This window comes from Anopheles nili, chromosome 2 (genome assembly GCF_943737925.1).
Source record: "Anopheles nili chromosome 2, idAnoNiliSN_F5_01, whole genome shotgun sequence".
Classification (NCBI taxonomy): domain Eukaryota; kingdom Metazoa; phylum Arthropoda; class Insecta; order Diptera; family Culicidae; genus Anopheles; species Anopheles nili.
Genome location: NC_071291.1, coordinates 41,183,561 through 41,255,649, shown reverse-complemented (window position 1 = coordinate 41,255,649; position 72,089 = coordinate 41,183,561). Strand labels below are relative to the sequence as shown.

At 47.6% G+C, this 72,089-nt stretch overlaps 1 protein-coding gene across 1 annotated transcript; it reads right to left on the bottom strand.

Annotated features, from left to right (window-relative positions):
- Window positions 1–21,941: 21,941 nt before the first annotated feature.
- On the bottom strand, window positions 21,942–52,797 carry LOC128720013 (synaptogenesis protein syg-2-like). The gene is made up of 8 exons (XM_053813659.1): window positions 52,701–52,797; window positions 33,698–34,039; window positions 32,533–32,643; window positions 32,253–32,456; window positions 32,016–32,167; window positions 30,319–30,463; window positions 28,153–28,283; window positions 21,942–22,377 (listed from the first exon to the last, which is right to left on the bottom strand). The coding sequence occupies exons 1-8, from the start codon at window positions 52,771–52,773 to the stop codon at window positions 22,351–22,353; spliced, it is 1,185 nt and encodes a 394-aa protein (XP_053669634.1). The 5' UTR covers window positions 52,774–52,797; the 3' UTR covers window positions 21,942–22,350.
- Window positions 52,798–72,089: the final 19,292 nt, after the last annotated feature.

The following is a 72,089-nucleotide window of genomic DNA, read 5'->3' as shown; positions in this document are numbered from 1 at the left end:
GTGCAGCATGTTGAAAGTGCGTTGGCGTTTACTTTTTTTGTTTCTGTCGTTTTTTTCTGCCTTTTTGTTGCATTTACAACCACGTGCTTATCGCGATTTTCCAACCACCCACCGCCCCATCGGAAGGACATCCGCCTTGCACCCGCAATGGAAGTGCATTCAAGCGAACGAAGGGAGAGGGAAAAGGAGGACATCCCACCCACCGCCCCACCGTAACTCCCCACGTGCTCGTGTGTGTGTGCGTGTGCGTGTGGAAAAGCTTGCGATATGATTTTTGGCACCGTACACGATGCGGAGCGATGACGAACCTTTCGCTTCTCTCGACACCATCTTACAGGACACCCTCACTGACAGGACACACCCACACACCCACACCCACACACACGCGACATGTGTGCAACGAGCAGGTTTGGTCGGTTTGGTTCCTTTTTAAACCCAGCTTTTCCACTCCCACGCAGATGAAGTGCAGGGAAATATGGTTGACAAAATGTTTTGAAATGATAAATGTTTCACTCCGTCCGTGAAACTGGCCACCCGCGCACCATCCACCCACCCACCCACACAGCGGGGTGATAGCTCACCGAAATCATGCCGAAATGTGAGCGGCGCTTGCACAAAATCGGATGATTTATTTTACTCCGACAGATGCTCCGAGCCCGGTGGCTCTGCTTTCGACATGTCAACACGTCACGCGCCCGGAAAAGACGGCGCTCTTTTGCCGCTTTTATTTATTTTTCCTGCGTTTTTTTGCTTTTCCTTTTGCTTTTGCTTTCTTTTTCGCCCTCGTTCGTCCTTTCAGTCACGCTGCATCCCAGGTTGCCCGGTGTAAGGCTACGAGGTGAGGTGGGTTTTTCGGTGGCAAAGCAAACAAACAAACAAACGAACGAAAAGTGCAGCAAAAACACACTCACAAAAGATTGGCGCCCGATCCAGTACGAGGTCGGTCAATTTCTGTACAGCAAAAATGCAAACGCAACCAGCAACTTGCAATTAAATGCACATTACACCGCGGCTCCTGATGGGTGCTTTTTCCTTTCGCAAGGAAATCATCGAGTGACCGAGCACGAAGGACGAAGGACGGTGAGCAAACACCGCAAGCACAAGCCGTTTTGTCTCAGCCCCCTATGAAAAGGGGTCCACATCTCCAGGGCACTGCAGCGCGATTCGCTTGCGCTTTTGTGCGTCACTTTTGGGCTGGGCGCTACCTTTTTTTCGGGCAGAAATGTACGCTTTGGCATTCGAAATTTGCTTGAAAAACCAGCCAACATCCACTTACCACTGGTCCCGGATGGCCTGGGCCGTTTAACGCTATTCACCGGGCCAGAGTGGCTTGCTTCTCAGAAGCGCTTCTTCATCAGCCGAACTGAGGACACTCGGCAACCGATTAGTGGCACCATTCGTCCTCGTTCAGGTCATTCCATCGGCAGTCGATAGACACGATCAATCGAACTCCCGGAAGAACTTTACAGCTTCAGTCCTGGTTCATATTTCGTGGCAGCCATGACACCCGTCCGGAAGCTCCCTTTTTCCGGAAGTTAATGTTTGGCTAAACAACCCCACCTTAAGCGGGAACTCGGGAGTCCTTTTAGCAGGGGGCGGAGACAAAACTGGTGTCCCCTTTTGCTTCTTATCCAAGCGCCTGCCTTCCCGGATCGACTCGACGACACACAGTGCTTCATTCAATATTGATTCGATTTCGGATAAAGCTCGCAAACTTAAGATTGCCACCGACGGCGAGCAAACAATGGGAAGCACGGGGGAAGGAGAAAAAAACCAAACCAAACCCACCCAGGAATGTTTGTACATCGTCTTTGGCCTTCGGTTCGGTTGACTCGGCCAGCTCCGGTTGCGTGGCGTCTCTGGAAAACCGATCCCGACTCGCTTCCAGGTGAAATGAGTTAAGTATGCTGCTGCTCGTACCCCTTTCACGTGGGGGTTGAGAAGGAGGTAAAGGGGTGGGGGAGGGGGTGGGGGTGTGCTTGCTTCAAAGAAAATTGACTCCACTTTGGGAAAAGGAAATGTTCGTGCGGAAAAATGCGCCGGAAAGTGGGGTGAACAGGAAGCGATAGGAAATATAACAACAAAAAAAACGCCACACGCGCCGAAGGCAACTTCGAAAACGAACAGCCAGCTCTCGAGTGCAGCTGAAATAACTATTTAGATTGAGTGTGTGTGCGTGTGTGTGTGTGCTAGAAAAACGACGAACAAAACTACAACTCAAACGCGCTCAAACGGTTTTGCCGCTTTTGCAATGGATGGAAGCAAAAGTTCAGCTCGCACGTCGCAGCTCATCATAATCGAAGCTGGGATGGCTCGATTTCCGGCGGATCGGGCTTCAAAGGTTGCCAAGGACATTGCAAGGATGCACGGTGCACGGTGCAAGATGCAATCATTTTGTTCAAGGGGCGATTTTGCTCGTGAAGTGATTTCCATCCACGCCACTACGGTGAGCTGGTTGAGCTGTTGGGAGCAAAAATTATTGGCCAAAAAGCAAGCGAGCGAGCGATCGGCAGGGAAAGCGACCTGGGACGGAAGAGGATGCACTGAGAAGCAGGCAGGCAGGAAGGCTCCAAAATTTTCCATTCCAAACTCACTTCGGTGCTGCAATCTTCTCGAACTAAAAAAAAAAAACCACTCCTTTTCACCGTCGCCGGCAGATACGTAATTGAATTCGGGAATTATGATTCCATCGGAGCGCGGTTTTTTTTCTCTCTTCGGAATGGTGAATGGAAATTCCACCCTCCCCCACACGGGTGACAAACTTCGCCTCTGCCAGAGCGAGCGAGCGAGCGAGAGAGAGAGAGAGAGAGAGAGAGAGAGAGAGACCATTTTCCAATTTCTTTTTCGCTCGCCGCTCGTGCGTTTTTCGGCCACGGCGGTTTTAATTTGCCCACTTCAGCGGGGCGATTGATCGAGTGGCTTTGATAAGGACCCTTTCCCCCGACCCTCGCCCCTCTTCTCCACCCCCAACTACACCCCCACACCAGCCGCACACAGCAGCCGCCGGTCGTTTACTTTGGTTGTACTTTTCAATTTCTGCACCCGACGGCACCAGGCGTTGTTGTCGCGGTTTAATGGTTGATTAAAAATTCATTTCACCTTTCAAGATGTGCGCACCGTCCTTTGCGCCGGTAATTAGCCACCCCTTTCTCGTCGTACAGGCGCGTACAACGGGATCAGCTCGGAAATCAATTAGCGAGCGAGAGTTGGTGGACGAGAGAGAGAGAGAGAGAGCGCACGTTCAATTCATCAGCCTCGATCCATCTCGATGGGTGAGATGCCATCATTAACCACCCTGTGGGGGGGGGGGCTGTTTAGCGGGGGTTTACTAAACACGGGAAGGGCATGATGTTGAAGACGGATGTCGGAAAAACCACCTCAACGAGGGGCGTAATTTTCCCAACACCGAGCAAATGCAAGGGCGTTTGAAAAGTGCACCGGCTGCTTAAGAACTGGCGCACCGTTTGGTATCGGTATTCCGGTTCCGGTTCCAGGTATTCCTGGAGAAGGGACCGGGGCAGTTTATTAGTGGTGAATTATCGGTGGTTCGGCTTCCCGGGCGAACGCAGCACGCAAACTGCTGCTATCAATTACGGGGTTGCGTTAGCGTTTGAAATTCGAGCTTTCTTCGAGCTTTTTTTTTCGAGATTCGACTGCAAGAGACCGATGAATGCACTTCCGGATCGCGAAATATGCACCGGTTGGTTCTGCTTGGGGGGTGAAAATAATTTTCTCTCGTTATCAACGCCACAGTAAGGGTTGTGAAGGATGCATGGAAACTTCAACCCCAAACGATGCTGATGCTTTCCAGGCGATGCAAAGAAACCACTCCGGGGAACGGATGTTGAAAGCGCTCGCAACGGACGATGCAATTTGGTGCAATTTTAATCAAACCTAGTCCACCCAACCCAAACGAAGACAAACGGAACCAATTACGTAAGACGGAAGTGGGTGCAGTTTAAATAAATAAAACTCATTCCGTGAGCAGGAATGGTGTGAGCAGAATAAGAAAAAATCATCAAAAAAAAATATAAATCTCGTGCACCTCTGCAAAGAGGTTGTTTTTTCCCGAGCTGCTTATTTATTTATTTATTTGTTTAATGGTATCTACTGACTGCTTTTGATGGCTTAACAGACTTAATGTGAATGTTTATGACTAACTGTTGCTGGAGCAGATGTCTCGTTGCAGGCCTCGCGAAGGAATGGCCTCCTAGCAAGAGAGTATCGCTGGCAGCAGCAAAAATATAGTTGTAACCGGAGTCCTAGGAGTTTCCAACCTTCCCGCTAGCTGTTCCAGTTACCGAATCATTCGGGGAACCTATGCCGCATAAGGGGCGAGATCTGGTCAGTTATCAGTTCGGATGTGAGCAGAAAGCCAGTGTGTGAGAAACAACCGCGTGCTGTGAGTGTGAGAAGACGTTTTAGAATGAAGAATACCTCCTCGAATGAGCTCTTGATTGAATCTGCTTTATTATTTACAATTTTTGTACTTATATAGTAAGTTCCTATCTCATATTTTCTAATATTTTTCATTATCTCTTTCCAAAATACGCATAAATTATACGGTTGTTGTTTTAGGCTACGTCTAGATATGTTTGAGGATGTAAATGGTGGATGAATGTTCTGAATGTTTTATGATGCACCCGCCTGTCGCTATGCGCATATGTAGATGCATCCTTTTTCCTGTTTATTGCAGTCTTGTTATTTTGGGAGAAATTCCGAACCCGCTTGGTTCGGTTTGATTCTTGCACTTGTTTCCGGTCTCGTTATTGTGCCCATCAAAGTTTATCCCTAGTGACGGAGGAATTTTCACTTAAGTCGAAGCTGAATGCTTCGTTCGTTGCAATATCCAGCCATTTGCGGCATATTTGGTGCACCTAAAGCCCAACTTGAGCAACGTTCTCGATGTCTCGAGGTCCGTCACGGAATATTGCGATTAATTCGCTCGCTTTTTCCAACCCCAACACAGCCGCCAAAATGCTGTCAAAAAAGGCATCACCAAAAGGGTGCCATGCAAATATTGCACGCACTCGAAAACCAAATTGCACCCAGCACCGTCGTCTTGGTTTTGTTTCACCAACCTTTCCACCGAGTGTCACGTCCGAGGCCGACAGACCGTACGCCAACATCCTCATTAAACCGTTCCATCAGGGCTTTCGTTCGGACAAGACCGTGCACCAGGACTCCGTTCGTTCGCGCATGAAAAACACAAGCGCACCAGGGAAATGGTCAACAGCGAGCTGTCACCACCACGCACACCGGATGTCGAACTTTTTGATTTCTCTAATTAAACGAGCCGAACCAGCCAAAGCCGAAAGGACGTGTGAAGAGCTCGGTTGATTCATAAATCGTCGTTCCGGGTGTCCTTGGCCAGACGAAAGGCCAGACACTTTCGCGGTCGGCTCGACCTAATGCAGCTGCTGCTCGCCGTTGATGATGATCGCGCGTTCACAATTCGTCGTGTGGCACACACTTGTGTAAAGGGTTTGCTAAGCTGACCCAGCTAGGCGTAGAGCTATAGGACATCCGACACATCCATGCCAGCCGGAGGACATGGAGGCCTCTGTGCGGAAAAACCCGGACCCAACAGCGGGAGTTGATTCGATGTCGTGTCTCTCGATACGATGCTCGTCACCGAAAATGGGGCACCGATTCCACGCAAACGGTGCGCTCGTCGGACGCGCTGCATTGATTGAAAATTATTTTAATTGGACTTATTGAAGTGTTAAATTTATTTTCTATCGATGTGACAACAGCTGCGTGCGGATTGTCGTGTTCCCGGTGTGCGCTCAGGCTGTGGATGCTGGAAAAACGACGGTGCCTCTACCCTCGAGTGGGAGGGTTTTGCGTTGGAGTTCGAAAAACCGTTCGACACACACGCACACACACGCATACGCCAGCTGGCAGATGGAGGTCCTGAATATGCGCTCAAAGTTGTCGACAGGTTCGGATCGGAAACGGAAAAGCGCATGAGAACGCCACGCAGGAGGCTGGCCATTCTGCGACACGTCCGTTTGCGTACGCGAGAACCGCTTTTCCAGGGCGCTTTTCCGGCCGCGCGTAAGCTTAGCCCCTGTGGAAGGCTTCTGCGCAGAATGGTGGGGACTTCGACGTGATTTTCAATTATTTTAATTTTAATTGAAACCTAAATGGCCAGCACTGTCGAGGTGTTCAGCTGCGTTTTTCCAATATCGCGTGCTAAGCCGTGCCGATTTTGGACACGGACATCCAGGTGTGTGGGCTTTTTCGTGGCCGTTTGCGATGCGTTCGACTCGGTTGGGATTCGCGGTCGCGACAACGAATCTACCGTCCAGGTGGTCCATTTTTTTTCACCGAGCTCCGCTTTGGCAGCTGCAAATGACCGCGCGGTGAATGTGGGCTTCAGCAGTTTGTGCTCAACCGTGCGCTTGAACTTGCGTTGGAATGGGATCGAGCGGCACAATTGGGCATTCGAATTGCGCTTCACTTTGGCACGCAGACGCATACGTTGGTTGGTGCTGGCGTTCGTCATATAATTGTGCCCTTTTTTATGGTGGCAAGTCAGCCTGGTAATGCATTCGTTAAACATTCGTAGGAACGAGCTTTGCTTTTGGGCGCATTCCTCCACCGAACAATCGTAATATGTAACGACGCGACGTGTTGATCTTATAATTTTAGAACGTTTGACGATATCACTTGTGATTCCAGATGCATTTTTGGCACTCTCTTTCTCGCACACAAAGAGGTGATGAATAGAGAAGGCAAAAACCTTCTTTTCGGCACTTTGTAATAGTTACAATCATATTACCATATTCTAATGATACGCATCGAAGATCTACATTTGTTCTTCAACACACAGTTAACGCATTTATCAGTTGAAAAATATATTAAACAACATCGAGGAATGTTTGTATTTTTTTTATTTGGTACGTAAATTGAAATGAGATTTATTGAATTTCTGCGAAGAAAAAACATATTATTCCTTTCTGACTTTTTGGGAAAAAATAATTATAATTGTAACGCCCAACTACATATCGCATAAATTATCTGCTGCAGTTTTTACCACACTCATCGGTGTTAATAAGCGTTATCTCCGCTATCGATATCAGGATTTCTTGGGAAAATAATTGTCATTATAACTTTCAACCATCGGATAAATTATCTGTTTCAGTTGTTACAACGCTTGGATTTCTGGAAAAAAATAATGAAAACTGTATATTGGAAAATTTTTTAGTTCAAGTTTTTACTACGTTCATATGAAAACGCTTATCACCCCTTATCGATATCAGGATGTTTGGATTTCTGGATTTCTGGAAAAATAATTAAAACTATAGCGTCCTACTGCGTATTGGAAACATTTTCAGTTCCAGCTTTTACCACGTTCACCAGAAAACGTTTATCATCCTTATCGATAACAGGAATCTTTTCTGGATTTCTGGAAAATGAATTGTAGTTATAACCATCGATCACCAGCTCCACCCGATCACGCTTATCACACTTATCAATAGCAAGCTTTCTTTCGCTTGAAAGAAAGAAAAAAACTCATACAATAGGTTAGCGCACCAGCGAGGACCGAGAGAGATTTCATCTGCTATTTGCACAAAAAATATCGAGCACACAATCCATTGCGTTCGCCATCCATTCGCGGGCAGGGGTCCGAGCCACGAATACGAGCACTTCGCACGCCCGTCCCGAAATGATGATTGAAGGAAGCATTACGGAAATGCGTCGAAACGCGCTGCTGCACTTATGCAACCGAGTGCAGCGCGTCTGCAACACAAATCGAGCCCCCATTCGAGACCCACGTGAGCAAGCAAGGAGCAGAAACGGAAATGGCTGATGCAACGCGACAAGTAAAAAATGGACCCCTAACAAGCGCTTTCCCGTCGGTTCAACCATCCCCGCGCACACACACGTGTCCACGCAAGGATGCACTACACCTGCGTGCGTGGTCCTTTTTCGAGCTTTCGAGAAGAGAGAGAGAGAGAGAGAGAGAGAGAAAAACGTGTTATATATAAATAAATAAACTGCACGCAAGCCATCGCTCGACGCTTCTTATAAATCCCCCACCCCCACACCGAAACGTGTGTGTGTGTGTGTGGGTATGTGTGTGTATGTATGTCGCTTAAACCTATTCAATTACCATCCCGAACGGTGCCGTCATGCGGGAGGAAGGAAAAGTTTTCAGACGCAGCCCGCGGAAAGGACCGTGGGTTGGTAGGCAGAGGAGAAAAGGAGGACCGGGGAACGCATGAACCATGCCGCAAGGGGTGGGTGGGTGGTTTTAACGCAAAAGGCGAATAACAAAATGATGTCGCTTGCAATACACTTCGCAAAGGCCGGTGCCGGTGAAGCGAAATCCATTGAATGGAATATATAAATCTTCCAATTTACAATGCAATTTTCCCATCGCCAGCCCGGCACTTTCCCGCAGTTCCCAAAGTCCCCTCTCCCTTCTTCTTGTGGCCATTCCACCTCCACCACCATCGCCAGGCAGCGAGCCAGCGGTGCCAGTGAGATAAACTATGCACATTTCCATGGCAGTTTCTCGTTTTCTCGAATCGTCCTCCATCAATGGGATGTGAAAACCCCCTATGGAAGGTGGAGGTGGAGGTGGGGAGTGTCAGATAAGGACCTTCCCCCCTCTTCGCCCCGCTCGGTTGGGAAACTTGGCGCTTTTCTTCTCTCCTCCGGCCAAATCCCTTTGTCAACTTCGGAGCCCATTCGCAGGCATTCGTAGTTTCCATTTCTCAAGCTAGATGGCGCTGCACACGAGAGCGAACACATTCGCTCACATGAATTAGAGCCACCGCATTACCACAATTGTATTTTCCGCACGCGCTGTCGACCGGAAAGTACCGGAAGTGCAAAGGGATGCATCCCATCTTCACCTTCCACTTACCATTCGTCTGGGATGCATTACTTGCTGTTCGCGTTCGCTTTTCTCTTGCATTTGCGCGAGCCTTTCGCTGACTTCGGGTGATAATCGGGCACGGATTTTCCCAGGACTGTTGGTGGTGGAAGAAGTGGTGTGCAAAATGGCTTCCCAGGCCCGAGAAATGCTGTCAAACGGACCGGGCCGGTGCCGGTGCCAGGCTTCGACCACCCAAATGTACACCTCATTAAACTTTGGTGAATTTCATTTTAACTTCTGCACTTTTACAATCAGCGCCCCCTCCCTGTGGAAGAACGTCAAGCAGAGGCGAAAAAGTAGCGGGTTTAGGAGAGCAACCCCTTTTTCAAAAACCCCTCCCTCGTTCGGGCCAACGGCGACGCATACGCAAACGCGAGCGCCAAAGTAGGCACGCTTTCACGCCAACCCAGCAGACAATGGAATGGACCCGGGTGAAAGTTTTTGTTTTATGGCCCTTTCGGGAGCCTTGCGCGAATCGGCGGCCTTGGGCAGGGTCTTCTTAGGAACTCAGGCCAGGAATACGTCCGCAGGATACACGAACGGGAGTTGGGTGATGGCCGTGTCGTTAATATCCTGCCGCAGATGATTTATTGCACTGCGGCCAATTTTTAGGCGGCCTTTGGTCGGTCGAAAGATTGTCACCCGCTGCAATGCCCGCCGGGTAGCGAACCGGTCCGCATAAAAGGACAGCCCTAGCCTAGCCCGGGGATGAAAAGGCGCAGGTGAGAAGATAAGAAATTGATGACGCGACCAATCGATGTACCGTGCGCATCGCTGCACTCCTTTGGTGCCCGAAGGGGTGGCAAATGCCATGGAAAGTTTTCCATTTCGCGACTCGGAAGCTCCTCTTTTTTTCGTGACGCATTTTTGGGGAGGACGATCGTCAGAGGGGCCATTTTTCCACCTGGACAGTTCTGTGCGCGCGTTTGGTGAAGGGGTGGGAAAGTTTTCCAGATAGCTTTTCCACCGATATCATACCCACCGTGAGGTGGCCGCGTGACGATGCGGATTCTATTTCGGATTTTATTTATAAACTCCGAACGTGAGTGGATTTTTCTTTTTGTGTGTTTGGGTTCTGCCAGCCTCTCCATGAAATGGCCAGCGAGTGAAGGGAATTTTCCACAAAAAGTATCAACGCTCACCAAATGCACTCGCCGGATGCAGGTAAAAGTCGACAAGAAGCGAACTTTGTATTATAAACTTTGTGCGTAACTCTTTAGCGCCAGTTAACACTTCCACTTGGTGTAAGGGTTTTTGAGAGTTCGGATTCCTCGGACAGAGTAACGTTGTAGTTATTAGCCAAACTGAGAATGTCTTTATTTTTACATTTTTGTCTTTTTATATGCTAAAATGTTTCTATATTACAATGTGTGGGAACGGGATGGAAGGCTGAGGACATGTTGTTTTGTTGGTTGATTTCTGGTGGTCTGGAATACCTGAAATTTGGGCGGGTGCATATGTTTATTCGGATTCCAGGGGAATTCCAGTACGGGTTGGCGGATGCATGTGTTCATTCAGGTGCAAGGGTACAGGTGATTAGTTTTTATGTCGCTGAGCAGGTAACCGGTTGCTTATTCGTCTCAGGCCTTTCCATTATTGTAGATATTGTAAAAAATAGAGGGTACGTGACGGTGGATGATAACTCGCCCCTCCTTAAATTTTAAGGCTCCGTCCGAAAAAATGCCATCATCGTCGGCGGTTTAATGGTATCGGTCTGGATTTCTTGTTGGGGTTGCTACACATGCTCACATGCTGCTTGCTGTCCTCGTAGCAGGGCCGGGACACATTCGCCGTTATCTTCTTGCAATTCTTTTAAATCATAGATATGCTTGTTGCCGTTTGGTATGATGAAGAGTTGGAAGTTTAGGGATAGGTAAAATTGTTTGGATACATGAATTTTCTTATTCCTATTTGTTATACCGTGCAATTCTATTTTCTTATATACATCGTTTGTTGTTTTTGGACAGCTGATTATGAATAACATTTCGTCTTTTTTAGTGGCTATTTTTGTGCTCGTGTATGATAACGCATCCGAAATTGATTCGACAGGAAGATTTTGTTTTCTTATATCACTAATTAATAAATCTATTTCGCTTTTACTTAGTATGCGAGGATAAATTTATGAAGATTTTATTTTTAAATCACTCTTGTGGATCCTTTTTCCTTCTTTAGTTAAAACAGTGGTTCTATTAACCTTCTCTATCTCTACCTTCCTATACGGTTTGGCTTGCTTAAGCCTTCGTTTTGTTTTCATATACGCCTGGGAATTTACAGTTATAGTTTTGGGTTTTTGTGTTTTGTTGTGGTACTTTATATCCTTGTCCTGCTTTATTTTTAATTTATTTCGAACTTTTTGTAAGATTTTAGGAGTGCTTTCGGTAGGTGTTATGATTTCGATAGGACTAAAGTTAGTACAGGAATGTATGGAATGGTTGTATTTATGAATTGCCATCGTTACCAAATCTAAAACGGATTTGTAAGGATGTTCAGTTTTTGTTATACGATATATTTCTAGTAAAGTTGAATGGAACCTTTCAACTACACCATTCATTTCGCTCCTTCCAGTAGCTGTCAAATAAGGAGTAATTCCATAACTATTAAAAAAATCTGTGATTTCCCGTGAATTAAATGACTTTTCTCCGTCTATAACAATAATGTCTGGAGGTCTATGTTTTAGTATTACATCTTGTAAAGCAGGTAATACATCAACAATGGCTCTAGAGCCTATTTTTACTGCTTGTGCATATTTTGAAAATTTATCGACACAAGTTAAAAAGTAATGGTTTTCCAAGAAAAGGATGTCGATATGCAATATCTCAAAAGGTGTTTTTGGTAAAGGGGTTTTTTGCATTGGTGGATTTATTGGGTTTCTGTCATACTTGCATTCGTTGCATGTGCGGCAATTGCGTATGAAATGTTTGATTTGTGCTGACATTCTTGGAAAATAATACTGCTTGAGGATTTGAGTTCTGTTTTCTTCGTATCCTCTATGTGCCCTGCTATGTTCTTTACTTATTATATCTTGCTGATCGTTCTGGTTTTCTACATCTTGCAGTAATTTTTGTGTAAAACGAATTTTTAGCATATTTTGTCTTCCAAAATTTTGTTTATATACCTCCTGTATTTTTCCCATCAAAGGTTCACTGGTGGATATTCCATTCAATTTTGAAAAATCAAAATGTGTTTTCAAAACATTCAGTAAGCTTTGATCATTAGTGTTAGAGATCGTGATATGCTTTCGAATGATGTTTGGGAATGGTTGAGTAGTAGAAATTTTATCGCATCCTTCATTTAAAATAACTTCGCTTAATAAGAGGCTTCGGTTGATGGAATGTAAAAATTATCGCTTTCGTTTGCAGAGTGCTGAGTGGCGGTCATAGAATAAACCATGCGACTCAAAGCATCTGCTACTACGTTAGTTTTCCCTGGCTTATAAATAATTTCGTAGTCGTGTTCTTCCAAATATGCTTTCCATCGTTTTAGTTTGGCGTTAGTATTTTTTTGAGACAGTGTAAACGTAAGGGGTTGATGGTCTGTTAGGATTTTGAATTTAGCACCATATAGATAATTACGGAAGATTTTTAATGCCCAAATTATTGCAAGCATTTCTTTCTCTGGTACTGAATAAGATTCTTCTGTTTTAGTAAGTGAACGCGAACCGAAATGAATGGGTTTGTCCTTCCCTAACTCTCCTTGCGAGAGAACAACTCCAATGGCAAAATCAGAAACATCTGTTGTCAAAATGAAGGGTTGACTATAATCTGGGTAGATTAAAATATCTGACGATGATAAAATTGTTTTCATTTTTTCAAAACATTCAACCTGTGCCAATGATAAAGTTATCTTTCTATTCGAGGTGCAATTCTTTTCGCCTCTTAGAGAGCTGGTTAATGGTTTCGCTATTTTAGCAAAATCTCGAATGAATCTTCTATAGTACCCCATCAGTCCTAAGAACGATCGAAGTTGTTTTATTGTTTTTGGAACAGGAAACGCTCTTATCGATTCTATTTTGTTGTTGTTCGGTTTTATACCCTCACTCGAGACTATATGTCCAAGAAATTCAATTTCCTTATGTAGAAATTCTGATTTATCTAACTGGACTTTCAGATTTGCTTTATTTAGCGTATCGAGAATAATGCTTAAATTGTGCAGATGCTCTTTTACGGATTTCCCAAATACGATAACATCATCCATATAAATATAGCAAATTTTTCTTATAAATGCTCTAAGGACATCGTCTAAAGCACGTTGGAAAATTGCTGGAGCATTTTTTAGTCCAAATGGCATACGGATGAACTCGTATTTTCCATTATTTATCGAGAACGCTGTTTTTTCGATATCAGCAGGTTTCATCTTAATTTGATGGAATCCTGATGCAAGATCCAAAGATGAGAAAAATTGTTGCCCTTTCAATTGATCCAATACATAGGATATTTCTGGCATTGGGTACCGATCACTTATTGTTTTCTCATTTAGTTTCCTATAGTCGATCACCATTCTAATTTTTTTTTGTCCTGAAGCATCATTCTTTTTTGGTATTATCCAGACAGGAGAAGTCCAAGCCGATGTGGATGGTCTAATTATACCTGAATCCAAGAGGTTTTTTATTTGATCGTTTACTTCGGCTGTATACGCTGCGGGATACGGGTACACTTTCTGATGTACGGGAATATCGTCAGTAGTATTTATTGTACACTCTACGTTAGTTGTACATGACAAAGCCAAGTCTGGTTTGTAGAAAACATTATTATTTTTGCTCAATACTTCTTTTAGCATATCCTGTTGTGGTGAATCAAGATGATCTACCCGAAAATCCACAAGATGATTTTCTCTCACAGCTTGATAGGAGTGTAAAGGGATGGTAAATGGCAATCCACTGTCGGTGATAATTGTAAGGATATTATTTTTAAAGCATAATTGAGCTTCAAGCGTTTTTAAAATTGACGTACCAAGAATTCCAAAGAAGAATGAATGAAAATCGTGCATAATAAATTGAAATTTTATGCTAGATCTAGGGTAAAAAAATGCAATGTCAATGGCCGAAGTAGCGTTAAATTTGCCTGTGGCACTTTTTATACTACAAGAAGAATGCTCGTATGGTTTTGAGTGCATGTAGGCATGTGAGAGTTTGGGCGATATTAGATTAACATTAGACCCACCATCTATCAAAAATGGAAATTCTCCCTGTGTTGTCCGCAAAAAGATGTATGGGAGGAATGGCTTCACCATTTTGCGGCCCAATCTGAAAAATGATTCTCTTCTTGGTACATGCTATTAGTTGGTTCATAAGTTGGTCTTAAATTTCCATTAATTTCCGTTTCGTTTAATGGTGGTGCTCCTGCAACATAGTCTAACGGAACATCTACTGCATATGTTTGCCTTTGTTGTCCTGTTCCCTTACGTTCCTGACTTCTATTTGCATAGTTAAGGGATTTCGATCGTATGGATGGATCTACTTCCATAGGCACTGGATAGCCGTTATTATTTTGCTCAGCTGGATTTTTTCTAATGTTATAATTATTTGGTATATTCTTATTTTGGCCATATTGATTGGCTGGACCAATATGTTCTCGATTGGTATGATTCCTAGTGTGACTATACTGAGGGGTGGGAAAATTATTCCTTGGATGGAAATTTTGGCCCTGATTCGAAAAATTTCTAGGCGGCAAGGGTGGTTTTGGGTAGTCTTGGCTATAATAACCAGTCCTCCTAGAAGGTGGTGTATAAAGGTCTCGAGGTTTGGGAATGTGGTTAAAACGAAGTTCAGATTTGAATGTTGCTGACCTCAAATTCATATTGCAGTATTCTAAACAATAATTATAAGCCGCGTTTAAATTTGACGGATTATTATTTTTTTGCAAAAAACAGAGAGGATTATCCAAACCTCTTATAAAGCAATCCAAAGCTTTTCTTTCACCCTGTTTCTTGCTGATCGCGCTGAGTTCGTGATCCAGCGTTTTCAATTCCCTTTTATCCTTATAGTAGAGGAGTAGGGTTGATTTAATAAGTGACCAACCACTTGTAACACAGTTAGAGTTCAATACATCAGCTGCTTCGCCCTTAATTTTCCGCCTAATTGTACCTTCGATCACGTGGTAGGCTGCGGAATCCCTCGGAAGTTTAGCGTACATTTGTAGTATGTGTTCCACTTCCATCACCCATCTCATTAATTCACTAGCTTTACCATCAAAAACTGGTAACTCTTTGACAAAATCTGGGATTTTACCCACTTGGATATACTCCTCATAGGACATGGTGTTTTCTGTGACCATCCTGTTTTTAAAATATGCTTCCTGACTTTTCTTTTTCCTATCAAAATTTTTAGTCATATACCTTGGAATGCACTTTTTTTGGATTGATTCGTGTGATTACTATCAGGTTTAAGATTCTAATTTTTTTTAAATCCCTGAAAAATTTCTTGAATTGCTTTCTTCACTTTTTTATCGTTCACTAATCTAGCTTAAAAAAAAATAAGGTGACTCACAGTAAAATCAATGTAAAACTGATGAAGCTCATGCTCTGTCGTTCTTCGAGGCTGCTTGATGCTCCGGGTGGTCCTTTTTGGATGGTGGTCCTACTACGGGTCCTCGGCTTCTTTCGGAAGAAATGTTCGCGAATTGCAGTATCCGGTGATCTTGTTAGGTGGTGGTCCTTCGTCGTTTGTGCAGGGTTTATATTTTCAAATCACCTCACTTTGATTTCAAGTCCCTATTCGGGCGCCAGTTAACACTTCCACTTGGTGTAAGGGTTTTTGAGAGTTCGGATTCCTCGGACAGAGTAACGTTGTAGTTATGAGCCAAACTGAGAATGTCTTTATTTTTACATTTTTGTCTTTTTATATGCTAAAATGTTTCTATATTACAATGTGTGGGAACGGGATGGAAGGCTGAGGACATGTTGTTTTGTTGGTTGATTTCTGGTGGTCTGGAATACCTGAAATTTGGGCGGGTGCATATGTTTATTCGGATTCCAGGGGAATTCCAGTACGGGTTGGCGGATGCATGTGTTCATTCAGGTGCAAGGGTACAGGTGATTAGTTTTTATGTCGCTGAGCAGGTAAGCGGTTGCTTATTCGTCTCAGGCTTTTCCATTATTGTAGATATTGTTAAAAAATAGAGGGTACGTGACGGTGGATGATAACTCGCGCACCGTTGGGGAGCTAATCAAGCGGGAAACTACATTAGCGTTGTACAGCGCTTCCCGGCGAGTTTCCAGAAGGTATTGAGTACTGCAGGGTTGAGATACAAATTGTCTTGGCAGAACTCTACAGAAACGCGGTCGGTTGGTAGCATAAAATTAATCAAAAAGTAAACCGTTTGCAATGTACTGATCAAATTCCACGAGCTCGTAATATGATGCTGGTGATCTGATCTTACTACCGCACACAAAGCACTTTATTTATACAAAATAAAAATTAACGTTACAGAGAAGAAAATGTCATCTTTCTCAGTAAAAAATTTACTAGCTTATTCTCTGACTATGCGGTCTGTGAGATGGTGTATCTTTATAAACTATTTAGTAATTATAATAATAGTCCGAAAACCATAATCGGAGTTTCGAAAAATATTAAATGATTTCTTAGTCTACAGGGTTGAGCTAAGAAAAATGCGTAATTTATAATTGTAAGTCTTTTAGTTTTTGAAATACAAGCCCGCAGAGTTAAATTTTGCTCAAAATGAAGCACAAAATAACAAAAAAAAACTAATATTTTAAAACATTTATTGGTTTTTCTCTATTTTTACCGACGTGCATTGTTCCAAATTAGAAACACTACAACAATTCGTCATAGCACAAAACATGTCATTCCTATTGTGTAAAAGTTACGATATTATGTAAACCAGAATCAATTTAATCTTCATATTTATATGAACATATCAATTTTAAAACATAGATACTACTACTATTAAAAAAATTGCTATTAATATTTTAAATTTTACTAGCAAAAACATTATATTAAGTTTTCGTTGCTCAAAACTTATTTCAAAAGTAATTATTTTCAAAATGTTAGTGAAAAACCATACAAATTCTGTGTTTGATATTGTGCCAAATAAAAGTCCTCATAGATTCTAAAGTTTCATCTTTCACAAATTATTCTGTGACTATTTAACTTCAATTTTATGAATGATTTAGGTGCGACCACCCGCGACGAAGAAAACTATTCAAACTTGAAACAATGCATTGCTCTAGTGTCAATGACTGGGCGACTCCATAGGTGATTCAAGTAAAGTTGTAGTATCACTGGCACGACAATTACTGATTAAATGTATTGCTACCAAAATATTTACTGAAAACATGATGGTACTAATTCCTTCAAAAATTCCTATATCTAAACTTTAGGTAACTAAAACTTAGCAGATGAACTATTTGGGGAAGGTATGCGAAGGGAGTATAACCATTACTTGATTTGCATCTGGCATTGATTTGATTAAGTATTTATGCGTATTGTAATTCGTCAATCAACATGAAACCTCCCGTTAACATCTTGTACATTGAACAGATTCAGTGCAAAATTGAGAAGTTGTTAACTTCAATTTGTTAAATTTAACCTTCTAGAACATCGTTCTGTACATTTCAATTGAAACTCTCAGATGCCCACTGTGTGCAGTGTGAGTACACTTGCTCTAAACTTCGAAAACACCCGAATGAAGTCTACGCCCCACGAAAGTAAGGAACTTTCTCTCACATCGCTGCAGTTTCCCTCCTCGTTAACAAGCAAATGCAACCCAATCAATAGAACTGCTTTTAAGAATACCGACGGTGCACGCTGCCTGATTTACCTCCTTCGCCAGCCGTTAGCAAAAGCCACCGTCCTAAACTGCCCGGAAGCGCCATTCCACCGCAAGTTAAAAAGGGTTAGGACGCGAACGAAGAAGAAGAAAAAACACATACATACACACCGGAATGGGGGAAAAGAAAAATCCTAATTCGCAGTTAGTTCTTTCGCATTACAGCGGCGAGGCAAATCAAATCTATTTTCGTAATTGCATTGCAATTTACGATGTCTAATCTTGTTTTGCATGCATAATTTCAGGCGCATTATCAGCGCGCGGCCACCCAATCCCCCAACTCTCGTCCCGTTCCTGTCGCAGGACTCCCGCAGGAGGTCCTTGCGAGCGATTTCAACGCTTGAACGCGACCTGCAACAGCGCAACTGCAGCTGCCGTACATGCGCATGCATGCAAGGATAACATCGAGCACTCGTGCACCATATCCAGCCCCAGCAGCCATACGATAAAGCCGACGACGACGACCTGGCTAGGGCAAAAGGAAATTGTTTCCCGACAGGATAATAAACCGGAGACGACCCAAGAAGCAGGCGGCGCCGATCGACACTCGGTTTTGGCTTCCGTTTCTTCGCGTCGTGGAACCGCCTGATGAAGCCATCAACCGAACCGAACAACCCCCAGGGTGGGTGGAATGGGTCTCAGACGGCAGCAGACACCAAGTAGACACCAACCAACAACGACGGCAACGATTGCAAACAGCGCCATGCAAAGTGGCCATGAAACACGTGGTAACATCCAAACAACAACAAAAAAATAGCTGCCATTTAATTTAAATTAGATTATGAAACTTCCATTTCCAGCCCTTCATCGGAAGTGGCCTCTCCCTGGGTTCGGGTGGGTCGCTGCAAGCTAGTTTTAATTTTGTTACGCCACACGCCCCACACATGCACATGCACATGCACACTTACCACACGCCACCGAAAGGGACCAGGTTCGTGTTGTTGCGTGATAACGTCCTGGCTGGCACCGGGCAGAACTGGGCAAAACTGGGCAGAACTGGGGGCCAACTGAGCTAAACCGGCCAGCCCGAAACCGGCTAAGCTGCAAGACGATGCAAGACGATGCAAAATGCACGGGGAAAAACTGCCTGCTAAGCGCAAAACTTTTCCAACGCCAAAACGCCAACCGCAACGCGTTCAGCAACATTGCACCTTTTCACTTGTTTTGCGTGATTATCAACTTTCATGGCTAGGCGGGGACTGGTCGAGGGGTTTCGTTGGGGGAGAGTGGCCCTTTTTGCCCAGCACCAGTGTGTGTGTGTGGCAAATTAACCCTTCGGTCGGGGGCTGAGCCGGAGATAAAGTTTTTAAATGGTGTTTTAATTTTTGCTCCACACTCCGCTTGTCGGTGTTGTCTTTGGTTGCGTTCGCGCGTGTGCAAACACACACACACACACACACATACACTTACACTCAATTAATGCACTTTAATAACGCGTTTGATCGGTGTTGGGCGTGCTGCAGGTCGCTTGTTGAATGGAGTTTTTTGCGCGTTAGGTTTGCGGAAAAATTGCGCTGAAGAACAAAAATGACAGCTGAATGCATTTGGGTGATTTTGGGTGGTAAGGGCATTGAGCCCATTGATTGCAGAAGAGTCGTAGCTCAATATTGGGTGATCCTTTCGTAGTTTCTAATCAAACGTAACGAGATGAGCCGCGAAGTCCTTTGCTGCCAGAAAGGTAGATTGAAGCGTTGCAAATGGCGCTAAGGACATTCCTAGCTCAGAAAGTCTGACAAGAGAAGCTGTCTAAGGTACTGGCAGTATAAAAAAAAGGCACGAATGTCCTGGAAGCTCAAGATTTCGGAATGGTCCTTGTCTTGATAAATATTGTCCTTGGAATTCATAATTCACGGTCAGTGGTTTAATACATATTCGGATAAGTATTCGACATTGCGTTAAATGAATTATAAAAATGGATTTTTTTTTAATTTTAACGACATACTACAGCACGAACTGAATCTACCTTTTTCAACAACAAGCAATCTTCAATAGTCAGACAAAGAAACAACACACACAACACCTGCAACGCAACAATAACCCAACAATAATAGACAAAACGTACAAACAGTGCACATTTAACCGAGTCCGAAATTTAACCGAGAATGCCCGGGATAAGGCAAATAAAGGGAGTAAATGCCCTTTCGGAATACAATAACAAAACAAAAGGTGCTGGTGGAAAATGCTTTTCGGATGATAAAAATGTAACATCAGCGCTATACACAGACCTGAAGACGTTATTTTTTTTGTTAGAACAAACACCACACTATTGTTGATCAATCAACATACAATTTTAGCTTCGAAAAGAATGTGATTTGTTCGATTATTTATCAGGAACGGCGATAAAATCATGGAACCCATCAGGCGAGAGGCATTTGGAACTTATTTCATCCTCGGCTTGCTAGTCATATACTTTCAAGGCGGCACTTTTCCCGCAAAAGATCCTCACCAATGGCTCACGACCATTTCGATCGCCACCATCGCGATTGCACATTATCTTTCGCTCGCCATTCCGTGGCGACTAAATCGAGCCATCCCAACCCACTTGGAGGTGGAGAGCGTTCTATTTATAATCCTAATTTATATTCCTTCCCGCATTTAAAAAAAATCAAGAGAGACCCCTCGGAACTCCGGTAATCCGGACGGATGGAGCAAAACCCGGAGCGTCTTTCGAATAATCCTTTTCCCTGCCAACCCGTGTCCGGTAATCGGTGGTAATTATTCATTGTCGATCGAGGATTGTGCGCCACGCTGCGGGTCTAACGAGTCGGGAAAACTGCCTCTCTAAACGGATTGTCACCGCACGTCTGTGTGTGTGTGTTTCTCTCTCACTCTCTCTCTCTCTCTTCCACCAGTGCCGTACATTTTTTTCTCTCGCTTCGGTTTAGTTCCACTTCTCGACACTGATTACAGATCCATTTCGCACCGATCGATTGCTCCGTGGCTCGGTTGCGAGAGAGAGAGAAAGGAAGAGAGAGAGAGAGAGAGAGAGAGAGAATGAAAGGGATACCCGGAAAAACGCGTACCGATGGAAGCTTACAAAAAAAAGATGGGGCCCATCCCCAGCCGGTACCTAGACAAATAAAATAATCCGAAAGTAAACGAAATGCCCGGCCCGAAATCGAGCATTGTCGGAAGTTTTAGATTAATTAAAAAGTATATCCCACCCCGCGTCGGGGGTGTGGGTGCATGCTATCACCACCGCGCTTTCCCAACACAAGCCCCCACAACCCCCCGGGGGGCTAATCCCAACCCGTACCGGCACCAAACAAATGAGGGTTGGCCGGGATCTTGACAACGATTTGTAGCAAAAGCATGGGCAAAGCGAGACCGGTCGAGTGCCGCTCGAGGGGTGGGAAGAGGGGGAGGGGGGGAGTGGGAGCTGGTGGAAGGAAGGGTCAAAGGATGGATCGAAAAGATTGATGAATTACAACCACTAATTATTCTGATCGGTACAAATGGCGGGGGTGCGCCATTCACCGCGAAAAAGGGCTGCTGCGAAAAAATGGGGTAAGAAACGGGTGAGTGGGTGGGTGGGGGGAGGGTGTGATTACTTGGGGGGGGGGTGGAAAGCAACCCAAACATGCTTACAGCGATCCGCCCCGATGGACCAATGGCCCAAGAGCAACAAGGATGTTTTTCAGAAGCGAAAAGCCACCATCCACTGGGAATTGGCGTTCGACTCAAACCTAACCCCTAATGGCCCACCTTTTTGGTTTGGGGGGGTGGGGGAGGGCGCTAGAGATGCATTCCACCCATCCAGCGTGCGGGACTGAATGATAAGGACGTCTCGCGTTTTATTGCCACCAGGAGTTGTATCCCGTTCGGTTCCGTTCGATTGGATTCGATTTTTATTTATACCTCGAGTGGTGGGTGTTTTTTTTCTTTCTTTCTTTCTTTCTTTCTTTCTTTCAGCAAACCATGTTTTCTTTTTGACGCACCAAAAGCGAAGATGCCGGTGATTTTTTTCTCCATTTTATTTATTTTTTTCCTTTCCCCCCCATGCACCAACACTTACAGAAAGAAAACTCACTTCCGTCGGTCCACAGCGCACTTCCGTGGGCAGGATATTATTGCGCTCGCAATCACGCGCTTCCTGCCGCTTTTCCAGCGAACCGGTACTTTCGCGATAAGAACTCCACTGGGAACCACCAGCGGGTTTCACCGGGGGGGGGCCACCGAGGGGACCTTTTGTCTGCACCTGAGCGGGTGTAATAAAGGATGTGATTTATTTTTATCGATGCAATGAAAGCATTATTCGAGCACAGCTTCTTTCGCTTTCGCTTCTTGTTGCATCACGCTGTTGTGTAGTTGTTTTTTTTTCTCCTCGTTCTTTCTTTCATTTTTTTTTTCACTGACCCCATCTTCTTTCGTTGCTCCTCTGGTGCGGTTCCTTTTCTTTCACCTGCATATCTCGTCCTGCAACAGGAGCAAACCAGCGAGTGGGGGGGAATTCTTCCGGTTTTTTTTGCAATATCCGTCTGCGAAATGGGAATAAATAATCTATAGCGCAATCGTATCAACCACTAAACGATTGAGAAGGTTTTAATGTCGTGGATTACGTTGTTGTGCAGTGCTGGTGGCAGTTGCGAATAGAATCTGCTAGTCGTTCCGGGGGCGTTAAGATACATTAGCATGGCGTTAAGCGAAAATAATCGTTATGTTACTTTGTAGCTATCCGATGGTGGATAAATTGATTTCCTATTTTTGATGGATTATAATTAAAGCATGGATTATTATAGATTATAGATTAAAAAGTAAAGCAGGAGTATAATTTAAATATGTTTTTACCTGACCTGAATAAAATCGTACTTACGGCCGAAAGAGAATATATAATAGGATTATATTTAATTTTTCATCCTGAAAACTGCAAAAACATCGAGCTGAAGATTGAAAGAGTTCATAATCGTCCTTGGCTCTATTAATTACCATATTTTATCGAATATAGTGCGCACTTAAGGAAGAAAAGCTGATAAAATAATACCTCCCCACTATCAAGTCACCAAATCAGCAAGTAAGATGAGCTGAATAATTTTGTGCAGAGAAAGATGTACCGGGTGAAACAGCCTCTATGCTGATGATTAAAGATAAAATAAATATGCTTCGAAAAGTTTATTTCCACAAAAATACTCTCCTCCACAAAAAAAATACGATAAAACACGGTGCATTGAATTCCACGCGACGCACTCATATGGAAAATGTTACGTTGATTATTTTTTCAAACTGCTTCGCATGGCCTACTGCACCAGTCATTAGCACTGCATTTCCACTGCCGTGCCTATCAAAGGAAACATTACTTGCATTTCTGGTCACTTAATAAGTCAACCAATAGAGAAGGGCTCGTAACAGTAAAAAAACCCACAGCATAACTTTTTCTTTTTTTCATATTGCTTTCATCGCGTTCAGCGTGGCGCAACAAACTGCAGACCATTGTGTTTGAGCAGGATATTCCTTGGAATTGCGGTCGGAGTCCTTTCACCGTCTCAAAGCATCCCCTTCGGCGAACCCTTTTATCCCCCCTAAGGGCCACTCTAGAAGAGAGCCAACCCTTTCCACGCCATCCAGCGTTTCCCACTGGCCCTAATATTCTCTTTTATCAAAAATGCCCACATCCACTAATTATCTCTTCGTTCATCCCACCACCGGCAGCGCTGCGTTTTGTCTTTGCGCCGAACGAAACTTTTCATCATGTTCGGTAATTACGATTGCATTGAATCCGGATCCGCGCCTGTTAATTATCCACCCACCCAAATCCACCCGCAACGGCATCGCAAGTGCTGCCCTCCCCCACGTGGGGCTTTTAATTAAACTTTGCTCGCGCGGAAAAGATGAATTAACGATTTTTGTGTGCGAATTATTTCTCGCATCATTCGTCCCCACCCACGGACACGTTGCGTTGTCGCAATCGCAAGGTCTCGGTCCGCATTTTGTTTCCAACGTGGGCCAGCCCTTCATTTTGAGTGTCACGTAGTGAAAGATTTGATACAACCACCTACCCACACTCGAAGGGTACATGGCTGCGTCATGGCGAACGCGCAAAAAGGGTTGCATTTTTCAGGCCCGCACCCGTGCACTCACGAGGAAGCGCAACCCGAGAACTTGAAGCACTGACCGGGGGTGAACTGGCATCAGCTTAAGTCAACCGCAAGTGCCCGCAGATTGTTGACGCGCAGCAGCAGCAGCAGCAGCAATTTAGAAAACTCATTCCATCCCTTCCAGGGAGAACGTCCGCCAGCTAGCCTAGCTATATAAAAGCCAGCGTGGTTGCGCGAAAACATTCGCGACTGCAAAACACCCTTTTTGCACACCGGCTGGATGCAGCTCTCGTGGCTTTGTGCGTTTGTGTGCCTGTGTCGTAGCAATTAAATTCGTGTACCACGGACAGAGATTGCGGTAAAAGCCACCCACTCGACGAGGGGGTCCTTTCATCTGCATCACGTGCCAACATTCACGAGTCGCGTCGGGTGCATCTCAGTGCTTTTTTCTTGTGCCTCCACTCTTTATTTCGAGCACATTGCCCGTCGGCGGTGAGCGTGAAAATCTCCATTTTAATTATTGATAACGCACGACCCGGCAACGTTCGTTCGTTCGTTCGTCCGCGGCCATTTTTCGGCGGAAACCCCAGCCGGTGGAAAATTAAATACGTATTGCCGCAGACGCAGAACCGAAGGGCGTTTTCTCACCACCCCACCCACGGAATGGCTACCTTTGGCGTAGGGAAACACCGACTGTTGCTGGGGTTGCTGTTGATGGTTGGACAGGACTTTTCCACCCGGCACGTGCTCGCTGATGACACGCCGAGACGGGACGCGAACGTGAGTGTTTTGTCTTTTTGTCTTTGCATTCGAGCAATGAACCAGCAGCCCTTAACATGCGGTCCGTTTCAGTATCCACCCCCGGAGTTGCTGGAAAAGATGAAACCGATGCACGATGCGTGCGTAACCGAGACGGGCGTCTCCGAGGGTAAGGCGTCGGGTCTTTTTTATGAATAAATCCACCCACTTTTCACTAAAAAAAACCCTTTATTTCCAACACCACCAGACGCTATCAAGCGGTTCAGCGATCAGGACATCCACGAGGACGACGCGCTCAAGTGCTACATGAATTGTCTGTTCCAGCAGGCGGGCGTCGTGAACGATAAGGGCGAGTTTCACTACGTCAAGATACAGGACTTTCTGCCCGAGTCGATGCACCTGATCACGCTCAACTGGTTCAAGCGGTGCCTGTACCCGGTGGGTGAGACCGCCTGCGAGAAGGCGTTCTGGTTGAACAGCTGCTGGAAGGCGAAGGATCCGGTGCACTACTTCCTGCCGTAACACCGCACCGAGTTTCGTGCTGTTGAATTTCATCCAAAACCCAATAAGCATCGTTGCATTGTTGAGTTATCTTTTCTGAAGCCACAATAAGCAGTTGCAGTTTTCTTCATTTGGTTAATTTCGTGTTTCCATCGCAAACGTAACCTCCTTTTTTGCGCCCAACTAATCCAACCGTCAGTCTAATTGGCTACATTACGACGGATCAACTAATTTTCGCTCACTTCTCGCTGGACCTTACGAGCTTTGTTTTTTGTGGGGCACTTCAGGCCTATCTGAAATTCGAATTACTTTTCCCCCCAAGTGGCCATTGTGGGCAGTAAACCCGTGAAAGCTCATTTGGGAAGGCTTCGAAACGAGCTACTAAACCAAACAATGCCCCAATGCCGCTTTATTGTCCGCCCCTGAGTGTTGCGTTTCCTCACTTCCGGTATCGGCTTGATTAGAGAAAGCAATCTCCCTGGTCGGCGAAGCATCCGTCCAACCGCCCGCGGCCAGGAGTAAGAAATTAAAACTTATTATCAGCGCCTAATTACGCCAGCCCACCAGGGCGAGGAGAGATGCAAAAATTTGGAATATCATTAATCAAAGTTCTGTCCAAAAAAGGGTCCCGCGCACCGAGCGTTGGCGGGAAAAACTTAAAATTATCCCCCAACGCTGAAAGCGCGATGCGAAAAGTTGTAGCGAAACAACAATAACAACGTCACCGATCGAGCAACCACCACGAGCACGGAGCAGATGCCCATGGGACGCGAACATCCGACATCCGGTGGGGCACCGGACGTCTGGCAGAAGTTGACACCTAAAAACCGGACCCAGTGTTGCCCGTGGAAACGCCAACGCAAACAACAATCGCGTTGAGGAGGCACCGGGTAGCAAAAATAAAAAACACAGTAAAACTTCGTTCTGATAAAGTATCGCCGTAATCAAGCAAATTAAAATGTAAATGAAGAGCCCGAGTCGTAAGTTTTACACCGGTTCCGTGAACGGTGGCCAGTGCCGGTGTGGAATGGTTGTAGGTGGCACGGCAGCACTTCTATGGCATCCATTTGACTAATTAAAAAATGCGAGAAGAAAGCAAAAATGTACCTCCCAGTGACGGTGATGCACCAATGCAAGCCCAATGCACACAGCCGCAGACGCAGCCTTGTGTAATGAGAAAGTTCAAGAGCGTGCGCTGAAACGACGAGAAACAATAAACCTCATCCCGGCGGACGCGAGCCGTCGTTTGATTCATGGCGGTGCTTCAAAAATGTTCCGCCACTAAAGCCCGACGTAATTGAGTGGAATCTTTAGCCAACATGGTAGTTGGTCGCATTGCAAACGCATAGTTCAGGTATAGAAATGTGCGTAAACTTAAAGCAAAGAAATTGAAGCTAAATGAATGAACTTGGATTGCTACAGGGGCATTATTTGCTTTGCTTTCATACTCGTCTCGGGTTGATGTACAATACTGCACTAGAGTTACTGAGTTGTCCTTTCAACGGAAACGACACTTTTACGGTGGAAAAGATGATCTTCGTAGCGAAACATGTCGCATGCAGATTTCCATTAAAAGGCTTGCGATTAAATGAAACAAAAAAACTACAAGTATTGCAGTGAAGTTAAGCCGTTCTGCTTACAAACGCTTAGATGTTTCAAGCAATCCAAAGCATGCACTTCAATAAGCCGGGTATCCGGTTCTGCTTAACTTGGGAGGTATTCAAATCGTGAGCAATACTATCATAAAGCTTATTAAAAGGTATCATTGACTAGCATGCACTCTTGCTGTAGCTATGCATGCTTGTGAGACTTCATTCAAATTTGAATTTAGTACATTTGGAGGGATGTGACGTTAAGAATTCCTCAATTCCTCGTTGAAGAGTCAAAGCGTAATACATAATGGCTATTAGCACATGCATATTATACAAATCGATCCTACACAGCTATCTTATTTAGTGAGCTGTACTGTTTATTAGCCATAAATAGTTCCAAGTACTGCGGATCATATTAGCCAAAAAAAAATCATAATACAGCTTGTTATCTGCAAGTAGTAAAAGAAGGAAATTTTGATTGAGCAGATTCGCTGACATTGTGTTTACCAAATATCGAGAATATTTGCACATATGTAGAGAAATTCAAATCAAATGAAACTCGAATGCGGTGCAATATGTTTCCGTACGAACCCGCTTTTACGTCGCTATTCCTTTGTATATTTACAAAAGCAGTTGAATTGCATCTCAGAGTTTCCCAGCCTTTCAATGGGCATTGTTTGAAGTTGTTTCTACCAATTAGATAGCATTTTCAGCGATGCAAACATAGTTGAATTTAATTCAGTAGGTGGTTTAAATCATATGACGCGTTTATCAGTATCCACGGAGTTCGTTCCAATAGTTTATCGCTCTCCCAGTTTGAATCGTGATTCGGAATCAGAATCAATAGGATGTTTGGATCATTTAGGAAGATTTCGTTCGCTCTGCAACTCTATTGAATAACATCATTATATGCATTAATCCAATCAAATGGCCAACATTCCAGAATTATTTTACCCTTCTCGACGATGGGATAAATTGCGCCGTACCTTCCATTGTTTTGTCTAGTTTTTGTTTATGGAAACAAATTAACTATTTCCTTGTTGTTCTCGGCGTATCATCTGATGAACACGGATAAGTTGGGTTTGAAGATACCAACAAGCGTTCCACAATATTGCTAGAACGTGAACCTGAGCGGCTGTCAATGCGTGGGCGCTATAAAACAGTTTTCTACATAGTTTTCGGTCTCATTTGCAACACGCGCTCGGTGCGCAAAATCCCATTTAGTCAAATGGGTGGTTAGGCAAATCAAAAACCACAACGCCTTCGTGTCCTTCGTGCGGTTGCAAGGACTCGTCCCCACTGGTCGCAGGCGTCCATCATCCGCTACACTCACGCTCTCTCACACACACCCACGGAAGCATCCTTCTTGGGGGTGTTGGGAGTAAAAGAAAGAAAAAAAAACCCAAGCACACCGAATAGTCGGAAAAACGGCCAAGGGGGTCCATTTTTTTATCTGCTGAGCGTGCGATTTCGAAAGGACCGCGGGCTCCCACTCGTGTATGGGGCTTGGATGCCGTTTTATGGATACGCGAGTCCTTGCAGCCTGTTGGGGGCCTGGAAAATGGAACAAAAACTACCATCATTCTTACGTTGTGATACCAGGCCAGTTTGTACGGTTTCGGGTTCGATTGGATGTGGCAGTCGAAGTAGATGTCGTCGCCCTCCTTGATGTCGTCCGGGTTAAGGGATGAACCCATCTTGAGCGTCACGATCGGCATGTCTGTGAAGGAAAGCAAAAAAAAAACGGGTACAAAATGACGGTGCGTTTTTGATGGCTTTTGGCTGGAGGCAAAATAATACCTCCGAAGTTTAGTTGCATTTCACCTCCTTCCCGAGTCCATGATGGAAAACAAAAACACAGCGAAAAAAAAATCAAACATCCATAACAAACACCTCAGTCCAGCCAAAAGTCACGAGTCTGCAAAGATTCGAATTCGACGCCACCAGCAAAAAACTACTTCCCCACTATTTCGCGAGCTAGTTGTAAAAATCATCCGGTAATCAAGGCACCAAGGTTGTTCGTAAGGCACAATCTTACCAGTAAGTCCACTTCTCGCTTTATCTGCTACTTCACTATCGAAGACCTGAAACCTCCTTTCGGACGAAAGAGACCACCGATCGGGCGCAATGGATGCAAATGGTGGATGCTCGCTTTTTCCACTGAAGTCAGTGAGTCTTCTGCTCAAACCCGTAGCCTACGCAGCATGTCGGTGATGGCTTTTATTACAGCGCCCATTCGCGTACCGAGGGTATCCTGGCCGCAGGATCTAGCAGGCCATAAGGAGACAAGTTTTACGGGCTACTTGTCGTTGGCGCTCGCATCGCTTGTGTTCGGCTGCCGTTGTGTGTGTGCGCTTCTTTCGATGCTGTTGCCATTCGTATTTATTTACGACCCACCTCAGTAGGCGAACTCTCACCTCGTCGCAAACCCGTGCAATCGAAGACCGAAGACCTTCGGAAGGATCGCCAGGCCAGAAGGAGTCTGGTTCTGCAAGTCCGCTGGTTAAGTGGCGGAAAGCCGAACGAAACGTAAGTTAAAAAGATACTCAACGCTGGAGAGAAGACTTCTCGAAAGGACAATTTCAAGTGTCTGCTTTTTATCATTTCACGGTTGCATAAACACGGCGAGCACGAAGCATAAATAGCAGAGCAACATGCTTGGGGAGAAAAACAACAACAAAAACCCCTACCCAAACACACGCACACACAAGGGCACTGGGGTAGTGATAAAAATGGAGAACTTGAACGAATGGCATAAAAAAAAGAATAAGGGAGAAAAAAGGCCTCCACCCACACACACAGGCAAAAAAGATAGATGGCAAACAAAGCAACATTGCAAAAAAAATGGCCGCTTCCTCCTTCGATGAAAATGGCAACCTTTCCGAGTGGGAGTGGGTGTGGGAAGCCCAAGCGAAATAAGTTAATTTCTCGCTTTATGCTACAGTATTTATTAGATTTCGGGCTTCCATTCGCGATTTTGGTCGACTGTTCGCCCCGGGACGTCGTTTCCGATGGCCGATTTATATGGTTGCGTCTCAATTAGGCCCTCCCATTGGGGTGGATTCTAAGGGCACCGCACCGCGAATAGTGATGATGGCGTCTTAGTTGGAGTTTAGCATTTATTGGCCGCAGTAAAAGCGCACACAGGAAGGTCTTTTTTTGTTCGTTGGTTTTCTGCTTTCTGCCTCCAGCACATGAGCGACCCGTTTTTATCGGCCCAGCGATCGAAACGACGGAAAGCGAATAAAACTGATAGGATGTTGTTCTTGGGCTGTAAATGAAATTCAATTTCCTCTGGCCTGGGCTCTGGGAGGGGCTTGTTTTCCGCGCGTTTTACGGTGCCTCGTCTTGCCGGCTCAATTGATTCATTCCCGCGGATGCGTTCACCTCGGCCCGACTCAATCAAGGGCCACGGGGAGATGCACATAATTTTTTGTTTTTCGCTACTTTTGTTGATTTGCTCATTTTTCGCTCTCTCTCTCTCTTCTCGAAGTGCAAGGGAGCCTTGCACGTTAATAAGACTCGAGCACTCAGCGTGCAGTGCAGTGGGGTGGTTGAAGCGAGGCCCACCCCCGCTATAAACGGGGAGTTTTCCAACGGTTCGGAAAATCCCTGCCCATGGGCCCATCGGCTCTGGGCATCGGATGAAGCAATTTTCCATTTAAATGTTTGAATGGATTTTCTTCCGCGCTCGTAAAGCTATCCTCCCACCACTCGTACCCGTGAAGGCGTTCCGTACGTCCAGGGCTACTTACAATGCACCACCAGTCGCCACTTGTCCTCGATTGCGCTGTCCGGGATGAGCGGGTTCTCGGCCCGGCAAGTCAAATATTTGCCATCGTCGTCCACCGTTGGCGTGTACGATATAACGCTGAGCGATTGGTTGCCGTTGTCGGAAAACTGCGAATCGAAGAGAGGGAAAAAAATAGAATGGTAGAAGGAAGAGAAGAAGAAGGAGAAAAAGCTCGTGAAAGTGAGGCCATTCGAGTGTTGTTTCGCTCTTCACCCAGCCACCCAGCCGAGGCCCGGGAAAGCCGGGAAAGTATGAAACATTTTACATTGCAATCACGTTCCGGCGGGTACTTCGGGTTCCATTACTGCTGCAAAACCGGGCTGACACGATCTTCGACTCTATTTATACTTTGTATTGGATCAAGCTGCAACTAAGTGTGGCCACGCTGGGTGTGTGTGTGTGTTCTGGGCCGTGAACGATGACGATGGAGGCGCGACCGTCAGCAGTTTTTCCTTGCTCCTGCTGCAGTGCGCTTACGTCATAATGCGAATGAGCATATAAATTCGCTTGTCAACGAACGGTCTGATTCATTTACTTCCGCCAATTGCATACGCCAAGGAGAGCTGGTTTTTTCTTTTGTGTTTGCAATAAATGTTTTATCAAACCCCACCACCCATCGAACAAGTAAGAGCCCGAAAAAAAACCTAACCTCCTCGTGGCAGATAACACCATCGAGCACTTGAACTAACGATATAAACTAGGCTATTTTGATTTAAATCCTAACGTCAAACCGCGCGTGTGGAATGTCATTTTCCCGACCTCACAGCGGCCAGCGTTGTTGCGATAATGGATATTGGCCGCCAGTCTTGCAGCCGAAAAAAAAGGAATAATCAACCTTGCATTTACCGTGTTTCCTGCGCACCAAATTGTGCAATGATTTATTTCACGTGCACGGCACCGGATCGAGCAAATAGCGGCTATAATGATGCCCAATAATATACGCATGCTAAATCACGCGCGCACTCAATACTCACACAGGCCACCGGTGCAAACAATATCAGCCGCGGGTCCCGAAACATTGTCAAGAGAGGGTGGCCAACAGGACCGTCCCCCAAAAACACAAAAACCAGCAGCATCCAAAACGCACGATGATGCCACGGCCAAAACAGCAAACCCACTCACAGCGCTTGATAATGGCTATCGAGAAATTGTTGATGAATAATTAATGCCGATTGGTTTCGCTAATTATTTCCTCCATTCCGTTGGCCACTGGGCGGTTTCGAAATCACGCACCGTCCGTAATTATCGCGTACAATTATCGTGTGCGAGAAAATGCCATCCGACACCGGTGCGTGGCGTTGTGGGGTTTGATTCAAAATTAATATTTACCAATTTCTATTTACCGGCACGGTGCGGAAACCCGTGCGACGTTTGTCCCTTTTTCCAGCATCCCGGGAGGACGTTTTTCCTTCAATTATCACATCAAAGGCACGCCCAAAAACCGAGCCAGGGTCAACGTTGTAGTGCGGTTTCGTGCGAAATGTTCTTCAAAAAGCAATTCCCTCAAAACACTTCAGAAACCACGGGAGCTGTAGTTCGAATGGTGGACATGTTCATGTGCCCTCAAAAGCTCACTCTTTGGTCTTTCTGATTCGAAATCGTACCATTTGCTAGCCAAAAACCCGATCGTTCACACTGCAAACCCACCGTCATACTTACATTCTTCGTCATCCGCTTCAACATCCGAGTGCCTTTCCACCACGAAATGACCGCCTCCGGCCGTGACCCAGAGCTCTTGCATTCGATCTCATACCGCTTGTCCGCGGAGACGAACTTCTCCTTGGCCATGATGTGTACGGCCACTGGTTTGACTGCGGTTTTGGACGGTGAAAGAAGATGAACCAGAGCGTTAGTTGGCCAACACGCCGAGTGATTCCCATGGTGTGCCATACTTACGGTTAACGTCCAGCACAACCACCTTGTTGTTAGGCGGTGTCAGGTTGGTATTACTCGCGACACACATGAGCCGTGCGTCCAGATGCTGCCGGCCAATGTTTGGGTAGGACAGATGATTGACCGTCGTCCCGTCTGGGCGCGTTTCGAACGACTCATCGATGACGCTGTTGTCCAGGTACCAGGTAACGTTCGGCCGCGGTCGTCCTGTGGCAAGGAGGACATTGGGAAACATTGATCAAATCGGTATACGATCGATCAAACCCATCACCGTGTGACTTACCTCCTTTCACCTCGCATATCAGCGCGATATCGCTACCCTCGCTGTACGGTTCGACCGTGTTGGCCTTTTCCCGGCGTCGCGAATCATAGATAATGGGCCGATCCGGTGGCACTGTGAAACGAACATCGGATGGGATGGATTGGATGAGATTCGTGGCCCCGTTTGGCGTCCTGTGACCACCTGCGGTCCTGCGACCGGAAGGGCCTTTATTGGGTTCCGAGTTCCCATTTTTCGGGTGAGAAAATCGGAGGAACATCGTGCTCGTGGGGGAGTTTGGTTCGAGTTTATGGCAAGCAATAAAACCGGTGATGGCGTAAAGTATCGCCGTTCGTTTACACCGGATGGCCACTTCGCTATGGCAGCGAAACGGGCCGTGGATTCCATTGGTTTGATTTAATGCCATAACCTCCCGTTGTGGGGATGGAAATGATAATTAGCGAGATGAGCGAAGGCCCGGGTGTTTCGTTATGTTTTTGCTATTGCTGCCGTACGTTAATCACGAATTTAATTTAAAGTGCAACGGTGTTACGATGCTCGGATGAAGCAGGTTAAGAGATTTGATGGACAAAATTGAGCATAAAGAAAAGTTGGTCAAGGGGTTTAGGAAGCTTTTGTGCAGTTTTGTTTGAAATAATCACCATGCAGGATATGGACCTGGTGTTGAAATGGAAAGCATCTCAAAACAAAGCCCTCATTGAGCTTAGCATTTTGTATAGGTTTATAGCGATTGAACTTATTTCCATGATTTTGATTATAGGAAAACGAGAAAAAGCCTCAACTTTCCTTCACAAAACATATATGACAGATAACAAAGAAAACAAAACAAGAAAAGGTAGTGACGAGCCATCCATCGGCTCGTTGAAAGAGCCTAAGTTGGGGCCTAAGTAGTTTAACAAAAGCAGACATCTTTTACAAAACCGAACGTTGCAAGTTGCTATGAAAAATACCAAAGCACCATCCACGTCCAATTACTTCAATTACGCGCTTGCAGCATAATGGGAAAACACGTGGCACGCTACATTCACTTCTCGTCGCAACATCACAGGGAAACAATGCGCTCATAAGTTCATAAGCACGTGATTAACGTAACAACGGACAACCCGTTCCTGCCCTAAAACGGATGGCTCGCCCAGCCCGATGGAGACGCCCAGTAACCCGCACGTACCTATGACGGTGAAGTTAATTTTGAGATTCCTCGTGGGCGAGTTGCGAAAGTCCACCCGGCACCGGTACATGCCCTCATCCGACAGCTTAATCTCGTCGACCAGCAGCTGTGCCGGGTGGGTGGTGGCCCGAAAGAAGGCCCGCTTGCCGAAGTACTTCTCGGAGGAGGAAAGCCGAGCCTGGGCCACCTGGCGGCCGCGCACGTCGAAGTTGTAGAGCGGTTCGTTGTCGTCCTCCTTGAACCACAGCACCATGTACACGGCATCGTCCCGCTCGAGCGGCGTTATGTCGCAGGGCAGGCTGGCCTGCTTGCCCAGCACTCCACTGACGGTCGTGATGGGAACTGAAAGCGAGAAAAGAGCGGAACGGGTTATTCGGGGCCCATAAAGTGGTTAATTTGATTGAGCGACACAAAGCGACTCGGGGCAACCCGGATCGTCGATCAGGCCGTGATACGTGTCCTGTTCCTGGCAACTAGACAACGTCCCAACGTCCGCTTATCAGCGTTGTGTCAATAACTTTAATTTCCCGTACGGTTATTTTATCGCCTCGAAAGTGCGCCACGATTTACGAACCCCCTCGATGTGCTGGCCATTAAAAGGACGACAAAGCTTCATGGGCTCGGTGTGGAGCCAGGAAACCCCAAAACCGGTGAAGCTCGGTGAATCTGGAGGCCGGTTGATGGCTTTTCCGGCCACTAACCCACTGCTTCGGTTCCGGGTTTGAAAGGACTCCGGGAGCCATTCAGCCCGCACCTGATAAGCCGATAGCTATGTATGTGTTTGTGGCTTGAAGGGCCAGATGGGGTAACCCTCCGAGAACAGGGGGTGAAAGTAGAGAAAGGCTTCGTGAAAATGGCCGCACATGAAACGAATTTTCCCACACGGTCAACTCTCATTTGGGTGACTAATTTCTACACGCTTCTACCCGACTCGACGGTGTTGATGTTTTTTTTTCCTGCAACCCCGTTTCGGGATGGGGTGTACGCTTTCGAGCAGATGATTTTCATCCACTTTTCCTCCCCCACCGACCGGTAGCAGATTGCACGGATTGCGTTTCCAACCGTTTGAACTTTATTTTATTAAACTTCATTGTTATTGCTATGGCGCCCTCACGTCATAGCACCGACCCAGCCCCTTTTCGATTCACCCACACGTCCAGCCGCTGATAAAGCGACCATCATCAATTCATGAACGCCACCTGTGCCAAACGAACGGCGAACGATGGTGCTGCTGCTGCTGCTGCAAGCGCCCTTCTAACCGTACCGAGACTGAGAGTTCGTTTATTTATTTATTCCCAACCGACGACCCTTTTCCAGCTGGAGTTTGCAATTTTACATCCCCTTTCCGGTTTCTGCACCACCACGCGACAAACTCGACAAGCTCACCACGGATGCTGTTGACCCGACGCAAATGCGGTGGTGGCTTTTGCAGCAAGAAAAATGACCCGTTTTTTTGCGTTTTTGCTTCCGGGACTAGGTTAGTGATCGATGGAAATGCCGGCAAAAACCACCCAACACCACTCGAGCGTAGCACGGCAACAGCTGATGGCGTTGATTCGCTCTTTCTAGAAGTGGGGAACATTTCCGGAAAAGCAATTAGTGTGCGCGCGCGCGCTCGATCGTTTCGATCGGTGTTTCGCTCATGTCGAAGGATTCGTCAGTTTCGCGCTGCAAAAATGCACATGGAAAATAAGCCGCCCCCAAGCGCGCCAAGTGCTCTCGGGAATAGGAATGGCCAATTTTCACTTCCAACACGACTTTCCGTGAATGGGCGTAAGCAAAAACGTTTGCATTTTCCGCTCGGAACGTTTTGCAACGGAAACCTGGTATAATAGAAAAGGGTTTTTGCCTTTAGTTGCTAAACAGTTGCTTACAGTCGGACGGCAAACATAACGCGTCGGTCACTCGATCGGACACATTAGCTACGGCAAAAGGTTTTGATCGTCCTGGCCAGGGGTCGGCACAGTCCGTCTCGTGGACCCGAGATATAATTTGTGTTGGCCTTATGAAGAACCAATTATAACGATTTAAGATTATTTTCTCTATCTATTATAATTGCTGGTTGTACGTAATTTGAACCTCGATTCGACTACATTATTTCAAAGCAGAAATAAAAACCACATTTTGTTGAAATATAAACCAGTCAAAGTGTTAATTTGTAGTTGTGCTGCCTCGTCTTATTCACATGTTTAATGATTTGTTTCATATGTCCCACAGTTTCAGGCTAATTTTAAACTGTCCGGCTCTTTTGATAAAAACTGTACAGGCCCCCTGGTACAGGCGATCGCTGGAAATCTAGAAGTGATCTTCCATACTGGATCGTTGCAGACTTTGAGGCCTTTCTTTGGGCAGAGGGACATTCAAAGCTCTTGAATTAAAAACACAAAGTGATAAGTTTGTCTTCTGGAGCGCTTCTGTTCGTTCAGCTCCAGATTGACGTTTTTTTACACTTAAACATTGGTTTGAAGCATTATTTAATAACATGATTGACTTTGTATCATCTTCTTCTTCTTCTTATTCTTCTTCTTCTTCTTCTTCTTCTTCTTTATTGACCCGCTCACAATTGAGCACGTCGTAATGTCATGGCCTACTTTGCTATGCTCAGCCAAAGGCTTTCATGACTTTTAATTACTCGTAGCTGGAAATGTTACTCGGCTATCTGTCCGGTTGGTTACCTTGCTCCTGCGGATATCTGTCGATCGGTTAGTGTGCCTTTTTTCCATTACTGCATTGATCATCTATTTTGTGCATTCTTTACTTGAGTGTGTGTCATTAAAGTCGGGCTTTTAGCAGACACACTACACTAGCTCCAAAACCCGGCGAACGAGCGAACATGCGCCACGCATAGTGAGTGGCCCTCTGTTGTTTTTTTTATTTTCCCACCCACACTCGGTGGATTGGAGGAGGAAAGCAAACGGAAATAAGGTCACGGGGGTTGTGTGTTGTTTTTATTCCTATCCGGCGCGTACCGAAATCAAATTTCAATTAGACGAATAATCATAACGGCACCAGTTTTCCGGCTTTCCCGTGAGCTCCTGCACGGTGAGTCCGTTTGATTTTCCCTTCGAGCGCTTTTTTTCTGACTCGTAAGCCAGCTCGACCGTGCGCTCGTTAATCAATATTTACAAGGCATCTCCCCGACCCACCCAGAAAAGGGCTTCCGGCGAAGGCAAACTGTTCGGAGGACGCCGGAAAATCCCCCATTCACAGGTAACAACGGCCTGACCACCTTTTCGGCGTTTGCCGGTGTGTTTGGACTCTCTCGCGCCCTGTCACCCACCGCAACCGAACCGAAGGGTGAAAACTACGCCCGTACTTCCCGGAACGGCATCGAACAACCCGAGCACGTCCGCGGGCCCGTTTTTAATTGCTGGCTGCGCGATCGGGCGGTATTCGCGAAAAGAAATCAAACAAACCACCAACGATGACGGCGTGAAGAATCGATGAACCTGATTATAGGGCCCCCAGCCATCCATCCATCCATCCGGAGGACGTCGTGGGCGGTGGTGACCTTGCCTTCCCTTGAGCCCTTATTCTTTAGGCGGCTCTTCAGCTCTCGTTCGTCGGTTCGCTTAATTAATGGGACCGAATGGATTGTGAGTGTGTGTGTGGGGGTTGATTTTTTCTGCTTTTACCCTTCTCGAGGGCCACCCGAGTTGCGTTTCGGTGTTTTTCTCCTCACTTGGTTCATTTCATTTCCTCCACAGCCACCATAAATCAAACAGAACGCTGTCCGTGGAACGAATCGACCCAGGCTCGATTGTCGAATTGAGACCCCACTCCAGGCCAGCCGTGATTCAATCGACCTTGGATCGAGAGGCCACACCAATCGATTGATTTCGATTCGTCATTAATTTGCTGCCGCATCGCTTTGTGGTCGCCCAAACCTCCCGGTTTCGCGATGGGAATTTTTCCGCCCGTTAATAGCGCAAAAAAAAAGAGGAACGAAAAGAGATGAGCCAAAAAGTCCCTTGTTTGGGCGGGGGCCCATCATTACGGTTGCGAAATGTGTCAAATATTTAAACCCACACGCCGTTGGGGGGCGGCGATCAAATATTAAACCCACCACGAGGCCGCTTTTCCGGCAGCTTGGTTTCGGGGTTTTTTTTGCCACACACCGCGACGCCAAATGTCTTAACCTTTATCAAGTTTAATCCATTGCCCGATCAAGCGCACTTTCGCTGCGAGTTTTCCAACGCTGGGAACGGGAAAATGGTTGAGGTGGGTGGTGGCAACAACTCGTCCAAAATTAACCCAACCTTCCGAAAGGCTCGTACTCGTCGACGCTCGGAAAGGGGCGAACTTTGTTCAACCGGCCAACATCGATAGCTGCCGGTGGTTTTCTTCGTCCCGCGCCTGTGAAAATGCCACCTCTTGGATATAGATATATAAATTTTTTTTTATCTCTTACCCCAAATTTCCCAGCCCACTCTTCGGTAGCCTGTCGAAAAGTTTTCCCTCCAGCCCAGCGAGGGTGAAAGAAAAAATAGCTTTCCCGAGGGCAAAGAGCGCACAAAGCGTCGAGGTCCCGGGGAAAAGAAAAGCGACGTCCGAGTGAACAAGCCCGTTGAAACGGTCGACGATTTCCGAGCAAAACCCCCCATTGTCCAGATCCCTGCCACAAGCCACCAGCCCAAGGGCCCGGGAAAAAAGGGGTGCAAAATTTATTGATCGTGCGGACACATAATCTCGCTCGACCGGCGGAAAAGCGCCACCGGCGTTGCTGTTGGCACGTCGTTCGTTCGGCTTCAGGAGGCGGTGAGTTTGGAAAGCGGGAAAATTGGGGGCTTTTCCACCCAACCCCACGTTTTTCACGAAGAGTGGATTTGCTACAGCTGCTCCGGGTGCAACCGCACCGTATCGATATCCTGCGCTAAAAGGCAGGATCCCGGTCCTTGCTGAGGCCAGTGTGTGTGTGTGGGTAAAACCACTCCGGAGGGATGGCCACGGGACGATGGAGGACCCAAACACACCGTATCGGATGCGGTCTATTCTGGTTCGTTTTCTGTTCCACTCCGAGCGAGCGAATCCTTGCGCCCGGAATCGATCGATTGGCCGCATTTAGAAGCCGCAACACCCCAAAACGGGTGCTAACAAACCTCGGGTCAGCCTACCAAGAAGCAGGGAAAACCACTCCGCCTCGATTCTCGGACTCGAACCACCCACAGGCTTTGACGCCAGCTGGCTCACGTACTCAAGATGGCGACAATTTGCGAATCGCCGCAACCGAAACCGAAACCCGTGGGTGCTTTTGTACAGCACAATGCAATGGACGCGTACGCGATTGTGTATCCTTTTTGTGGGAGGAGGATGAATTTTCGGGGTTGGGATAAAACTCCCGATACGGGTTACAAGCGATCGCGATTTACAACGCACTGTTGCGCGCGTTGCGGTTTGATTGTGGGGGGCGAGATTCGATCGTCCGTGAAGCGTTTCAGCACGAGAATCGAAGCGGATCTGACCGAACATTTGCTGGCCAAAAATGTGCACCAGAAACACGCGATAAGATCGTGGGGTGTTTTTGGTAAAGCTTGACCGCCCAGCAAGTTGCCTTACGAGCCAAGCGTTTTTTTAGAAAAGAAACTCCACAGAATGCCACGATTCAAGCGTTTCTTGCTTATACGTCATAGCTTCGGTTGATTCTTCTGCTTCTTCTTTATGACATGGCCTACTTGGCTATGCTCAGAGACAAGGCTTTCGTGACTTTTAATTACTCGTAGCTGGACAGTCAGTCCTGCGGGGGACGGGAGTTTCGGCTGCACCGGCTCTAATTCTTCACTTTCTACGTTTGTGATGAATTTTTGGCTGTCTTTTCGTTCATTCGTGTTTCTGTTTGGTCATAAATTTGATATTGAAGAATAATAGCTGTTCTAAATATTCCAAAGTTGCATTTTGAATCAAGCGTTTTTGCCGTCACCCAAAAATGGGCGACATGGCGTTATCGATAATTTGCCTACACCCTTTTGCTTCCAGCAAGTTTATCCACTTGCTCCCTACAAAGAGCAGCGTGGTGCACAGTGAGCTGCAATGCGGGTTGAATGAAAGCGGATTTTATGACAAAAAAAATTGCTTTAAATCTTCTTATACTTTGTTAGTGAAATCACGCTTCCTGCGACAATATTTGCGCTTCATTATGTGCGGCCAAACAGGCAAATGTAATTAATTCTGGATTCGGTTTTACACCCGCTCCCACACACACAGCCCACTAATCCTCTTTAAAGCGTTTCGATAGTTGCTTTGGTCTCATAAAACGAACCACAATGCCTCGGATGAATGCGTGCATTCTGCCCTACGCTCGATTGTTTGGCCCTACGCATTCCACTCAAATAGAACGCTGAAAAGCATCCTAACAACAACAAACACACACAAACACACACACACACATGTCCTGCAAAGCGTTCTAGTTTCTTTTTTTTGTCCCCTACAAACAATAACACCTTCCTACCGGTCAGTTAGCTTCCGGAGAGGGGTTAAACAGTTAAAAATAATCTATTGTTCACCCTTGCTGCGTACGAGCTGGTAGCATTTGATGAATTTGAAAAAAAAAGCATCCTCCCTCTCCCACACACACAAACCCTCCATCGAGTCCGACCACCGGGGGCTTGCGGGTTAATAGACAAACAAAAACCGGAAGCAATGCCAACTTTCAACAGTGCTATGGTCATTTTACGTTGACCCAGTCACTCCCGGTAGAGCCTCTCCGCAAACGAGTGGGTGGGTGGATGGGTGCAGACGTAAAAAACACGCTCACACACACACACACACACACACACACACAAACACACACCCGGCTCATACCTGGCCAGCCCAGGGGAAAGCCCATTTACATTCAATTCGCAAACCCACGCCGTACCGTTTTTCCCGGCAGAAGTGGTGGGTGGTGGGTGGTGAGCCGAACATCCGCCCTTGGTGTCCTGTGACCTGCCCTGTCCGCTGTTGAGTCATTCATCCCCAAAATCCCCCCAGCCACCCCCTTTAGCACAGGCTGGAAGGACTCTCTTCACCACCACCCGATTGCCATTCCTGACGGGCAGGGTATGAATTTGAGCTTTTGAATAATTAATCGACCGCCCGGTCGTGATGCAACCACCCTTCAGGCGCGACTACAACCCTCCAACCTACTAATTCCCCCACCCCATCCCCCCCACCCACTGGTGCACGACGTGCAGCCGGAACCATAATCTCTGGCGAACAATCTAATGGCATGGGGGGGTGGTTTTTTCCGACCATGCAAGGGGGTTGGTAGCGGTATTCATGATTTCTGTACCATCCACCAGGGTGAGATAGGGAAGCGGAGCAAAAGGGCAAACCAGCGAGCGACTATCCGTAGGGCATACGATAAGCACGGCCGTAAAATGGGAGCGTGTTGCTCCTTCGCAACAGGACATTGCGGGGGACAGAGAGGGAGGGGTTTGTGTGGGGGGGGGGCGGCAGATGCATGGCCGAATCCCTGGAGAGGGCCGGGTCCAAAAGGGCTCGGGTGAAGACGGCACCACACACACACAAATACACCCATACACATTTACCCGCGGGTCGGAAAAACTAAAGCAAAAGAGCTGCAAGGGTTGGAGCGGCAATGGGGGCGTTTAAAAAGCTTTCGCAACAACAACAACAACACCAAGCAGAGAAGAAGAAGAAGAAGAAAGAGCAAGAGGAGGACAAAAAATACACCCAGCCCGCCGAACCACCCGTCTGCTAAAGTTTAGTTTAGTTTTTGTGTCCCTCGGCTCACGCTCGTGCCGCGCCACCACATTTTGGAAAATGTCCCACTTTTCGGTGGGTTGGGAGGTGGCTGGGAGCGTGGAGGGAGGACGCTTTTAATTTTCCGTAAAACGACAACGGCCCCACCCCCCGGCACCATCCCGTGGGGGGCTCCATTTGATGGGGGTATGGCGCACAGAAATGAGACCTTTTCGGGGGCGAAAGCATCCGAGAGAAAAGAGAGGATCGCCGCGAAGCACACGCCTGCCGAAAGCGAAAAAGAAAACACAAACGAGCCACCGGAACAGCCCAGTGGCGCGGTGTGGCAAGAAAAAGGACGAAAAAAAAAGAAAAGTAGGAAAAAACCCTCCTCATGAACCTTGCGTGCGCGCGGATGAACAACAGCGATGAAAGCGATGAAATGAAGCAAAAAAAATGGATAAATGACGCGAGAGGTGAGAGGGAGGGTTGAAAAAAGGAAAACAAGAAGAAGAAGCAGAAGCAGGACGAAAAAAAGGATCACCTCAACACGTCGACATGAATAAAAGTCATGTAGCGCGGCCACAAAACCGGAATGTGTTTGGCCCGCCGGTTGGTGGGCGAAAAATTCGCCGGAAGTTTATTTTAGCCCCCCTCTCCCCTCTTCCGGAAGCCACCCTCCTCCCCATTTCCCCCCTTCATACCTTCCTGCCCCTAGGCATGGGTAAGGTACATGCGAAAAGCGACCCGCGCGACAACACGGTTGGCCGCATTTTCAACCAAACCGGGCTTCATTCGCCACAACACCGGTGACATTCCGTCACATTTCCGGTGAGTGAGAGAGAGAGACAGAGAGAGAGAGAGAGAGAGAGAGAGAGAGAGAAGGGAGTACCACCTTGGGCAGACGAGGGGCCAACCCAAAACCCCTCGGCACGTAATAGCTTATGAAGATGATTAATAAAATCCATTACAGCAATTTATAGAGAGATAAGATTTTTCTCATTCGCCCGGTGAACCTTGGCGGCTTTACGGAACAGTTTTTTCCGCCGCATTCAACTTGTTTGCAGCAGTGTTTACAATTAGGCGTTTTTTTTTCTCTCGTTCGTTTTGCCTGTCGGCGTTGGGTTGTTTGCTCGCAACTTTGGGGCACTCGAGCGGGTAGAGCGGGTGTTTCGGTCGAGTGGCCTGGAGTGTGTCTCCGATCGAGAGCCACCGATAAGGGGTCACCCGTGGGGGTGGTTAGAATGGGTTTCCATCGGAGAGAAATTTTTCATCCTTCAAAACTCCCACCAAAACCATCCGCCCCGGATGACGGCGGCGACCTGAATATTCTTGCAACGAGGCCCACTTGCCCCTTTTCAGTGTGGGAGGATAAATCCATCGAGGGGGTGGCAAAATGCTGGTCCTCCCTGGCACCTCCTGGCACGTTAATGGGTTGGCTTTAACGAACGCATCGGTGGTTACCTGAGATTTAGTGCAGTTTTTTATTGTTTCCTCTTCATTCGGTTCCTTTTTTCCAAACGCCGTTACGTGAGAAAACGCCCGTTAGAGGAGGTTATGTTTCCACGCAGCCGAAGGACATTTATTTTTTTTCTCAACCCAACTCACCGAGGGCTTAGCTAACCCCCTTTAGGGTTGTTGAAAGCAAACGAACACCAGCCTTTAACGAAGGAGCAGCCGTTTTGGGGGATTTTCATTTCAGCCGCTTTTCGCTCGCACGTTCGAAAATCAATTACTCGTGCAAATCTAGCACGCGTTGGGGAAATACACGCACACACACACGCACACAACCGAAGGCAACCCTCCGGCAACCGAAGCGGCAATAAACAATTAGGAAACGTTCCTTAACCAAACCCTTTGGGCCTTTTTTTTCTGTCACCCCCCCATGAACAACATCAAACGAGCTATCGCAACGAACAAGCGCCAGGTCCGCGCAGTTCCCACGCAAGGACCTCCGGAAGGGGAACAGAAGAAAAAAAAATGGTGGAGAAGGAGCAAAAAAATACACATCCCTCCCAAAAACAGTACATTACACAGGGAACCTTTTTTGCCCTCCCCACAATCGTTTCGCGGCCATCAATTAAGCCGTGTCTTATCAGATGGTGTGGCCCTTGGGAACGGCGTTTTGTTGGCAGGCCAATAAAATCTTTCACCAGAATTGGATGATGGCCCTCCCCGTTTCGAGGCAGGACCTGTTTTTAGGGGGCTGTGGCCGCCGGCGCGTATGCTAATTAATGCTGCATAAATTAAGATGCGCCCGGTCCGATAAGTAATTACACTTTTGTAACCGTGAGCCACGACGCCACGCGAGCCCAGGCCCAGCCTTTGGCGGTGTTGAGTCCTTCGAGCCAAGGAAAGGACCCAAGGAAAGTCAAACCGCTCGCAACGCTTCCCGAAGTAACCGCTTTCGATTATCGAACGCACAAACGAGCGGGAGAGTTGTTGTGTTTTTGGCCACCCATCTTTGCTTTTCGATCCTTTGCTCTTGGTTGCTTTGAAATGAGGGGAGGTTTTTGTGAACATTTTTGTGCTTCCGTGAGGCGTCCAGCCCAGAATGTGACCCACGGTGGCCCCCCAAAAGGAACCCGCCAGCTGTATGACAACGCCAACGAGTATGTTGCAATTTTTATTCGCTTTTATTTCTCACCCGCCGCTCTTATTATTTATGGCACACCGTGCGCCCGTTCATGGGTTGTTTTTTTCTTTCTTTTTTTCGAAAGCACGCCATTTTAACACGACATGTACGTGTCCGAAACCGTTTGCTGTTGGTGGCTTGATTTGTCCCGTTTTCACACGGCGTGGAAAGCAAAGCAAAAGCAAACGCAAAAAGAAAAAATGACTCGACCGCCCATCGCCGAGTGGGTGGTTGGGTGGCTGGTTTTATGGTACGTCTTCTTCGGTGTCTTTCCGCTTCATTTCGTACCGTCGCCGCCCAAGGGAGAAGAACGTTCTGACAAGGATCGGAACGAGCAACCGCCAGGGGCCAAAGCAGCGAGAAAAGGACATGAGAGGAAGAAGACGAAGAAATGAAAAAACTTGAAACGAAAATCCTCCCACACACATGTACAGCGAGTCGGTCGGCCGTTTCGGAACCGGGTGGATGATGGGAAAAGATGAGCCCACTGGGTGTAGGTGATAAAACGGCGTAAAGCAGCAGCAACAAAGAGAGAGTGAAGCATACAAGCGAAAAAGCACACATGATAGAGCTGGAAAAGTGGGTTGCAAAAAAAAGAAAAGCACACATACACACATAGATCGTGCGCTCGAAAGCCAGCTCGAGGGCAACCGAAAGCTTCTGCTTGCCGTTTGTGAGCTGACAACGCGGAACGTCCACTCCACCCGGGCCAGGATTTATCTGTGCACCGGAGTTGTAACGCTCATCGAGCCGTCGACATATGTTACCGTCTCGATACGATGCGCTCGGTCGTAATCCGGTTGGCGGAAGTTAGTTGCCTGGAACCACGCGCGGAGTTGCTAAGCCCGCGATAAGGCACATACTTGCTCATAAACACCGCCCAATTAGCTCATTGTCTAGCGCGCGAGATGGTTTATTTTGTCCGCTTGGTCTTTGGTCTTATGCGTTTGTCCGGTCTCGGTGGACGTGTGACGGGAAGATGTCCTTTTTGCTGTGTGTGTTTGTGTGGGGTTGTTTGGACAGTTTTCCAGGCGGGTTTGTCACCTGCAAGCGCTCGAGTTTCGAGATCTCGGTGTGATTATTTTGATGCACTTTTTTCGTGGGAATTTTCTGATGGGCTTATGGTATTGGATGCATAATGTCCTTAATGCACTTCTTTTTTTTTACAAGGCGTAACAAGGCACGGTGGATTTTATCGTCAATCAGGCTCGGATGGTTTGCCTCGAGCATATAACATCTTGACGATTTACGTGGAAAGAGGAACGTTTTTGAACAGAAAACCCAAGAAGCGTCCTTGAGCTTTAGGTGTAATGATACCAAACACTTCACGGCAAACGTTCAACTAAAAAGGATAATACAGTTAGCAAATGCGTGTGGTTTTTCCTCACAAAAAAAGTCCTTTTATCGAGCCCGTCGAATAGTTTGTTCAAATCGCTTGAATTAACACACTTTTCAGAATCGTAAAACAGTCGTCGTCCCCCATGATCGACGGAAACCTTTCTCTGTCGCTTCCGGCTTATATCTGAGCCCTTCCTAAGAGCTTCTTCAGGGAGACCCAGAGAGAGTCACGCCACCCGATCGGCCATTTCCGGCTATTTCTGAAGCAAATCCATCCCGTTCCTCCTTCCAATGAAGAGGGCGTTGTCGCGCGAAAGTCAAAAGACGCATAAATCACTCCCCATTCATGGGGCGGTGAAATAAAGTCTAATTTATTTATGGTTTACTTTCTTCATTAAGCACGCTGCTTGTACGAGGGAGAAAGCGAGAGAGAGCAAAAGTAAAGCTCAACTCAACCGCACTAGACGTCAGAAGGTGACAAAGCCGGTCAAAGTTACCCCGTCTCGTGGTGCCGAGGGTCCTTCGTGCCCGTCAGGACTTGAATCTTGCTCTAGGGCATTCGAAGCCAAGGCAGGTGTGTAAGAGAAGCCACGTCGGTGAGAACTAGCTTAGCTGGTAAGCTGGAATATAAATCTTCCATTAACTAAAAATGAATGTTTGTATATATATATATATATATATATATATATATATATATATATATATATATATATATATATATATATATATATATATATATATATATATATATATATATATATATATATATATATATATATATGTATAATTAATTTGTCGCTTTGCTCTCGCATCATTCGAACACAAACCAGTAGGTATCTCAACTCTCACTTAGAATGAAAAAATGGTCCTTTTTTTCTCATTTCTTAAAGAAACTTGCTCTTTATTATAGATAAATTGATAGAAACTGAGCATGGCTAAAGCAGAACGACTGTAGCTTTCAAATTGACAAAAAAGCTAGTAAAAATAAGCTGTGATTTTCATTTTACCACATTTTCAGGAGAACAAAGATCAGTAAAACCACAAAAAAATGTTGAATGTTCAAACTAACTGATAGATTCCGTTTAAACCTTTTATGTCTCCATGCAATGTATCATTATCATTGAATGATTTGTTACAGTTATTCGCAAAGACCGAACACCGACGAGAATGAAATCGGGCAAATTTGCTATTCCTTTAAAAAAACTCCTATCGCAGACTCACCTTAAACAAGTGAAAAAAAGCCGCCAAGGACGCTCAGTAAGCGAATTAGAACACCGACTACTTGCACCGGATTGCAGCTGTCTCCGGAGATTGCCTTCGCACCAGCACCCAGCGCAAAAGGATGCATCGTCCAAGGACGGCCAAGCTGTTCCGCTGGCCGGGAGAAAGTAATTTGCAATCGACAGACAACTCGCTGCGACTCGCTGCCCGCTACCGGAAGCACACCATCGGAAAAAGGAGGAAATCGTTCAAAAGTGCTTTTTCTCGCATTGCAAATCAGGATAAATATTTCAACATCACAAAGTTGTTGGAACGCGCGCCAAAGCGGCAGCATAAGCATATGCCGCCAAAGTGCGCCATCAGCAAAACGACCGACCTCCGAAGACGTCGGCACGTGGTTCATTCTCCTCGGCTGAGGGCTGCAAAAACTTTCTGCGCTCAGCATCGCTCAGCACAAGCAAGCAAGCAGCCCTTTTCACAAATCTCGCTTTTCCCTGGCTCGAAGGCGAATGTATTGTTTTCACCCGAGCCCGGCTTAATTCGACGGAAAACGATGGCTTTTCCTGCCGGCAAGACGCACGCCCTACGCGGCTCGTTGCAAACGCCAGACACGTACCCTTGTCAAACAATTCCATCGTTGAGCACCTCAGCTGTTTCCCCGTGTCTGGGTTGGTTCCCTTTTTGCCAACGAGAATGACAACGATCCTCTCCGGGCATGGGGCGAGAATTGATTTCTCCCTGCAGTGGCAGTAGCAAAGGCCACCCCTCGAGGGAGTTTCACAAGGAAAAACGCCACCCAGCATCTCAGCATTGTTAAGATACGGCCACAACAACGATACGGCCAATAAACCGGCTCTTGTGGTAAGGATGCATGCGTCCTGAGAGAAACCCTACGCAAACATAATTAAGAGGAGTACCAGTCCGTCCGTACGCATCACTTTTGTGCTGCTCTTCGCTCGAAAAGGCGCGCGTCCGAAACCCCGAAGGTGGACCCCAATTGCAAGGACCTCACGCATTCGCGTTGCTTGACTAGACAAATAGAAGCGCCAGTTCCACTGGGAAGACAAAACACGCTTCTTTCACCGGATTTAGCCGCAGCAACAAACAAACGAAGCATGGGGTGATTTATTATGCAGTCTGCAATTAACATGTTAAGAGAATTAGGATATATTATTCATCGGCCAAAGCACCCGAACCGGCTGGGCAAGACGTTCGATCGTTCCATTAGCCTAACCCGGTCGGGATGCCACCTGATCGACAGGTGGTCGGATGGTGCCGAATGAATAATGGCAAACGCGGCTGAAGGTGCAGCTGAGGGCTGAGAGCGTGTGACATTGTGCAACGAGTGGTGTGCCTTCGAGCGAGGGTGGCTTTTCTGGTGTTCATGATTGATCGGTGCCGAGAGCACCGATGGGATGGTGGATTTGACAGCAAATGCATCATGCGCGTTCGATTTTGCGTTCAAGAGTTCTCAATTCTCGGAAACCACGAGCTAAAATCGAAACCCCTGGCGGTAGGAATTTCATTTCATTTCGGAAACATTGCACAATTTGGCTTGGCGTTCGTACGCAACATTTATCAAACTCGCGCGCCAGTAGAAGTTCACGCGAAAAGGTGAGTGTTTGCATAACCACTTTGCCTTCAATCAATGCTGCCAATTTCACGCAAAACCGATGGTTTAGTTTGATTTCATTGCAAACATTCCTTTCCCTTGCCAGTCGCCAGTTAGGTTGGGCGTAATGAAGATTCCGTGGAATTGTTGCCCCGTGGAAACTCTCTCGTTGGTTGGAAATCCCATGCACCAACCTGGCGCAATTGGATTGGCAATGCAGGCGAAGCAGCGCGTAAAATAAACATCCTTCATGGCAGCTGGCCCTGCGGCACTGGCGAGAATCAGCGTCTAATCCCAGCCAGCCGACGAATTTGCCATACTTCCGGGCGATAAATTCCCTGGCGCGCGTGTGGCCATCAAATATTGATCCAAAATCCAAAGTCTCGGCACGCGCTCGCATGGAAAATGGGTGGCCTTTCGAGGGTTCGCAAACTCGCCGGAACTCCGTCGACGTTTCGCTTCTCAGCATGTCCGTGGGTCGATGGCAAAAACCCAGCACCAATCCGTGGTGTGCGTTTATTTACCGGCGCAAACAAACGCGTCCGCGGATCGTTTCGGAAAGTTTTCTCCACCCCTTGGGGGCGCGTAAACTTTACCGTTTGCCATCGCAGGTCACAACCGTCGTGGTGCGAGAATTAATCCCTAATTGTATACAAACAGACACGCGCGCGACCACCACAAACCTGAACGCGCAAGCCAACACAGCTGCGGATGACGCACGAAAGGGTTACAGCCTGTGCAGAGTTGGAAATTAAATTGGAAATAACCGTGCGCGAGTGCACGGAAAAGTCCAACCAACACCGAATTATCTCCGCGAAGTGCATCGCGTGGAACCGCAGCACCATAGTGGTGTATGTGTGTTTGTTGGGAAAGTCACCAGTGCACTCTATTTGACAGCTCATTAGCGCGCCGGTCCGTGAAAAAGCCATGCAGGTGTACAGTGTCTGGTGGGCATGGAAAAAAACTATCGAAAAACACAGACACACACACACACTGCATCCACGCTTCCGGAAGGGTTTCATGGCACCGAGATCAAACAGTTTCTGAAAATGAGTGAGATAGAAACATACGAATTTCAACCGAGTCCTATCCTCTCGATACATCCACAGGGTGACACGGACTTGAAACTGGCACACTTGGATGTAAAACTTTGCTGTCGGTTCGCGTCGGCATGGTGACGTTAATCAAAGCGCAGTTCTGCGGCTTTGCACCCGTGGAGGTTTTAGAAATGTTTCCTTTTTCGACCGAGAAAGCAACGGTTCCGAGTGTGGCTCTAATTTACATCGCTTCACCGGTGGAACCGAAAATCAAATTTAGCGACCCTTGACGAGCGTTGCCAAGTGAGCGTGAGTTTCCTTGGCAGTTTCTGGCAAACAGGACAGCAGGTGGTTGGTCCTTTTGCGTGGAGATATCTCTGCTGCACCGGTGCAAAGGACACCCACCCACCTAGTGAACGTGTGCACCGTCGCGTTTCCCGGGCAACGTGAAGTTTCCGCGCCAGTGATTACAATATCACGCCAACCGACGGTGGATTCTCGAAATATGTCGCTCGAGGAAATCAAAACCCCTCATGGTGGCATTTAAAAGCAGGTCCCACACGCGAGACGGAATTCTTGGCGTGCTTTTCCCCAGTTCACGCGTTGTTTGTTGGTATCTTAGTGTTGGGTGCTTTTTTGCTTATGTTCAGTTTGTCCCCGATTCCATCCTTGTTCTTGTGTTTTGACGCGTAAGAACGCCCGCACTGGGTCGAAGCAATGCAACAAACAACAAAAAAAAAGCAGCACGAAACACCGGGAAAACGCGATCAAAAGGCCACCCAACCGGCACCCAGTCTGGCCATATCTGGCGGGTTGAGATCAAACATTTCTCTCCCATAAATAACCCCACCACCAAACACTTTGTGCGTTGTCCTTGGCGTCGTCGCGGGCATCGTAACGCTCGACTTTTTCCTCTATACTGAGTCACTTTTCAGCGAGCTCCAACGTGCCGTAAATAATAAAACACCGAAGCAAACACCAAAAAGAAGAAATAACTAGAACCAAACCTGCCTGCAAACACACACCGGGCTTCCGATCGTCACCTTCGCAAAGACAGCCGGGCCAAGAAGCCAAGAGGTGGAGAAAAACCAGAGGCCAAAAAATTACAACCCACCCAACCGGTGGGTGGTACAACAAAGTGAAAAGCTTCCGGAAAACAAGCAGCTAAATGTCAGCCGTGTTGCCAGCAACTGCTTGATTTATGTACACGTGCGCGTTTCGCGTCGGCTTCCGTCGGCGTGAGCATGTCCTTGCGTACTTGTGTCTCGATGTCGTTGTGTGGGTGTGTGTCTGTTTGCGGGTGTGTCCTTTATCGCAACCCGCTGATACCGCTGATGTACGTGTGCGCGGCATTTTGTGACTCCCTTCGGGCCAGGTAGGCGTGAGTAAATCACGCAAACCTCTGCATCAACTTGCGGACTTTGCCACTGCCACATCCCTTCAGGCTACCTTTTGGGACCGATTCGGTGTCATAACGGATTAAACATGGCGCCTGAACGGGCGTGTTCCTTCGAGCTTCGGCTGGAGCGAGGTTCCCGTTCGATGAGAGCCGCTTACATTATTGATAAATCGCCCGTAATTACGAATGCCCACTGCACGGCCCGCGAATGGTGCCTCTCGTAGCCGTAATAACTCCATTGCGAGGCACGACGAAATCGAACCACAAGTGCACGTTTATCTCCCGCGTGTACGACGGGGTTTTCGGCCTACTAATGGCTTCATCAGGGTCTTGGGATTTTCCCACGCCAATGGACGAGTGATTGTTAATAGCATCCGCCATGATTTGACCACCGACGGTGGGTCCTCGATCACGCCGATGAGGGGTGTTTAAGGTCAGTCGAGCATCGTGGATGTGCTGCCAAGCCGCTTAAGAGCGAGCGCTTACATCATCCTCGAGCAGGAGATTGGCGTTGATCTTTCACCTTCTGACCTTGGTCGGGGACCCTTCCAGAATGGCATAAGGAATGCTTCGTTCGTTCTCGTTTCTAGCGCGATTGAGGCAGTCGAGATCGGATTGGTGGAGGGATTTCAATTAAAATGAGTCGCTGACAAACTTTGCGAACGAAAAGTGGCAAACTTTTGGATGCCTAACGCAGATGCCTCATAAAGAGCAAACCGAGTATTGCTGGAAGCTCAAAGACAAAGCCCGCCCTGTTGGGGAAGAAGTTGGGCGTTGTTTAAAGGTTTGGAATTTCGAAGAACCCAACGCCACCGAGAGAGTATCGTGCATTTTCGTTGTTACTTGTGAAACATTAAGTTTGTGAAAGCGTTCTCTTATTTGGCGATTTTCATTGCCAACTTGGAAACTTACACCAAACTTTGAGGAAGTATTGCGATTCAAACGAACTGATTTAACTGCGCATAATCGCATTATGCCAGCCGTCGAAAGAAGTTCAACGTCTAGACAATGATCTATTGGACGTGGCAGAACGTGATAAGAATCCTGCACTAAATAAGAAACATGCAGGTTTAAAGTTGAAACCGCATAAACCCTTCGCTTTGATTAAACTCTCCCCAACATCGCGTGTTCCGGTGACTTACATCGTTGACCATGCTGTCATGCGGGTCTCGTTTATTCGATGATAGCTGTTCTGTTAACGGCATCAACGGCTTCTCAATCGGCCGTTTTTATCACTCTCCCTCCCGGAAAACTTGCTCCAACAAACCAGTCAACTGATTGCCCAAAGATGTAAGTCGTTCCGGCGATGTTCTAAGCTGTTATCTCTGTTTGTGTTTCACTTCTAACCTTGTCGGGAACTTTTTTCGGCAGCCCATCATCCCACTCGCCTGTCGATAAATCAAGCTTCAAGTTGGGCGAATTTTTCTCTCTCAACATTCTCCCCATTACTGTCCCTATCACTGTGTGTGTGTGAGTGTGTTTTCTCTCCTTTCTCCAAAGATGTTTGTCCCGGACCTTTACCGGCCAGCTGATTGAGTAAAACTCCCTTTTGGGTTGTTTAAGCAGGATTCGAAACCTACTTCAGGTAATCTGTGTAAGTTTTTTTTTCTCTCCCCCGATTTCCAATGCACCATTTACACGCTGGATCCTTTTCTATCGACCGCTATCCTAACGAAGGATCGCACCTTCCCAGAATAACCGGTTTCGTCACCGGCAGCACGAGCTCAATCGGCCCCTGCTATTTTCGGACCACCGCTCGACTAACCGACCCCGATTGCGTCGGTCGGTTGATTGCACTCGAGCGGTCTCTAAACGGCCAATTCAGCCGTCTTTCGTGCGCTGGGGGTACCACAATTAAATTCGTGGCGCCACACCGGGCCGCTTAATCGACCGATTAAGTAACCGCATTTCTCGGGGTGTGTGTTTTTTTAGAGGGTGAAAAATCTCGTCAGCGTGGAAAACCGTTCGTTCGTCCGCCAGCAAATGACCGGTCGAGACAATTTGTCACCTCATAACGGGAGAAAATTGGCCGCTTTTGACTGCGAGCACAGCCATTTTGAGGCGGCGGTTGCATTACTTACTCGGTCGATCGAGCTCGTTGATTAGATCGTCCGTATCGGAGTAGGACGCATCGGCACCGGGGCATGCGACCATCGTGGCCAAAAGCGTCGTCAGGAAGCCCAGCGTCAGCCACCGAACGCCAGTCACGGATCGTCGGCCATCACTTCCGGTTGCCATCGTTGTCCTTGCTGGGCCGTCGTGGCCACCGAGCTGTCGTGAAAATGTCATCGCAACTGTTTTTGTCAGACCGGCGCCATTGCACAAACACACACACACTCACACACACACGTACACTCACCCACCCAAAGATGGGGTGATCGAATTTCCACCACCACCCCCAAATAGGGTGAGGAGGCGTTTCTCGATCCGCGCACTCACTGTCCACTTTTCACCAGTCGGAAGAAGCACTCGCGTGTTTTCACAACAAGATATCAATTTTCCAACCACCCGGAGGGCTTGGTGGAGCAATTTTTCGACGGTTTTTCTTTCCTATCACTCGCGCACTATCTTTCGCTTTCGCTCGCTTTCTCTCACTCGCTCTCTCGTTTAGTGGGTGCGCTTTTCCGGCCCGATGGCGCTCAAGATGATCTCTCCAAATTCGCTGTTTGCTCGTCCGCCGACGTCTTCCGGTTCCATTCCCGGGTTGGCGCCCCACGAACCTAATGGATCGCTGTTAAGCTGTCAGCAGAACCGCCCTGGAAGGAAAATGCGAGAAAAACGCGAGAAACCGGGAATTAGATAAGGCTGGTGCGGGAGACGGTGCGATAAGCACTCCTTGTTTTCTTTTTTTTTTCTTGTGTCACCCAGTCCCGAGCACGGCTTGGCGTAACCGAAACCGGAAGTGGAAGCACCCAACACACCCCCGACATGGTCGTGTATTTTCTTCTCCCCTTGCGTTCGCCAGCTCGTTGCTTCGCTTTAGACTTCTGTTTGCTTCTGTAAAACCGCCACCGGGGGAGTTTTTTTACACTTCCACGCGCGTGCACACGGTTGGCCTTGTTGCGTTAGAATGTTAGAGCATGGGGTTGGTTTTCCTTTCCTTTCTTGTTTTCTTTTCTATTTTCCCTTTCCGTGTTACGCCCGTGGTTTCTTCCCGGTTTTTTTTACGGTCGTTTGAGTGTTATTCGATTGTCTCAGCCCTTCAGGCCCGATTGGTGGTGAAAGCGAGAAGCACCACCGTGTCGTGGATGAAGATGGATAGCGCTCGGGAAGCGAAAGGACACGCGCTACCACGAAACGCCAGGACCTCGAGCACGTTATGCGTTCAGGATTAATGATGGAAATCCTGCGCGCAACCGGGCCGGGTGATGAATTGGCGCTCTCGCATGGGGTGGCGTATTTGGGTTGAAATTTTTCAAAAACATCTCCATCATGCGGTTGCACTTTTGTGCAATGGTGAAGGTGAATGCAATTTTGCACCCTTTGATTGAGCTGATCGCATTCGGTTTGCAGCATCGTCGTGTGCCTTTAATAGTTTTTGCGCCACTCACATTAAAGCCCTTCTTGTATCTGGTACAAACTATCACCAAACAGCGTAATTTGTCAGAAAACGGCATATAGATCGAATTAACTGCAGCTTAATGCAGTGCCCGGTATCTGTCATCTCACGCACGCAATTGGCTTTTCCCAAATCCCGTAAGATGGATCCCCTTTTCCACCTAGCGGTGGCAACGAAACGTGACTCAAACAGCCCCACCGAGAGCCCCACATATGATGTGCATCTTGCCGAAATGTGACCGACACGCACGTCCCAATCCGACGGTCTCGAATCTCAGTCGCACGTTTCCACCATCACATGGCCTCAATCCGGGTTCTTCCCATCCAGGGTAAAGCATCACAACCCCATTGCGTGTGTGCGTTTCTTTCCCCGGAAAACACGTCCACCATTCGGACGATCCAACCACCACTGACCACAAAACGTCAGTGACGAAGTCCTTTACGTACGTCACTCGCGGGGTCTCATCCGTCACCGGTAAATAGCCGCCCCAGTCAACGGAACGGACATCCCCGGAAAAAGGAACCACCCACAGGCCCACAAGCCCACAGGCTACGAGGCTTGTGCAAATCACGTCATGCGCGGCAAATAAAATGATGTATGGCACCCGCGGAGGTCCTGTTCGTTCTCCTTTGCCACCGAGGAGATAACGAACTTAGCCGCTCTTAGTGGACGGTTGGGTTTTTGGCGTTATTCGCGAGCTTTTCGCGAGCACGAAGCTCAGCAGGACAGTCTCCAATTATCGGCACTGGCCGACGGTCGGTGATGGTGGCACATTTTCGACACGCTTCCATCAGATCGACAGATCGGCACGACCAGTTGGTGATGGGAGACGGTCGTCAAATTTGCCCCATCATTCGTCGGTGTTTTCTTTTCTCCTTTTTTATCGTCTCTTCTCCTTTCGCGCGTCCTTTCCCTCGCGACCGTAATTAGGTTTGTCACCGTACGGCGTGATATCGGTGCGTTTGGTGCGCGAAATTCATCATCGCTTCTAGCGTTCTAGCAAATTTGTCCCACCTCCCGAACTTGGCCGATTCTCCTCCAGCTCTTTCGCACACCCCCTTACAAGGCCCATTCGCATCGTTGCGGTCGCATTTGGTGCGGGTTTGGCTCCGTGAAATAGATTATTCATAAGTTATCCGCCCCCCTGGAGGACGAAGAACGTCCCGGGGATCCTAACCGATTTGCGGCGAGAATTCGAGAGCCGAGTTTTCGAGAACCGAAGCGGGGGTGGTGTTTCGACTTGCAAAACGTCGTCCCTCGGGTGGCCACTCCCTCCCCTCTCCCATCCCTGTCAAAGACAAAGGAAAACGCGCACCCGGGAGCGCATAATTTTTAAAAAGCATTTCATTCAACCAACAAGACAAGGGCCCCGGAAAAAGGCTGAAGAAAAAGAAAATCCCCACTCTCGATCTTGCTGGGGCTGAAAAATTTAGATGCGGTTTTTATCACGCCACAGCTCCCGAGAGCCGGCTCGCGGTGAGATAATGCCCCGAGGCAAAAGCACGGAAGGAAGCAGCACTTTCTACTTTTCGCAGTTGTTTTGCTCGCACGGCTGAATGTAAAATAAAACTGCTTCCCCGTGGAATATATGCCCCTGCCCCAGAGAAGCATGCCATGACAAATTGCCGAAAATGTTAGCATATCTGTTTTGCCTGTGCGTGTGTGCGTGTGTGTGTGTGCGCATTCCATGGCCTACCAGAGCCATATCGAATGTCAGGAAAAACGAACCGCTCGAGCGCCACCAACTGCGCTTTTCATTGTGCCGAAACAATGCGCGCAACGACAAACAGCAACAAAGGAACGCATGTAGTAGCAGGACGAAAAGATCCGCAAAGAAAACTAATCAAATTCATCAAAGTAATTGAAACGAGACGAGGAGAAGGGAGAGAGAGAGAGAGATCCACGAAAAAGAAAAAAACAGCAAGAAAACACTCAACTCACGGAACGGCAAAGAAAGTTAACAATAAAGACCATAAAGACTAATTACGAGATCCCGCTACGCCGCCGCGGGTGCGTGGGTGTGTGCGTGAAACGGAAAAACTAGATCGTTTTCCATCCCCCCCTTCCATCCCGGTCTACATCGTGATTCCTCCCGCCCATTTTTCCACCGGGAATTGTTGCGTGCGAAAAGTTGCGACCGCTAATCGGTCGTGAAGAGGCGTCGTTCTTTTTTTTTGTTTGCCTTTCTGGCTGCCACCGTCGAGGGACCACCGTCGTGGGAAATTCAGGGGGGGGGGTGGAAAAGCGACCGAGACCAGCCTACCTTCACACACCTCCCTCGCAGTCGTTTAATGAACCTCACCGAGGGAAGGTAAAAATGTACCAAATTTCCGCCCAGTCGCGGTTGATACGAAGGACACAGCTCGTCGCAGGATTCGGTTGCTTGCGATTGGGAATGTCACAATTTGCACCCCGTCAGATGGATGGGTGGCGTGGGTAGCGGACGTACACTTAGTTTTATGTTACCGCGATGAGTAACGACGGTGCAGAGAGAAGACTAGCAGAAAAGAACCTGGGAACGTAAGAAACTGAGCGTAACCAAATTACGGGCCCTAAGCTGAGTGGTTTTTTGGCCGCTAGAATGGCGCTGCACCGGTATGAGGGTAAGATAAGTTTCTATTCTTTTTATTTAACGGTTGCGTTTTTTTCGTAGCAAAAAAAAAACAACTTGCGCTCACGAATTGATACTCAAAAATGCTACACTGGTGGAATCAACATTCACAGTTTTAATGACGGTTCTTTTTTTGTTCAACGCTCAAACAAGCGCTCTCCCGCTGGTTCATTTAAATTGCTGATTGAAATTGCGCTGGTTTCGATGGGAGGGAATCAAAAAATGCACACCATAAGTATTGCGAGAGGATGCTGTTGTATCAACAACCGATACATGGGGCAGCAAAAAGGATCAAAGCCCCCGCATGGAATATTCATACCAGTTTCAGTAACCGCTGGTCGATTGTCACTTGCATCGTGCCGCTTTTGTGGGATTATTTGGGGTCACGTTTATACTATTTTTTGCTTTCTTTTTGCGTCCACCCCAAATAACGGGCGGCATTTTGCACGACCCATTTAAATCACGGTGCATTTGGGCATGGTGGAGTGTTTTATTATAAATTAATCACGTTGCATAATGGACCGGTCACTTTACTCGCAACCCTCAATCGTGACAACTGATCCACGCATCATTTATCATGACGCCATTTAGCGGAACAAACACTCGCATGAAAATGCACTCACGGAGGTTTTGGTAGCAAAAAACCAAAAAAGAATTGGCACACAAAACAAAAAAGGAAAATTCTACAAAACCACCCCAAAAGCAGCACCCCGGGAAGAAGCATCAACACGTAGCGAACGTTTTTCCCCCAAACCAGGCCACCAGTGCAATCAAATTCGCATTACTGTTAATTTGCGAAACGGGCTAATCATGGCGATTGGGACGCGGGCAGCAATAAAACTATCATTTGTCCACCGAATCCCAACATCGACGCGTGCCCATTATCGATGTGCCGCAGCATAAGGCACGCACACCAGCCGATCGGAATCCTTTTTCGCGGAACGGCAAACTTTTCCCGTTTCCGATCCGGACGATGATGATGGTCCGAGCTTTTAGCCAGCCATTTCCGCTAGTAGTGTCGAGCGACGCCGACTCCGATCGGCCACTTTCGGCATAGTTCATACATTGATGGCCATTGTTATGGCTGCAATTAAACGATTATGGAAACACGAGCTAGTCCGGGGCGGATGCACAAAAGATGCTCGCTTCCCGGCCCATCTGTCAGTGACAGTTGCCCGCCGGGACGGGAGATGTCCTTTCGGATGATCACCATCGTCGATTTTGTTGCCGGCGATTTTGCTTCTCCGTAACACATCGGACGGATCGTTACGTGCCCTTCGGGAAAATGGGCAAAAACCCGACGTTCGCCGGAATAAACTCTGCTTAACAGAATTAAACTCATATCGTACGATATTACGAGTTATGCTTCTTTATTGCATTTTCATGGCCATGACAACGTCACGCCACAAGGGAACTGTGCAGTCGTCCGTTCGGGCAGTCAATTGGAGATTATACCGCCCGGTGTCTGTCGTGTGACGGGCACAGGACTCAGGATCCGGTTCGGTTTTTCGGTTCGCCCGGACACACCAGACAACATGTTATCCCAACGGGGTTTTCCCTTTGGCCGCTACAGTGCCGACTGTGAGATCATCAAATGGCAGGGCATTTCGCTTGGAATTGTTCTCGGAAGGTCGCACCGAAGTGCTGCTGAAATATGTGAAGCTGCAGTTTTTCGAACGATGGCACGTAACGCGTTGTGCGGCGAGATCACGTGGCTTCATTTCGGTTCGATGGCGTAGGTTTAAACATAAACCCCCCCGTGGGAAGTTGGTGCTTATCGATTTGTTTGTACAGAAAGGGGGGGTTAAAAACTATCGGCGCAGGTTGGATTTTTATGTGCTTTTTTGTTTGTTGGGGAGGATAAAAAAAAACCCCACAATGGCAATTCGATTGGCACTGCAGCACCGAAAGAGTCACGTTTGTGCGGCACTGTCACTTTTCTGTCACATGCGAACGAACGCATAAACATAGCAGGCCGGGAAAATTCCCTCACCAATGTGTGTGTGTGTGTGTGTGTGCGTCCTCGAGTGTATTCTCCGAGTGGGTTTTGGGTAAGCCCTTTTTTTTGCTGTGGTATTTTTCCCTACTCCCACACACCAGCGACGGGAAAGAGAAAAAGAGAGAAAGAGAAAAATGAAAACCACCAAGGAAATGATTATCGGACGATGCGAGCGGAATAATAATGTACGACCGGTAGCACCGTGTGGTCAGCCCTCGAGCATTGCGCCACCGCGTGTCCGTTGGGACAGCGTAGAAGATACTCGACACACACACACACATTGAATTTTCCTCCAGCACGGTTTTGGGCTTTCGGCCATTTCTTCGACCTGAAGGCAACCGGCAACCGGCTTCAGCAGCAGCATCAGCAGCAGCACCATAAGTGGTCAGTACTGCGAGGGCAGTTAGCGCGCGTATGAATTTAATTTCGTTCAATTTCTAAACGTACCGACGTACGTACGAACGTGCCAACCGTCCGGGCAGCTGGGAAAGCGCAACATAAACACAACTGGTGCCGTATGATCGATGTGGAACACGTACGAGGTGGGTTTAACACACACGCAAAAAAATCCTCCATAGTTCTTCGGTTGCATCGCGACCTTGCACCAACGGTCGACTGCATCGTTGAGTTCTTTACGTTCGGTTTGTGTTGTTTTTAAAATATACTCAAGAGAGCAGGGCAAGTGCAATGTGCGGTTGCATCTGCATCCGTGTTTAGCGTAGGGAACTCGTTGAGAGAACGACTTTCTGCTTGTGAGTCACGAGTGCGTTTTTTTTTTGTGCTTCAACATTGCCGTTGATTTGGACCTAAATACGATCCCTGGAAACTATTTTAGCCTTTTTGTTTGGCCTTTGCCCGGGTATAACGATAGCGTTATCCTTCTAAACTACACTAGATTCCTTTACCGAATGGTGTTCGGCAAATTATCTCTTGCTTCGCGTAGAGAAACGCGTTGTTTTGTCCTTCTCGAGGTCAGTTAGGAAAATCAATCAACTCATTGGTTCTAAATTGTGTTGCCTCGTTTAAGGACCCAGATGTAATTTTGGATGATAAATTAACCTTCAACGAGCAAATAATTTTAGCGGTCAGTCGACCGAACAAAGCTGTGGGACTGATCAGTAGCCTTACTCAGGACATTTCGTGATCCTTTTTGTCTCACAGCACCGTTTTGTTGTTTAGTTCAATCTTCGCTTGAGTACGCTAGTGTGGTTTAGAGCCCCTCGGGTGGAATAATGAATGCAAAAGTTGAGTGAGTTCAGCGTTATTTCACGAGGTTAGCTATGCGTCGTTTCCTGGGCCGTACTGGATCAGCTCTGCCGTCTTATCTGCTACGGTTTTTGAGTTAAGCGTCACTCGAGGATCGACGCAGTTTGGCAAAGGCGAATTTTGTCGCAGGTTCCCTCTTAGCGATTCCGTCTCGTTGTACACGCTATGGATCTCTTGACCCTTTTCTGTGCTGTCGTCGTAGCTTTAATGAAAACTATGTTCACTTTTATTTCAACACTCTTATATAGAACTTTCGTCACGCATTGCTTGATGCTATCGATTCTAGCTTTCCAGCATACTATCTGTTATTTGTTTATTTATATACTTAATATTTTATATCTTCGTTTCCATTTTTTCCATTAATCTTTCTCGTTCGTCTTAAATGTCATTTAAACATAATCTGTTACGTTAGGAAATGTTGTTGCGTTCATTTTGCATGGGTTTTTTCATTACTATGTATCTCCTTTAAGGCGAACATATAGCGAATAATAAATAAATAAAAATACCATCACCATTCGCTAATCGAGAATCTCCCCCAGTTGGAAACGATCTTTACATCCTTGAGTTGATGCATTTACTTTTTACTCTTGCGACAAAGCCGATCTTCTTCATGACGGTTGAATGTAAATAGAAGGTTGTTTTTTTTCAGCAACGATGCTCAACACCAGCTTATCGGTTTATCACGCTTTTCGCGCTTCTTGCGGTGAATTATGGAAAGTTCGATGGAAATTTCTCTCTCAACGCGTTTTATAATCTATTTCAAACCCGCAGCGAAAACAATTCTCACTAAATGTGGCATTTAAAGCCTCGTTGCCTCTTGGATGAAATATTCGCAGAAATCTCAGTCGCTCAGGTTTTCCACTGTATTTCACCGGATGGATGGTACGTCGCTTCCGAAGGCGCCACAAACACCACAGACCTTCATGAACACGTTCGATGTAACCATCTCTGGCTGGGATTTCCCTGGGATCGCTTGCACCCAAAATAATCGTTGGTACCGTTTATGATGCCGTTTTGTTGTGTTCCTCAAAGCGGCTCCTTCCATCCATCCATCCAGCGACCATTTTCCACACCCTCGGCGATGTTGCGGGCAGATCGAAGTCATTTAGTGAAGCAATTAATGTGTTTAAGTGCGCTCCGTGGTGTTGTGGATTGACACTTGTTTGCTTTGCTGATTGGGCGCAAATACGCCGGCACCACTTCAATCGAAAGCTTCGGTCTCAAGGCTTCCAACCAAACGAAACCAAACTGAATGCCCAACAGCACACCGACTCCCAGTGCCGGTTCTGATTGATCTTGTCTGGGTCGCATCAGTTCGTCCTGCCACACGCACCGTCCGGCATTCGACCACCGTCCAAGGACGAATGGTCCGTTAGCAATGCTTCCATTTGCGGAAATTACTCGAACTGGCAGGAATTTCACTATGTTTCGCCCATCCCGACAAACGACAAGATGGTGCAGCTTTCCGTCCACCGCCCACGAAAAGCGAGTTCCATTAGCTTTTATTCTTTCGTTCTGTGGGTTTTTTCTTCCTGTTTTGCTTTTTCCAGCCCCGAGGAAAAGAAGGATCCCAAACAACTCGCACCGCCCGCTTGGCCACACCATGGGACCACCGAACCGAGCGGGAAATAATTCACGCTCCAATTATTTTCCCACCGAACTCCCTTCGCAACCCGGATGCTGTTGTCCGTCAGCACCAGCACCAGCAGCAGAATTAGAAGCGACGATGGCCACACAAAGGTATCCGGCATCGGTGGAAAATAAAACCATCGCTGGAAGTGTTGAAAAGGGTCAATTTTACTACGAGCTTGAAAATGCTTCAGGATTGTTTTCTCTCTCTCTCTTTCGTCGTTCGTTCTATGGCCATTGGTCTTCTTTTTCTCCCCCCGAAGGATGGCTTTATTCGCTTCCCGGACCTCAAAAAACCCCGAAAGTGCCCCTCGTTTGCCAATCAACCGTACCACTCGGGCTCGGGTCCGCTCGCTCGTGGTGTCCAGCATCTTAAGAGTGCAGACCGGTGCCATTTTCGTCGCTAAATGAAGCGCACACAGCCAGAAGGCTTATGTAATGGGTGTTTTTTGTGCGAAAAGGCTGCGAGCAAAAACGAAAAAAAAACTAGGCGAAATCAACCCAACCAAACCGCACACCGATAATTATGTTTCGCATTCTCAGCTTTTCCCAGCCACAAGGCATCGCTGTATGTGCTGGAAGAAGGAAATGAGTATGTGTGGGTGTGTGTGGGCCAGTTTTTTTTGCTCCCAAACGGGAGTGGAAAAACAACTTCTTTTGGTTCGAACGAAGGGCTGAAAATTCACTTTCATCTCGTGGCCTAATTGACAGGACCGCATAATTCTATTGAGAGTGGATGAAGCGGCGCACAAACAAAAAAGAAGGCCGAAGAAGAAAACGAGTGGTTGAGAAAGAAAAAAAGCACACACCCACGCACACATACAGTCATAGCTGCACAAAATCAATTGCGAACGCCCGGAACCGCCGGTTGACATTTTGCGTCAGCGGACAGCGCCTGAACAGCGAGATGAAAGCTCGGCTCGAAAGGAGTCCAGCCAGCTTGTCAAAGCTTTCGAGTGCATTCGGGCTATTAAATCGAAAGGATGCCACAGTTCCGGCGAGGTGGGACCACTGTTTGAATAGGTTTGTGGCCTCGCGGTCCATTTATTGGCTCCATTTGGTCGCATCGTGTCCCTCGTTCGTGCATCCACCCAAAGCCACCAAAGCACCAGACGAAGCCCGCCGTCATCGGTGGTGGTTCTCGCTCCGTGAGCCGGAATAATTGATTAGTTAATTAAGTGCTCGGATAATGATGTGTCTCGCACAACTCGCCCGAAACATTGGCGGATGCGATGATGGTGGCTTTAAGCTGTTTAATGTTCAAATAATCCCGCCCGGCGTGCCCGAAAGCGCAATTGTGGCGCATTGTGGGTTTGTCTTTGTTGGCCGCCTCATTTCGAACGCACCATTCGAAGCGTCCCCGGGTGTCGTTCTGAAGCAGGCCGCTTTGGGAAGGAATGCTTTCACGCCACACAAAAAGGACACTTTATTAAAATTTGTGTCGATTGTGGGGCGCACTCTTCCATTCAATGCCGACGTCTTGGTAATGGGGAAAGTTTCACCGTTCCAGTTTTGCGTGCTTCGTGCGTAAAAATTAAACACTCAACTTTCGTCACCGGAATCGAGCTGTCAGCTGTAATCTGGCATAAAACCGGCCAGAGCGTCATCCTTCGATGTGTGCCTCCCCAAGATGGCTCACCAGTGGTACTAATGTGCGAGAATTCCGGTTCGGCATCCTGTTCGGCACGTACGAAAACCCAACCCAACACCCAGACTGGCCATAATGCACGCACGCCGACGAAGGACGACCCCCAACGAGCCCAATTAGAAATAGTTTAATCACTCCCGCGGGAGTCGTACCGTTTGATCGAAACCGCGAAAAGGTCCAAAACGTAAGGACCCAAACACACACACACACACACACGCCCACGGCAATTACCGGTCCCGGTGGTAGTATCGAGGGGTTTCACCTGACCAATGGGGCCGGAACATGAGTCCCGCCGGGAGTCAAGTGACAATTAAAATTAATTTAACGCTTTTAACCCTAATTACTGCAGCCCGGGACGTTGGAGCGGCCTTCCGGGGACGTTGGACCGTGAGCAGATGTTTCTCGTTCCGGCGTTCTCCGGGAGCTGGAGTTGGTGGGAAAATCGAACGTCAAGAAAACCAACCACCCCACGCGGGAAGAAATGAGAATGTTTTTCCTGCTTGCTTTTTCCATTTTGTCTGGGTCCGCTTTTTTTTTCTTATTCAACTTCACCAGCTCATGCTTCACTTGATGGAAGCAATTTTTCTCCATCCGAGTCCGAGTGGGTCACCCGGCCATCGCCGCTGAGAGGCTGGCCTCTCGTCTCGTGGGAAAATCGTGGAAATCATAAATCGTTTCCCCGTCGCGTTCCGTGCGTTTTTCCTAAACCTTTCGAACGGTGCGTATCGATCGCTCTCTTTTATTCTCCCCCCAATTCGAATCGGGTGAGTTTCCATTCCGCCCAGGGGGAAATTACGTACGAATGTGAATGGATCAACAACACACACACGCACGTACGTGTACAGAAACATGATGCAAAACAAAAACTGAAACAACAACCCCTCGAGCCAACGTGCAGGGATTTGGCGAATCGATCCGCGCTATGTAAAAGAGTTATTTAGATTCCGGCCGCTGGGTCGGGCGCTTGTTTTTCGGTGGGTGGGTTTTTCCGGCTGGCAGCAAACCTCCCGGAATGTATGGAAAACACATGCTAGAACACACATACACACACACCAGAGAGCCAGCCAGCCAGCCAGCGGCCCTAATCACCGGGTGATCAAAGCGAAAGCGAACCACAAGCGGCCTGGGGGCGTTTTGCGTCCGAAGTCAAATTAAAATTTTGCCGGGGCATACAAAAAAGGGGTTCCAGGGACAGGCGAAGTTTTGTGCGAAACTTAAGCTTAAGCTGCGAGCTGGCGAGGATCGCTGCGAGGCTTCGGAAAAATCGGCTCATCAAACTCAAACTTTTCCTATTCCCGTGGGTGGGTTTGGGTTTTCTCTTTTTTTCCCAGCATCTCCACGCCAGTTGTGGTTTGCCCCATCGACTCGGGTCGAATTGCGAGGTCACATTCGCCAAGGCATGAGATTGTTGGAATGTGCCTGGTTTTCGGTGCTCCAAACGCAGAAAGACAGCATTCCAGGGTTCAACTGCAGGCCCCTTTTTAGCTGTCGGTGAGTATCTTAATAACTCGTCAAGACCCACCAGAACACCGACTCGTTAGCGATGCTAATTTATGCCAACTAAACCCCGACTCCCCGAGGTCGGATTGTCGAGGCTTAATCTTGGAATTTCTTCATCACGCACAGGTTCGGTTCGATTTTAACCACCAACACCTGCGGACAGACACCACTGCACAAGTGCACGTGAGGGCCATTCGGGGCACTGACAAAACATTGGGGCCCGGTTTCGACACTGTTTGACTTCAATTACATCGCCAGCGTCCGTGCGGTGGTCAACGATCGATCGATAGTCCGCATCGTGACGATTTGAGGCTGATTAGAGGCAGCTCGAGTGGCCCTTCACACGCGACCAGGAGTCCCTTTTTCGAGAGAGAGAGAGCAGGGAATATTCCCCGTGGCGTTGACCACTCGCGGATGCTTTAATTAGACTCGCGCGAGTTTGGGTGGATCCTAGGCTCAGCCCATGCAGCAATCACGCACATTCACTGCATCGAGCCGCGCCGGGTAGGTGACTGGCGCTCGTCATCAACACCATCATCATCATCATCATCATCATCATCATCATTATCACGCCGCGGTTGACACGCGATTGTCACGCGCCATCGCCTTTCGAACCTACCCGTCAAAGTGTGGCACTTCCGGCCAGAGGTCTGCTTTTCCGGCTTTTCCGGCACTCGCTATCTCGCGACGGTCTTGCGTCGTTATCTCGCCGTCACCGTTTGGAAGCTGTTGATCCGTTTGTGTCGTTTTGCTTCGTTTTTTGCAAACCGTCGCCGTCGGGTAATCACCATTCGCTTCGGAAGCCACGACACATCGGAAAGCTTTTATCCTTATTATGCATCCTGTTTCCGGTTGTTAGGATCTGCCTACTTGCGTACAAAACACACACACACACGCAGTGGGATGCCTTTGATGGGCTGATTCACATGCACCCGCGAATGGGACACTTTAATACCGCAACGGACACTGCACACGGAGCTGAAGCAAGGATGCTTACTTCTTCTTCTTCTTCTTTTGTTGCTCTCTCTCTCTCTCTCTCCTCATGTGGGTGGTAAACTCCTACCCACACACGCACACACACCAACAACCCCTTTTGTGGGGAACCGTACGATTCCGACACGCTCTAATTCGTCGCTTCGCTCGTTCACTTGCCTTCTGCCGTGGATGCTTTTCCGCGCACGCTGATTACATAAACACTTCCTGCGGTGCGTTTAAAGGATGAAAAAGGACCTCGGCGTTTCGGCGTTGGTTCGATAGCACTTTCGATGCGTACGTAAGTGGACCTGGTCTCGCTGGGTTTTGCTCACACATTCGCCTGCCTTGCTTTGCAACAAGGTGCTGTTCGGCGAACGTTTTGCAACGACCTTTCGACGAGTTAGCCACCATACGCAATCATACACGCTCGGAAAACTCGCTCACGCACGCACGGACGCTACGCACGGGTACGCTGGTACGCTGAGGAAGGACACACGGTTTCGAACCACACCACGATACGGAACCACACGCACGTACGTCCCGACCTTACGAGCATCACGGTCGCACTGCTCGCTTGGTAGCGCTCGGTGGCATGCCAGCAGCAGCAGCCAGCATTCGGCCGTGGTGGACTTCGGAACGAACCGCACGAAGACGATGTTCGAAAAACCCCTTTTATTCGTGGTGGGTGGATGAAGGAGCAGCGGTGCTTTCCGCTGGATTGGCCGAAGCCGAACAGTTGGGGAGAGAGATAAACCGAGAGAGAGAGAGAACATGTTCATGGCGCGAGAGCATCGCACTATGGGACGGTTGGGAATCGGACAGATCGCAAGGACCGGTCGGATCTCGGGAACTGATTTCTTTGTACGTCGTAAAGTCACATTTCTGGAACGAAATATTCACTTGCCTTCGTACCTTGAAGGGTCAAATCTAGACAGGAAAGATAGATGACTAATTATCGTTTGAAATTACATCAAAACTGCTCACAAATTTGCTTAAGAATCAATGGTGTTGAAAATTCATCAAATAATGTAAGCTGGTGTTTTGGGATGACACTGAATTGAATGCACTTTTGAGCAATAACTTTCATGGATTTAGTCAAAACATCTTGTAACCAGCTTGTGTTGCAGTTCAACGTTTCGAAAGCCTTAAACTGGATCGCTTTCAGGGATATTTGTTGAGATGATGATTCATATGACGTTGAAACATGCTGTCTAATATATCTGGTAGTTTTCGAAGGCTTAGAATACCTAAACCAAATCACAAACGTAGACACATTTCAATATCTGAAACGATTCCATTTCACAATGGCCCGGTCTGCTGGGGAAAGCGAAAACATGTGACTCTTTTTACTTTTATTCATCTTCGGGCTACGACTGGCGACTGGCGGGAATCGAACGCGCGCGCACGTGAATTCACGCATTCCTTCGGATTCCGAATCCCAGGCTCGGGTGTTCATTCATTCATTCATTCGCCCCGCCAGCCATTCAGCCGTGGTGGGGAAAAAGTTGAAGCTTCACGGCACGAGTCAGCACGCAGCCAGTTGTGCAGGTGTTTCTGGGGTTTGTTTCATCCGCGCTGCACTTTGCTCTAAGTGACATATTGATAGAATGAAGGCAAAATTGTTCTCGCCACCAGCGACCGGGACTGGGACTGGGAGTATGTTGTACGGTTTATTACAGCTGACACACACCGGCTGTCTATTTACTGCACCAATAAGCACTCTTTAAGCGTGAGAACAGTATACTAGCATTGAATGAAGCTTAGTAAACTGTCTAAACTGGCTTCACCTTTGAGAACAGGCTCAATACAACGAAACGGAATCCTGATCGGAAAGTGAGACAACCTCATAAAGCTAAACGATACAACTATTGTAGATAAGAATGGTCTGTTAGATCGCGTGATATGATTTATATTACACAGCATGATTAATAATTGTTAAGAATTAAACGAAAATAAATGGCTACTTCTAACAAGCGATGAAAGACGTTGATAAACGTGACCCATCGTACGTTGGCTGCAGCCATTCCGATCACCTTTCCGAACGTTAGGATTCGCGCAACCAAACCCAATGCATCCGATCGAAGCTCAGCGAGTATGGTTCGTTTCACCGTTTCAGCGACCCATTTATCATCACACGCCGTTTGTGATCCTCGAACGCAACGAGCCGTCAAGACGCGGAAACCCTTTAACCTTTCTCCGTTGCCAACCTCAACCTCAACCCCAACGCTCAACAGATTCGATCGATCGATGAGCACTTCCTGCCTTCAATCCCGCGAGGCCAAAGCCTGCCAACGGGGCGTGAAAATGACGGCTAGCACCTTGTTGAGATGAGTCCAACGAAAGCCCTGGTCCCGGATGTGGCCCGCATTCTACGGCGCCACCGTTTAGCGACCGATCGCACGGCTCGCATCGATCGATAACAAGCTCGCATCGATCGACGAGCTGGTTGATTGATTGCGCAAAGTAAAAAACACAACAAGACCGCTCGTGGGTTTGCCAGCCATAAACGTCCACTCTGCTTCAGCCATCGATAAACTGACTCCTCATTCGTTTGGTGGAGCGGGCACTCGTCGTGAGGAGGGTCACTGTGGAAATGGGGGGGATAAAATGGCGCACGGATACCGCAAGTCGCCGCGCTTGCATGCTAATTTTCTCGCCACTTTAGCGGCAACCACTTGGGGCCTTGGCTGAATACCTGAAAAGGAGAGAGTGAGAGTGAGACAGAGTGAGAGAGAGAGAGTGAAAAAAGAAAAAAAAAATGAAGAAAATGTAGCCTCCTTACCGCCGGTTCTCACCGTAACGGTTCGTCCGTAAGCGATATGCAATTTGTGTAAATTACACACCTTCTCTTGCGCCGAGGACGCGCCAGGGATTTCGCGCAAAAAGAAAAAACAAGGGATCGCCGCGGAAAACGTGGCCACGCGAGAGGGTACGCGCACGAGAAAAGACATTTTTCATTTCCCACTTATCTTCCCGGGGAGCCTGGCGCGTATCGATCACCACGAGCCAAGCGAACAATGGACAAGGCTGAAGGGCGCGTCTTCCAGCGTCTGCATGAATGTATGTGTTTGTGTCCGTCCGAAAGTCTCTCACTAAAAGCGCCGGGCGAAGCGAAACGTGATGCATTTTTGCGATGGTTCTGATTTTCGCTCGCCCGCTCATAGTCCACTTTCCCAAGCCTCGAGCACCGTTTGCCAATGTGAAGCCATATTTCACGCAAAGGCTCGTGAGAGAGCGCGACCAGCGATGCCACCGAACGAGTGAAAGAAACAGACGATCGCGAGTCCCCGCGAAAAATCCCGCTGAACGATAGTGTGTCCCGAACGAAGACGTGTCCTCATTTTGTGACCACGCGCGCCTCTAGAAGAACCCACAGCCAATGCCAGACCAAAACCACTAATTTCGCGAGTTATTGTCTTGTTAATGCCTCATTATGGTCGGTGCTCATTGGGGACGACGCCATGTGACGCTGTGAGGCTTTGATTAAAGTGGGTTGGGAAGCTGTCGCGCCACCAGTAGGGGGTTTTAATGTGGGCAGATTAATCGAAATTGATAGCGGCGCTTTTCTTGTTGCTCAGAAAGGGCACCCGGCGGCGTAGAGGTCGATAATTACATCGCACTCTTCGGTGGAAACTTTCCATTTCGCTACATGCGCTTTTGTGCGTAACTCGCGACGCGCAAAGGACGGCAAAAGGACGCCTGGTGAAGGTGATAAATGTGGGCTGGGATTAATTATTCGCTGACCGATCGATCGAACAGGTGTTTTCGCGACATCGTGGCACCGTTTTGTCGTGGTTCATTCGCTTCTAGGCGCGGCTTGGTTTGCACCGGATTTCACCAACCGACCCGGTTCTGCCGAGCGATCGTGATCGTGGACGTGATCGCGTTTGATTATTGATGAATATTCAAAGCCGTTAGCGGACGATAACAGGTTTGCGATAGCAGCAGATGTCACTCTGAAAACAGAAGAAAAAAACGAAGCTTCATATCTTTCGCTAGCTCGCACGTGAAGTCAACCCAATGCCGCTAATGCCGCTCGAGATGTCGCCAGCTGCAGAAAGAGCCGTGTTCGAGGCCGCCCGTGAAATCCTTTGGAACGCGATTCCACAGTTTCGATCTGTTGTCATGTTTTGCTCGCAGCGTGGCACCCGTGCCGATAACAAAATCTCCCACCACGATGGGGCGCATTATTGTAATTTATTTTAAAAGCATTACACCATTCGCTCGGCCGTAAAGCTGAAGTGCCTGAGAGTGTGTGTGTGTGCGTTTTTTTTTTCCTTTTTTGGTGTGTCACTTCTCTACCTCGCTTTCTATCTCACTCGGTTTTCGTTCAACCATCAACCATCAACCTTCAGCCCGGCGAATCAACCCGGCGAATGGTTTGAGGCGTTGTTTTTATTCCAATAAATTCGCTTTTTCCTTTTTTTTTCCGTGGCTTCGCGAGAAAATCGCACGACTTTGCCAAGCGCCGCCACTTACGCGCGCGAGTAAGACACATCATCTGACGGTTTACGGCCGCCGTGTCGTCAAAAGCCACCAATTCGTGTGGAGCATTCGTTTGGGGAGGGAAAGATGCGACAATAACACCCCATCCCTTTTCCAACCACCCACAAACACACACACACGAGGTGGATGGACGAGCGATAAAGTTGTTTTTCACTCTCAAGCACGTTGCCTTGTTATTTCACTCCATTCGCGAGTCTCCATTCGCTCGGGCCTGCTTTATGGCCCTGGTTTGCCAGATTCCATTTAAGGATTTGCCATCCGACGTCGGCCATTTTCTTTTTCGTTCTCCCTCTCCTTCAACCCACCCACCACCCCACGAGCGTAATTGATCAGAAGTTGTCGAGTGTAGCTCGAGGCAAATATTGGTTCCGCCGCAGTTGGGTCGCATTCGAAGGACCTACACACGCGCCCTCAAGGACCTGCTCTCTTGGTTTATTGTGTGGGTGCGTGCTGGTGGAAAATCATCACTGCAGGTAATTCCACCCCCACGGATATGAAAACAATCTCGGGTTCGTGTGACGAACAGCGACGAGCTCACGGCGGTAAGCCAAAAAGAGTTGAGTGTTTTATTTTGTTTTTGTGTGCCAACGCCTGCTGCTTGCTGCTGGATTTGCCCGGCAAAAACCCCGGGTAGCGATGGAAAAGCGCCATTTCCCGTTTGTCCTTTCCGCGTGACGCTAATCAGCAAAACAGATGCGCTCAAATCTGCATCATTCAACACCGCGCGACCGTTGGATGGTGCGGGCGTTTAATTATCAAAATGAGCGCTGGTTGTCTGCATCGGAAACGCATTCCAGGAAAGCGCACGAAATTTTCGCACCACACGTGTGGGATGATGCTAGTGTTAGCTTGCCGAACCCCGTGTGATACGAATGCCAACGCTGGGTTCCGGTGCATTGAAATCCGACACCTCCATCTAGTTGAACTCGCACGTGAATGACAATCGATCACAAAACGAGCTCTTTGGTTAATGAGCAACAGGGCTGTCTGTGTCCTTTTTCAATCGCTCTCCCACTTTCGGGCTGCAACAATGCGCCTTGGGATGGAAAACAAATAAACTTTCGAAATGGCTTTGTCGCTGTAATGCCCTACGCTAGTGCAACTTATTACCAGCTGGAGCGTTTTCGTCTTGCTTTTCTACATTTATGTTATGCACCGACGAGCCGACACTTATGCTCCTTTATGCAACCGGCCGTTCGTTGAGCACGTTATCATGTTGCCATGCCATTAGGGCTCGTTCCGTCCCGGTTGTTGCGAACGTCCAGGTACCAGCTGGCATCACGCCGATGCCTCGAAACGTACCTTCGCTGGCCAACAGCCATCGCTCGCGGATTGCGGGAGAAAAACCCGTCGCCCAGCGTTAAACAAAAAAACACGAGAAACAAAAAAACACACACACACCACCCACGCATGTAAGCGATACTCTCGCGCGGGTGGAGGAATTTAATTAAATTTTAATTTTTAAATCATTGCACCGACACGGGCTTGTGGCCATCGCGCGACGTGATGCACCTGTGCATCGCCGATTAACGCCGATAATGGGTTTTTGGACAGGCGCAGGAAGCTAGGGAAAATCTGCGATGAACCGATTTGGGGGGCTAAGAGATTTTTAATGTTTTGTGGCCATGCCTGGTTGGCGCTTTATATTTGCACGGACGCACGCGCCTCGACACGCGCTGGTGTTTCGATTTTAAACGATAATTGATTCATTGTCAATTAAGCGACCCACACGCAGCGGGTTCGTGATTTATGGCCCCGTGGATGACTCCACCCTTCT

Excerpts from the sequence above, each read along its gene's own strand:
- LOC128720013 (XM_053813659.1), bottom strand. The coding sequence starts at position 52,773 with ATGGTCGCATGCCCCGGTGCCGATGCGTCCTACTCCGATACGGACGAT. Across the intron at positions 32,168-32,252 it reads GGTTGTGCTGGACGTTAACC|TCAAACCAGTGGCCGTACAC; the intron begins GTAAGTATGGCA and ends CCAAAACCGCAG. Across the intron at positions 22,378-28,152 it reads AACTGGCCTGGTATCACAAC|GAAATCAATTTATCCACCAT; the intron begins GTAAGAATGATG and ends CATCAAAAATAG.